At 35.6% G+C, this 60948-nt stretch overlaps 1 protein-coding gene and 1 long non-coding RNA gene across 2 annotated transcripts; one reads left to right on the plus strand and one right to left on the minus strand.

Annotated features, from left to right (window-relative positions):
• Positions 1 to 28106: 28106 nt before the first annotated feature.
• On the minus strand, positions 28107 to 59897 carry KLHL31 (kelch like family member 31). The gene is made up of 3 exons (XM_051997165.1): positions 59675 to 59897; positions 38920 to 40123; positions 28107 to 36365 (listed from the first exon to the last, which is right to left on the minus strand). Exons 2-3 carry the CDS (start codon positions 40089 to 40091, stop codon positions 35633 to 35635), a joined length of 1905 nt encoding a protein of 634 aa, XP_051853125.1. The 5' UTR covers positions 40092 to 40123; positions 59675 to 59897; the 3' UTR covers positions 28107 to 35632.
• Positions 46818 to 52376, plus strand: LOC127561864 (uncharacterized). Its single transcript, XR_007953556.1, has 2 exons — positions 46818 to 47172; positions 50104 to 52376. It is a non-coding gene; the product is annotated as an uncharacterized LOC127561864 (long non-coding RNA).
• Positions 59898 to 60948: the final 1051 nt, after the last annotated feature.

Below are 60948 nucleotides of genomic sequence, written 5' to 3' on the forward strand. Positions count from 1 at the left end.
GAATATTGTTATTTTAAGGCTAGGAGATGAACATGAAGAGTCATTTCAGGCTACAAACATGGAATACTGGATTCTTCATTTATTTTTCCTGGGTCTTTATTTTAGGCTTGGATGAAGCTCATCACAGGAATAAGAATAATTATCGAATAAGAATAATAAACACTTGCAATTGGCAAGTGTTTATTAAATGGACGAAGAAACTCTGAAATGAGAGAAAATAGAAAGTAAAGAAGAAGGTATAAATAGGAAATAGAGGGACCAAAGAGAGAAAGGATGAGAGAGGAAGAAAATGGAAAAAGAAAGAAAAAAAGAATAAAGAGAGAGACAGAAGGAGAGAGAAAACAGGAAAAAGGGATGAAGGAAGAAAGAAAAAAAGAAAAGGTAGGTGGTAGACAGGAGGACCAAAGGAAGAAAGGAAGAAATAATGGGAAGAACAAAGAAAAGAAGAGAGAAAGGGAGAGAGAAAGGAAGAAGAGAGGGAAGGAAGAGAAGAAGGAACCTAGCATGAAGAATCATCTCAGGATACAAACATGGGGTACTAGATTCTTCAATTTTTTTTCTGGATTTTTATTTCAGGCTTGGATGCAGTTAATCACTTGAATAAGAATAATGTAAGAATAACAAGGATAAGAAGGAAGAAAGGGAGGGAAAGTGGGAAAGGAAGATGGAAGGGAGGAAAAAAGAAAGATTCTCCAGGGCAGAGACTAACTGTTTTTGTTTTTATATATTGCCTTGAATACAGTAAATGTATAATGCCTTGCCTTGAATTCAGTAAATACTTGACAAATATTTGTTGAGTTGATAGAAGGCAAGAAAGTTGGAACTTGTCAAAGCCTGTTTGCAGTTTAAAAAAAAAAATCTTGCACATTTTTTTTCCACAATGGGGAAATAACTTCCAAGATATTATCAGTATTTTATGTAAAAGGCTTAATTGCACAACTCTCTTATTCCTGGTAAGAAGAATTAATTTTGACTTCTGGATAGGTTGAAATAGTCCTAATGTTAAGCTATGCTATATATTCTATTCTGCTGCCCTCCAGTGTACTATTAGGGTAGGGCAAAAGTACTTAAATATTTGTTTAATGAATGATGGACTTATGAATGGATGAATAAATATTGAAAACATATTATGTTGGGTTTATTCCTCAGAGAATAAGGCAGAACTATTACAAAACACTTAATTGAGCAATGGTTTAAGTTTAATTCTTTTAAAAATTATTATTAAACAGTAAGAAAAACAGAAAAGGAATACAAAACAAAATAAAGCAAAAGGAACATTGTCATGTGCCCAGGAGAATATCAGGGAGAATTCAAAATATCTAACAACAAATGATCAGATCAAGAAAGTACATATATCAGTAGAAGAAATTATATTCATGAATGCCCATTTTTTTCTTTACTTTCTTGTAAATTGTTCTTTGGTTCTCTGCTGCACGTCTTATTATTTACTCTATTCTTCTTTCCCCTTTGATCCCCCTCCACTCCCAAGCAACTTACAGTTAAGAAAAGATATATTTATGTACACATGTAGATACATACATACATACATACACTCACATACACACACACACACTCTACACACACATGGCTTTCCTATCCCTGCTGACTCTTTAATTAAATTTTTCTCCATAATTTGCCTATTACTATCACTATTGCTCCTACCCAAGGTTCCCTCCCTTATCTTCTTCCTTCACCTTTTGCTTCCCTATCTGCCCAGCCCTCCCTTCTTATTTCTTTACAGATTTTGGAGGGTACTGTGCTCTTCATGGTATATATGTAGTGTTGCTTATTGAATCCATTACCAATGTGAGTAGATTTTGAGAACTATGAGCCCTCCTTCCCCTTCTAATACATCTATGTCTATTCTTCCTCTGCATCTCATTTGTATAATGATTACTGTTTTTACTTTAACTTTGCCAACCTTTTATTTATTTATTTATGGCATTTCACTTTTTTTAAAAAATAACTTTTTATTGATAGAACCCATGCCAGGATAATTTTTTATGGCATTATCTCTTGCATTCACTTCTGTTCCGATTTTTCCCCTCCCTCTCTCCCTCCTCCCCCAGATGGCAAGCAGTCCTTTACATGTTGAATAGGTTACAGTATATCCTAGATACAATATATGTGAGCAGAACCGAACAGTTCTCTTCTTGCACAGGGAGAATTGGATTCAAAAGGTATAAATAACCCGGGAAGAAAAACAAAAATGCAAGCAGTTTATATTCATTTCCCAATGTTCTTTTTTTGGGTGTAGCTGCTTCTGTCCATCTTTGATCAATTGAAACTGAATTAGCTCTCTTTATCGAAGAGATCCACTTCCATCAGAATACATCCTCAAACAGTATCATTGTTGAGGTATATAATGATCTCCTGGTTCTGCTTATTTCACTTAGCACAACCTTTCTTTTAAGTTACCCTATTGTTGATGTGAATCTTAAACATATAGTATACATTTCCCATGTAAAAATAGCAAACAATTGTCTATTTTAGAGCATGTTGTCTATGTTTTAAGTTCTTTAAAAATGATTTTGATAGTCTCTTATAAGCTAAATTTTCTGTTAAGTTCTGGTTTGATGGAAAATCCTGAAAATCTGTAAGTTTGTTTGAAGGCCCATTTTTTCTTATTCAAAATTATAGATAATTTTGCTGAATATGATATTTTTGGCCACAGGCCTAGTTCTTTTGATTGTTGGTTGATATAATTCCAGAATCTGCGATTTTTTATTGTAGTTGCTGATAAGAGCTGTACAATTCCAATTGTAGCTCCTGTATATTTGAATTTTTTTTCTTGTTTTTTGCAAAATTTTCTCTTTGATCTGGATTTTTAAAATTTTGGCAGTGATATTGCTGTGTATTTTCCACAAAGGTTCTCTCTGAAGTGGCAATTGGTGGATTTTTTTCTATTTCTACTTTTCCCTTGATGAGGTTGTCTAGTTTTGGGGGCTTCCGATATGGGAACCAAAAATATGATGAGGTTTATTTTGGGGTTCCCTTATGTAGGGAACCAAATGATAAGGTCTAGATTTAGGGAACCAAAATGAGATTAGGGTTTCTAGTGGTCAGGGAGTTAAATGATAAGGTCTAGTGGCAGGTTTGGGGTTCAGGGAACCAAATGGAGAGGTTTGGCTCCCCTGCACCCCCTTGGAATTCGGCACAAGGATAGGGAGTTTTGGGGAACTCCCTTCTGGAGGCGCAGGGATTCTCTGTAAAGGAATTTACAGACCCGAAAACCTAGATTGATAAAAGAGGTTTATTATAGGCATTGGGAAGTAAGGTTAGAAATCTTGACAGAGAGGCATAAAGTTTGGCTAGGGAAATAGGTGAGGGTAAAGAGAGGATGGCTCTGGAAAAGAATATTATCCAGTGAGCAGAGGCCTCCTTGGCATAGCAAGCATGGCATAGCTGACATGTCTAGAATCTCTACAAAGAGAGGATTTTAGATTGGTTCTTTTATAATAGAAGTTTTGACTACAAGCTAGGTTTCAGCTTGAGCTGAATTTAAATAGAATTGAATGAGTTTCTTTAATTGAATAGGATTGGAGTTCTTTTAGTTCAGGACTGAACCAGCCCCACATAGATAACAGAATGAAGCTGTTTATCTTTGTTTCCCTTGGACGGGGACCCTCACTGAGGCAGAGTCAAAGGAGATTTTCTCCTTTAAGGAGTTTTAGAGTTTCAGGGTCCCTTCTTTACCCTCATGTTCTATCATGGCAGGACAATTTTCTTGGATTATTTCCTGCATTATTGTGTGAAGATTCTCTTTCTGGTCATAATTTTCTGGCAGCCCAATAATTCTTATATTTTCTTTTCTTGATCTGCTTTCCAGATCTGTCATTTTTCTTATGTTTCACATTTTGTTCTATTTTCTCATTAAAAAAAATCTATTTTGTTATTTCTTAGACTCTCATAGCTTCACTGGCTTCCCCTTGGGGCACAATTCTAATTTTCAAAGAATTATTTTCATCTTTGAGACTCTGTATCTTTTTCTAGTTGGTTAAATTTTAATTTTTTCACGATCTTCTTGTTTTTCTTGGATTAAATTTTTTTTTCAGTGTCTCTCATTTGATTTTTAAATTCTTTTTTGAGTTCTTCTATAAATCTCTCTGGACAGGGAGCCATTTCACATTACTCTTTGGGGTAGAAACTTTTTTTTACTAAAGGATCCTTCTCTGAAGATGAACCTTAATTTTCCCTGTTCCTATAATACTTTCAATGATGGGGTTCTTTTTTCATTGCTGGTTCATTTTCTTTAATGAGGTATTAGTGTAAGCACCTCTAATTGAGGGGTGGGGAGATGATACTTCAAGCTTCCCTTCAGCTCTCCACTCTGACCAGAAACCCCAAACCAAGAACTCCACCCTCCTGCAAGTGCCCCCAACCAACAGCATCCTTGCCCCACTGCTTCTGGCCTGGCATTCCCAATCAGCAGAGGTTCACTTCTCTTTCCCAATTCAGACCTTGACTCCAGAAACAATCCAGGAGGTGAAAGTTTCTGCAGCTCCTGTTGAGGTTCCTGGCACAGTTTGCCCCAGGGCTCCCCACTTGGTGTTTCTGCAGGAGTGACCCTGGAGGTGTTTGCACTTCAGAGAGGTTAATCCCCAATCTGACATCTTTCTTCAGATCTTCTTGGGGGCTGCTTCAGAAAGACCCCTGTTCTACCTTGTCTTCTTGATTTTTCACCAATCTATGTTTGTCCTGAGGAGCTTGAAATTTACTAATCTACTCGGCCATCTTCCCAGAATACTCTGCCCCCCTCAAGTTTAATTCTTAAAACAGAAATTATTTTTAATTAACACATTTGCAATTTAGTACCTAGTTTCAAGTATCTTGGACAGTGTGGCTAGCACAAGGGAGATTTTGGGAGTTTAGGAGGCAAGGGAGCAAGAGAATTGTTGTTTTATAGCTCAACTTCTTCCCTTCTGGTAAAAAAAATGTCCTCATGTTGTGCCACAGTTCTCTTTAATTGTCCTGACTCAGTTTCCCTAATTGGTTCTGCCTCTGTTTCTCTAAATCATTCTGCCTCAGTTTCCTTAACTATTCTGCCTTAATCCCCTTAATTGTAAACCCCACTTTGGTTCAGTAAGACTGAAGACCATTTCCTCTAAGTTTATAAATTGTCAATGTAAGACTCAAGATAAGGGGGAGTTCAGACTTCCTGGCTCCTAACTCCTTCTGTCCTCAAGAATTTATGGCACTACCCTCCTCTAAATATTCCAAAAGAAAAGACTATCTGGGATATCTCATTGACATCTTTACTTCTGTTTATTCAGACATCCTGACTCTGGCTTCCAGTTTCCCCCCATCCTGCTAGAACCAAATTTATGGTCCTGAAACTTCCCATTCTCAATGTTCTGACTCTGCCCCTGCCTTGGTCTACCCCTATAGCTGAACCATGTGTGTATATATGTCATTGAGAACTCACATTCACCACTGGATACTTTGAGATGAGAATCCTGTCCAGTCAATTATACTCTCCAATTAATATTAAAAACTCTCTAATCTCTATCTTGACTCAGTTTCTCTGGCATTAATTATACTTATAGGTTAAGATCAAATTCATCTGAAAAACATTAAAGAAAGGTTGCAGTAGGTGCCTCCTACCTGTAGGGGGTTGACTTAGTGCTCTTATTCACCCAGTATGGAAACATCAGCAAAGATACATACTCTCTTTTCCCTCATATTATATTGTATTTACTTATCTGTGCACACATTAAAATCATCCCAGGAAAAGTAAACTCCTCAAGGGCAGGAAATGCTTTTTAAATTTTATCTTTATTTCCCAACACCTATCACAATTAGTTGATAGTTAATAAATACTTTTTAGGTTGGATTATTTATTATTTTCTTGGTAATATTCATTTCATTCTTCATAAGATTATAAGAGTTCTTAAGATCATTCATTTTTATAATTTTCATGTTCTAGCACCAATTGTTCTTTTGGCTTTTCTCATTTTACTATTCATAAGTTCATGTATATCTTTTGATGTTTTTGAAAAAAATCTATTTCCTCATTTTTTGCAGCATAACAGTACTCTATCATATTCATGTGCTATAGTTTATTTAGTTGCTCCTCAATGGATGAATAGTCCCTTAGTTCTCAGTTTTTCACCATTACAAGAGTACTGATATAGCTATCTATCTATATCTATCTATCTATATATATTTATATATCATATATCATATATATATATATATGTATTTGCAAAGAAAGAAACTTTTCTTCTTTTTAATCTCTTCTGGCTATAGGCTTAGCAGTAGTATAGCTGGGTTAAAAGTCATACACTATTTAGAAACTTTTTGCGTATAATTCTAATTGCTTTCCAGCATGATAATGCCCAATCCACAGTTCTCCTTAGAGTGCTTCCATGTGCTTGGTTTTTCCATAACTCTTCCAAGATGTTATCTTTGAGATTCAGATGGGTATGAGGTAGAGTGTCAGAAATACTTTGATTTGCATTTTTAAAATTAGTAATGTGGTTAATTTTTTAAGAGCCCCGTCCAATGTGCCTACCTTTCAATAGTCGACTATAGAATGCAATTAACTCAAAGCAAAGGCATTTATTAGAATACCATAGTAAGAGGATTCACAATAGAAAATTGCTTTTCCCATACTTACAATGTAGTCTCCTACCAACACACATTCCATCATCAATAAAGAGAAAGGTCAAGGATAGAGAATATACATGAGGGGTCCATATAAGAATGGAACATGTGTGCCAGGGCAACTCAAATTTCTCATAGTACATACCGTCCCCTAATGTCTTCTTGTGATATTTTCATGTTGTTTCTTACTTGGAAAGATGTCTTGACTAGACATGTTGCTCTACTGCACTCACTGGGCTTGCTTTCTAAAGATCACAGGACTCTATTGCTTGCTTGGAATCTCTGTAGTCTTCATTTTTTGCCTAACCTGAAATCTTTGGCTAAGGACATTATTAGGCTGTTCAGAAACAATTACTGCTCTTGTCCTGTGACAGGAGGGAAATTTCCTAGGTTAGCTCCCTCAGAGGATTGGCCCTAAGGTTGACTATCTTTTCAACAGCAAGACTCTGGTCTTGGTACCAAGCTCCCTTCTTCTGGAGCTTCCTCCTCAGGAGTAATTCTTCTATTGTTATGTTCTTACTGTTTCTATTGCCAAGGAAAAGTCTCTTGTTTTATCTAATCCTTAAACTTCCTTTCCTGATTCCTTTACAAATATAAATGAGGCTTGGTTGGGCTTTTTTGCATGCCCAGATCACCTAAGATGGTGGCACTCTGCTTGTGGGAAAAGTTTCCTTGCTGTCCAGGTATATAGTTGGATTGTTGAATTGGAACAAGCTGCAACTTCAAAATTATGGGAATGACTTTCTTGCAACATCCAGAAAGAGTGAAGACCAAAGTTCACTTGATAGCATGGATGCCATGGACTGAGCTAGTGAGAGAGAAAAAGCTCTTTTCTCTTCTTCCACCCTTTAACCAGTAGCCCCAAGAAATGGGCTTGAGGTTGGAATTATGTCTTCTTTTTCATTTATCTTTTTCAATTTGAGCAGTGGCACTGTTGCAGCAAAGATTCTAGGCTAGATATTGCAAATAACCAGCCTGGAAGAGAAGCCCTGAGAAACCAGAGCGCCTGGGACTTGAGCCCAAAGAGGGCTTTAGACTTGGAATTTGTGACTATGCTATATAGGAAATGAGCTAAATTTAAACCCTAATCCCCTTTCTTCCTCTAAGAGTATGAAGTGGTACAAGGGAGGTATATGCCCCTCACATGTTGGAGCAATTTTTTTCCCCTTATACCTTTGAAGTAAATATTCTTTTGTTATTGTTGTTGCTTTTCTTTTTCATTCTCAAAAAGGACCATGGTGGTGCCCTGACATGTAAAAGTTAATCTACTGTTAAGTGATTGAAGAAACAATTGGGGAAATACCACTTGTTGGGACTGAAAACAGTGGCAGAAAACCTAATACCCTCAAGTCTCTTTGAGGGTACTAGAGAACCCTGAGGGAGGAGTGAAATATAATATACCTGTCTTTCTGGAAGTATGAGCTCAGGTCATGGCTATTTCACGTTGGATATTATTTTGAATAAACTAGAACCTTTTACATTTATGGAGACTTCTGAAGAGATTCTCTGACTGAGACTTAATTTTAGATAGCGTAGATTTTCAGATCCTAGAAAAATTGGCAAAATTTCTTTTTATGCTGTGTAGGAGATTCCCTCCCAACACCAATGTGTTTCCTCACAAGACAGTTCCACTGATGTAATTTTGTAAACTTTTCATTTGTCAAATGCTTTACTGTTTAAATACCAATAGTTTCTATATTACTGCTTCCCGTATAAGGCTTGGTGTTGACTTCACAGTGGGCAAGAGTCTTGGCAAGCAGCTTTGCCAAGAGAGAGCTTCCTTGGCAATGTATAATCCTGTTTCAGACTACTGCAAAAATTTGGGGTTCAGAGTTGTCTATTTTTAGCCTTCTGATGCTTGGGGTTTCAATGTTGTCAATGTCCAGGGCTTATATCTCTGATTGAAAAGAGATTGCTTGTCTTGGGAATTGAGCTACTGGGAGTGGTCCCTGACTAATCTTCAACTCAATAGAGTGTGTGCACATATCTCTGGACAGATTTCCAACTGAAAGAGACCACTTAATTGGGTATTATCTGAGAAAAGCATGCTTTTCCCAGGGGACACCTGAGATCCCAATCACCCTTCTTTTACAGATTAAAGGGGACACAGTTTAAGGTTCACCCTAGTCACTTCCTCCCTCCCTCCCTTCCTCTCTCTCTCTCTCTCTCTTTCTCTCTTTCCTGCTTTCTTTCTTTCCTTCTCTTTCTTATTTTTTTCCAAAGCACCACCTCGATGTCCTCAAATTATTCTTTTTTTGCATTTAAATAAATTTGTATTAATTGCCTTTTGTGAGAGCAAAATGCCCTAGAACTTCTTAGGATGCTTATTCCTAAAATCCACTGGCAGCTAATATTCTTTACTCCTCTTAATGAGCTTATTTGTCTTGTCCTGGTAGATGAGTTTTCAATTCTATTAAGTTTATACTTAAAGTATGAAGGACACAAGGAGGAATTTCAACTGACTTTTGGAATAAAGAGCTAGAGAAAATTAACTAAATTTTCTAATCTTTTAGCAATAGGGATTCTTATTGAATAAACTCCTAGATAATTTTGATGTGTCCTATGTTGAAAAGGACACATTTAGTCCAGACTGAAGTTAGATGGCTTTATATACTGAGAGAAACATGAAAGAACTTTTATCCAGGACAGTTTTTTTTTTTTTTTTTAATCTGAGAAAGAGGGTGTAGTTGAACTGATCCCATATCTCAAGTTCTTCTGGAGAGAGCTTCATGTACTTCTGAAAAGCTCATTTTGGATCTGTTTTCTGTCTTATATAGGAAGCCAATCTAATCATTGTGATTCCACCACTCCTTTTACTAAATCTGTTCCATTAGAATAATTATTCTCTTCCACAATCATATACCTGTTGATAAAAAGTCAATAATAATCATAGTTAATATTTATGTAGTACTTACTATGTGCTGTGTCCTAAAGATTTTACAAATATAACTTTATTTGCTTGCACAACTACCCTGGGAAGTAGGTGCTATTATTATCAGCATTAGGCACTTGAGGAAACTGAGGCAACAAAGCTTAAGTGATTTGGCTGGGTGAAACAGCTAGTAAGTGTTTGAGGCTGTATTTGATTCTAAACTTAGCATTCTTTCACTTGTATCACCTAGTTTCTATGGGTACTCTGTCTTGGTAGATGAAAGTATGGGGTTTTCTTTCTCACATCCCCTTCTCTCTCTCTCTCTTTCTCTCTCTCTCTTTCTCTCTCTCTCTCTCATTGAAGCTTTTTGTTTTCAAAACAGATACAAAGACAATTTTTCAACACTTACCCTTGCAAAATCTTGTGTTCCAATTTTCCCTCCCTTTCCCCTACCCCCTCTCTTAGATGGCAAATAATCCAATATATGTTAAACATGGTAAAAATATATGTAAATTGAATATAGATATACATATTTATACAATTATCTTGCTGCACAAGAAAAATAAAATCAAAAAGGAAGAAAAATGAGAAATAAAACAACAAAACAAGTGAAACGTTATGTTGTGATCCATACTCAGTTCTCACAGTCCTGGGTCTCTGAGTGTAGATGGCTCTCATGATCACAAGATCATTGGAACTGGCCTGAAACATCTCATTGTTGAGAAGAGCCACATCCACCAGAATTGATCATCATATAATCTTGCTGTTGCCATGTACAATGATCTCCTAGTTCTGCTCAATGCACTTAGCATCATTTCCTATAAGTCTCTCCAACTCTTTCTGAAATCATCTTGTTGATCATTTCTTATAGAATAATAATATTCTATAACATTCATTATACTATAGTTATTCATCCATTTTCCAACTGAGCACCTGCTCAGTTTCCAATTTCTTGCCACTACAAAGAGCACTATCACAAACATTTTTCATATGTGGATCCCTTTCCCTCCTTTAAGATCTCTTTGGAATATAAGCCCAGTAGAGATACTGCTGGATCAAAGGGTATGCACAGTTTAATAGCCCTTTGAGCATAGTTCCAAATTACTCTTCAGAATGGTTGGATTCATTTACAATTCCACCAACAATGTATTAGTGTCTCGATTTTTGCTAAGCTGCTCCAACATTTGTCATTGTCTTTTCCTGTAATCTTAGCCAATCTGAAAGGTATGTACTGGTACTTCAGAGTAGTCTTAATTTGCATTTCTCTGATCAATAGTAATTTGGAGCACCTTTTCATGTGGCTACAAATAGTTTCAATTTCTTCATCTGAAAATTGTCTGTTCATATCCTTTGACCATTTATCAATTGGAGAATGGATTGAATAATTATAAATTTGAGTCAATTCTCTATATATTTTAGAAATGAGGCCTTTATCAGATCCTTTGGATGTAAAAATGTTTTTTTCCCAGTTTATTGCTTCCCTTCTAATCTTGTCTGCATTAATTTTGTTTGTACAAAAACTTTTTAACTTAATATAATCAAAATTATCTGTTTTATGATCAATAACAATTTCTAGTTCTTCTTTGGTCACAAATTCCTTCTTCCTCCACAAATCTGAGAGGTAAACTATCCTATATTCTTCTAATGTGTTTATAGTATCATTCTTTATGTCTAGATCATGAACTTATTTTGACCTTATTATGGTATACAGTGTTAAGTGTGGATCAATGCCTACTTTTTTGCCATATTAATTCCAATTTTCCCAGCAGTTTTTGTCAAATAGTGAATTCTTATCCCAAAAGGTGGGGCCTTTGGGTTTGTCAAATACTAGATAGTTATAGTAATTGGCTGTTTTGTTCTGTGAACCTAACCTATTCCACTGATCTACTTCTCTATTTCTTAGCTAGTACTACATGATTTTGATGACTGCTGCTTTATAATATAGTTTTAGATCTGGTACAGCTAGGCCACCTTCATTTGCTTTTCTCTTCATTAATTCCTTTGAAATTCTTGACCTTTTGTTTTTCCAGATGAATTTTGTTGTTATTTTTTCTAGTTCAGTAAAATAGTTTCTTTGGAGTTTAATTGGTATAGCACTAAATAATTAAATTAGTTTAGGGAGTATTGTCATGTTTATTATATGCGTTCGACCTATCCACGAGCACTTGATATTTTTCTAATTGCTTAGATTTGACTTTATTTGTGTAGAAAGTGTTTTGTAGTTTTGCTTTCCTGACTTTCCTTTGGCAGATAAATTCCCAAATATTTTATATTATCAACAGTTATTTTAAATGAAATTTCTCTTCGTATCTCTTGCTGTTGGATTTTGTTAGTGATATAGAATGCTGATGTGGATTTATTTTGTATGCTATAACTTTGCTAAAGTTGTGATTGTTTCTAGTAGTTTTTTAGTTGATTTTCTAGGGTTCCCTAAGTATACCATCATATCATCTGCAAAGAGTGATAATTTGGTTTCCTCATTACCTACTCTAATTCTTTTAATCTCTTTTTTTCCCTCTTATTGCCAAAGCTAACATTTCTAATGCAATATTAAAGAATAATGGTGATGGTTGGCAACCTTGTTTCACCCTTGATCTTATTGGGAATGGTTCTAGTTTGTCCCTATTACATATGATGCTTGCTGATGGTTTTAGATAAATGCTACTGATCTTTTTAAAAAAGTTTTGATATTATATATATACTTATAGTTTTAGTTGTAATTTTAATTTTGTAATTTTAAGTACTTCTCACAGCAAGTTCATGCATGGACAATGCAGGAGAGTCTGGGTCCTGTGGGAACAGTTTCCAAACTGATTGTCTCACAGCAGGGTACAGAACCAGAGTTAGTGTGGAAGTACCAGATTTGGTACATGTAGCAGTTACAATACATGGGGACTATGACCATGTCATGAGATGTCATAGATCACCTGTTTCTGACCCTCACGTCCTTGGGGAATAGGGCAAACTCTCTCTGTGAATAGCTAGTACTGATCAAAGCAATACATTTTGCCAGAGGATCAGATCATCCAAAATGCAAAGGATTGTGTTTATGCCAAATTCATGTTACAACCTGATTGCTGGACCTGGGAAATAGGAGTTCTCGGAATATTGTGACAACAGCCAACTCATACCTGTGCTTTTGGTCTATGGGTATTTCTTCTAACTATTCTAATATTGATAAATTTTAGGAGTTATAAACATTTTCCTATATAGGAATACAAACAGTTAAATCTTATGGAATCCTCTATGATTTATCTTTCCTAATTATTTTTCACACTTCTTTTGCATTTTGTATTTGTAAGTCAATTTTTCTATTCAGCTCTAGGCTTCCATTATGAATGCTTGAAAGTTCTCTATTTTGTGAAATTGTTATTTTTTTCTTCTGAAGAAACAAACTATTTTTGATGGTAATCTTATCTCCTTTGCCCTTGAAAAATCACATTCCAAGCCCTTCCATTCTTCAATGTAGAAATTGTTAATTTTTGTGTTATCCTGAATGCAGCTCCATAAAATTTGGATTTTTTCTTTTGGCTGCTTGCAGTATTTTGTTCTTGACCTGAGAGGTCTGGAATTTGGCTAAATTTTCCTGGGAGTTTTCATTTTGGGATCTCTTCCAGGAAGTGATCAGTTGATTCTTTTAATTTCTACATTATCCTCTAGTTCTAGAATATCAGAGCAGTTTTTCTTGATTGTCCCTTGAAAGATGCTATCTAGGCTCTTTTTTAAAATCATGACTCTCAGATAATGTAATAATTCTTAAAGTATCTCTCTGGAACCTATTTTCCAGGTCATGCATTTTCAAAGAGGTACTTCACATTTTCTTTTTTTTAAATAGCTTTTTGTTGACAAAGCATATGCATGGGTAATTTTTCAACATTGAACCTTGCAAAAACTTCTGTTCCAATTTTTCCCTTCCTTCCCTCCACACCCTCCCCTAGATAGCAGGTAGTCCCATACATGTTAAATATATTAAAGCATATGTTAAATACAATATATGGATACATATTTATAGTTATCTTGCTGCATAAGAAAAATAGGATTTTAGAAAGAAGGTAAAAATAATCTGGGAAGAAAAACAAAAATGCAAGCAAACAATAACAGAAAGAGTGTAAATGCTATGTTGTGGTCCACACTCATTTCCCAGTGCTCTTTCACTGGGTGCTCCTAATCATTTTAAGGAAAACTCTACTTATTCCTATACTCTCTAGTGTTTTTAATAGGAATGAGTGTTGGATTTTATCAAATTTTTTTTCTGCATCTGTTGAGATAATCATATGATTTTTGTTAGTTTGGTTACTGATGCAGTCAATGATGCTAATACTTTCCCTAATATTGAACCAGCCCCTGCATCCCTAGTATAAATACTTGGTCATATGTATTATCCTGGGATGACTTTCTGAAATCTCTTTGCTGATATTTTATCTAAGATTTTTGCATCAATATTCATTAGGGAGATTGGCGTATAATTTTCTTTTTTTGTTTTACCCTACCTGGTTTGGATATCAGTACCATATCTGTGTCATAAAAGGAATTTAGTAGGACTCCTTCTTTCCCTATTTTTTCAAATAGTTTGTGTAGTATTGGAATTAATTGTTCTTTAAATGTTTGGTAGAATTCACATGTAAATTCATCTGGTCCTGAGGATTTAATATATACTATATATATTTTGTATATATTTAGAGATTTGCATATTATTGTCTCCATTAGAATGTTTATCCTTTTCTTTGTGTTCTCAATGCATAACACAATGCCTGATCTATAGTGCTTAATAAATGCTTGTTGAGTAAATGCCTGGAGTTAATGGAGTCTTGAAGAAAGCCAAACATCCTAAGAAGTGGAAGTGAGGAAAGAGAACATTCCTGAAAAGACAGGGATTCTGGGAAGGCAGTGTTGTATGTGAGGAACAATAAGTAACTAATATGGCTGGATCTTAGAGTGCTAGGAGAGAAGAAAATATAATATAACTGTAAAAATATAATATAACTGTAAAATGGGATAGGCTGGTAAAACTTTTAAATGTCCAACAATAAATTTAAGAATTACTGAGATAATCAAAAAGTTTGGCATCTTAACTTCAAGGGATAAACTGACTGAAATTTTTATAAGGCATGAAGGGTGTATCAACTTTCTGATAACTATAGGTATATAACTAATTACTTCCAGGAGTTGGAAAGCTTATAGTTAGTTTGTGATTGAAGTAGAACAAAATCATAAATTGCTCATGGAGCCCTTTTCTGTAAGAATTTCTGATCATGTGACCCATGATTAAAAACTCGGGATGTTTTTAATCCTATTCATTAGATTCTCTCACTGCTCCAATACTTGCTTATCTAGTTTTCCCCTGAAAGGTAATACAGTTATATAGGTTCTTAATTGTCCTAAAGGACTAAGCTTAAGCCCCATCTGCCTATCTTGACAGTTTCTTGGTGCTTTTGCCTATCTTTGCAGCTTTCCTGGTGCTTTGGCCATATTGAGGTGGCTGACTAAGAGGCAAGGCCATTCAGATTGGCAGATGTTCCAAGACCTAGTGAGTCACCACATCTTGATCTGCTCACCAACCATGTTTCTGTATACCAAAGATTCCTTGTTGAACTTCCTATGCTTAGCATATCTCCTTTGATTAACTGTTGATAACTCATAAGTATTTCAATCCCTCATTTCTTTCCCAAATCTAAACTTAACAGGCTAATAGACTTCCCATTTCTAATACTTGATCCTTGGATGATGATTAGAGAGATATTTTTTATTTTAAAGTCTATTCTAAGGAAATTCTGATTTCCTAGGGCTAGTGGTGTAGGGAATTGTTTTTGACTATATTATTCTGGTCCTAAAGGCTTTTTTTTTTTTTTTTTCTCCCTGAGGCAATTGGGGTTAAGTGACTTGCTAGGAAGTGTTAAGTGTCTGAAGCCAGGTTTGATCTCAGGTCTTCCAGATATCAGGGTTGATGCTGTATCTACTGCATCACCTAGCTGCCCCTGGTTCTAAAGGCTTTTATTCTGATTCTGGTTTGGTATCGTCTCCTTTCTTTGAAATTACAAAACAAAAAAAAATGTGGTTTTTGTGCTGTTATATTTGTCTCTTATATTTGAATAACTTTGAAACTTGGCCAAGTATTTGCAATGTTCCATAAATGTTTAGTCACAGAATCATGGGATCATAAGATCATAGATTTAGAGATAAAAGGGACTTTTGAGGTCATTTCAGTCAATGTCTCTCATTTTACAGTACATTAAAAATATATAATATTTGATAACTATATTTTACTATAATTAATTTCATTTGTAGTCCCCTATATTTTATTAGATGCATTTAAAATATTATTCTGAGAAGTCAGTAGGTTTCCACCCCATCATCATCATTATAGTTAGCATTTATATAGTACTTTAAAGTTTGCAAAGCATTATACATATATTATCTCATTTGGTCATTATAACATCTGGCACAATAGCTTGTTTGTATAGAGAAGGATAAGAAAACTGGAAAGAGTAAGTGATTTGCTTAAGGTCTCACAGCTATCTGTATTTGAAGCAGGACCTGAATTCAGGTTTTTCTGACTCCAAGACTAGAGCATTTACCCATTGCACCAAAACAAAAACGGTTAAGAATGCCTGTACCACAGCTATAAACTACCCATTCATGAGTACTGTATTTCTCTCCCAATTTAAAACAGTAGGTACCTGAAAAATGTTGATGTACTACTTGAACTTTTGGTACTCTAGGTCATTCTCTAAGATTATTTGTGTTGACGGAGGGAATTTCCTCACTGGGAGATTCCTGAGACCAATAAAATCATAAGTCTAAAAAAAAAGAAAGAAAAATGATGAATTACATTTGAATAAATCATTTTAATTTTGTCTACAATTTTTAACAATATTATTATTTTCCAATACATTTATATAACACTTTATAGTTTTAAATTAATTTTTCAGTATTGGACATATTTTTCACAAAATGGTCACGGATTGATCTAGGAAAAACAATACTAACAACTAACCTGTTGCAATGCTGTGCAGTGGGTTGTTAGAAAATATTTTCTGAATTTAAAAATAATTATTATGAGATAAGGAGAGAGAACATTCCAGGCATGAAGGACAGCCAGTGAATATATATAGGCTTGGGATATGAAGTATCTTGTAAGTAGAACAGTAAGGAGATCAGAGACAATGGGTCATAGACTGTATGGAGAAGAATGAAGACCAGTTTGTGAAGGGTTCCAAAAGCCAAAGAAGAGATTTAACACTGGTTCCTGATGGAGTTTATCAAATGGAGGTAAAGTGGGGGTGGAGGTAACATGCTTAGACAGTTTAGGATAATTACTTTGATAGCACAGATGAAGTTATGATAAATCAAAGAAAATTTACTTAAAATAGATTATGAGGTAAATATAACATGGCACAGTGGATAGAGTACCAGGTCTGGAGTCAGATTTCAAATATGGCTTCCAAAACTTATTAGTTGTGTGACTCTGGGCAAGTCACTTGACCCTGTCTGCCTTAGTTTCCTCATCTGTAAAAATGGGCTGGAAAAGGAAATGGCAAATCACTCCAATATCTTTGCCAAGAAAACCCTAAATAGGGGCATGAAGAATTGAACATGACTGAAGAACAACAATGTGGGAAAAAAAATTGCCTCTACTCCCATATACATAATCTGCCACAAATTGTCATACTTCCAGTGGGAAGTGGAATATTCATAGCTCATGCAACTTACATTCCTTGGTTGTGCCCCATTTGGAATACTTTTTCACACTCTGAGTTTACCATATGCTGTTTGCTCAGAGAACTGCTGTTGTCACCTTCAGACTTTTTTTTTAAAACTGACCTGCCATTGGCAGCTTTTGGTGATAAGCTATTTTACTATCTATTGCCTCTCTGGTGAACAGCAACTGGTAGGCAGCATTTTCCCCTTAGGAAGGTGTTTATATTTTGGGTTGGCTACTTCTTGAGCCAAACTATAACCTGAGGATTATTTCAGGTCTTCTGAAAATCACTCTCATTGTCATGCCTATTCAGTACAGTAAAACTTCCTCAAGTCTAATCTGAATTTTTTATTGAATTTGATTTTTCCATCAGGTTTGATGTTGGGTTGAAATGAATACATTCCTTTTACTTTTTAATCATATCCCTTAAAGCTAGCACCAAGGTCATGCAAGTTATTCTGGATCTTTATTTAGCAACACTAGAAGGACAGAATAAAGATGACAACATTTTCCTGAATTTCTTCCAGGATCTTTAAAACTGTGTCTTATCTTCAAGAGGTAAATAGGGGTAGATTTAAATCTACCTGCTGTTTCCTAGAATATTTCTAGGAATTTCAATTCAAAGTTTTAGAATGAAAACTACTTCACTGATTCTTGTTTCCAAATTTATTTTATTTAAAGAAATAGAATAAGAAAAAAATAGAAAAGGAATACAAAACAAAAGAGAAGACTGTCATGTGTTCAGCAGAACATCAGAGAGGATTCAAAATATAGAACAACAAATACCAGTTCAAGAAAGTATATCTATTAGTAGAAGAAATTATACTCACGAGTATCCATCTCTTCTTTATGTCCTTGTAAATTTTTCTTTTGTTCTTTTCATTCACCTTATTTACTTTATTCTTTTCCCCCCCTTTCATCCCCCCACCCAAATAGGCTATAATTAAGAAAAAAAATATATGCATAGATACACATACAAAAACAGATATATACCTACATAAACGCACTCACTCCCCTCCCCCCCACACACACATGTCTTTCTTATCCCTGTTGATTCTTTAATTAAATTCTAGTCCATAACTTTCCTTACCATTACTTAACCTCCCCTACCCAGGAATCCCTCCCTTGTCTTCTTTCCTCCTTCTTGTTTCCCCATCTGCCCATCCTTCCCTCCTTAATTCTTTATAGATTTTGAAGGGTGCTATATAATTCATGGTATATATGTCATATTGCCAATTGAACCCATTCCAGATGGGAGTAGGTTTTCAGAACTACGAGCCCTTCTTCCCCATTTAATGTCTATGTGTCTATTCTTCCTCTGTAACTCATTTGTATAACATGATTACTATTTTTACCTTGACTTTGCCAATCTTTCTTTTGAGGTACCCTATTGTTGATGTGATTCTTAAACATATAGTATATATTTCCCATGTAGAAAAAAAATAAACTATTTGTCCATGTTTAAACAGTTTGTCCATGTTGAGTTCTTTAAAATTGATCTTTAATATTAGTTCTTATGTTAAGTTTTCTGTTAAGTTTAGGTTTGGTTGATAGAAAATCCTGAAAATCTGCAAGTTCATTGAATGTCCATTTTTTTTTCTCATTCAAAATTATAGATAATTTTGCTGGATGTGCTATTTCTGGCTGCAGACCTAGTTCTTTTGATTGTTACTAGATATGGTTTTAGTACCTTTTATTCTCTGATAAAAAATTCTCTGGTAAAGAATACCCATCTAAAGTTGGAAAGGCCTGAATTCCAATCCATTCTTAGATCTTTACTTAACCTCAATCTCTATTTTCTCATCTGTAAAATGATGCTAATAAAGCACCTACTTCACAAAGTTATTGTGAGCATCAAATGAGAAAATAATTATAAAGTATATACATAATTAATATATAGTTTATAATTATATAAATATGTAAATTATATATAATATAAATATTTAAATAAATATTAAAAATATAAATTTATGTAGAAATATAGAAATTATATATAAAATATATAAATATATAAATATATAAAATATATAAATATATAAAATATAAAGCATAGTAACTCATATATAGTAAGCTCTATCTAAATGTTAGTTATGTTATTATTGTTATTATTATTATAACCCTAGCCAGTTTATTCCCTTCCTAAAAAATACTGGTTATGCAAAAGTCCATCATAAATTGTAAACAAACCCATTATCCAAGCACAATAGCAAATAGAAATCAAATAAGTACTATAAATTAGAACATATTAAAGAACATACAAGTAAGTGAGCTTTTCAACTGGGAGTGAGATAAGATTTCTGCTCAAACAGAAAAGAATGATCTCACCCAGAAGAAATCTTCTCCTAGATGTTTTTAGAGTTGCAAACCTTGGAGGCTAAAGAATCAGTTGTCTATAAATATCCTCAGCTCTGAAGACTCCAATCACAAAAGTGACACACCCAAAGTCACACATGTTTTTGTTGTTGTCCATCCTTCATTTTCCAAGAGAACCAGTGACATCATAGGGTAGTGTTTTGACTTGTGCAAGAATTGGATTTAGGAAAGGCAGAGCTATGCAAAGTAGTTAGTCTTATTCTCTCTTCCACAGTCCTCAAAATCTAGTGACAAAACAAAAGTAAAAAAGACAGATGATGGTCTATGATGTTGTGGATGACCTTGATGTCTACTTCTTCTGCCTTAATGGTCATTGGAACAAATTGTTCTCATCTGCCCATTCTATAGGGATAGAGATGGGGAGAAACCTTCACATGCTTGAGGTAGAAACTCCCCTAACTCCCAACAGGTTTGATGCCCATTGGTTACTCTCAACCTAGGTTAGCCCATCTGCTGAGATGATTTTTACCAAAATGTAGCCACTGACCATACTTATAGCTTCTTGGAACCACACATTGATAAAGCTGAAAAGATAGGATTTGAATTTAGTTCTTCTGCAACTCTAAATCTAGTCTTTTTTCTAAAACACTATGAAATTCCCTAAAAACTGTCATCAAAGAGTTTCTATACCTCACAATAGGTGTGAATAAGCTACATGAGAGACGATGATTTTAATATAGGATTTTGCAGATATGGTGGAAAAGAAAAGGGTTAGACTGTGGATTGGGAGAAGCATGATCATTCTTATAATTCAAGTTATAATTCAAGTGGTATTCTTTCCACTATATCTCCTAGCTGTTCCTAGGTAGCTATCCATCTTCATAAGAATAATCAGAGAATAAAAGACCACAGGTGTTGAAATCATATCTAATGACAATCAAAAGAGCTAAGTCTGCAGTCAAAAATATCATATTCAGCAAAATTATCTATAATTTTGAATGAGAAAAAATGGACATAAAGTTTCCAAAGTACTTTAATTATGCTATCTTATTTGGTATGACATAGAACCTTATTCTCAAATATTAATGGTTGGAGCAGAAGGTTTTGCAAGGGTCAGGGATGAAAAATTACTTATTCATATATCTTGTAAATAAAAAGCTATAATAATAATAATAAAATGTTAATGGTGGAAAGGTTGACCTCCAAGTAATGTCAATGACAGACCCTCGCTAAGAAGTGTTCTTTTTGTGAGTGTCCTGGGAGCTGAATTTCATATTTGAGGACAAAACCTCGCAGGCTCTAGTCTCATGACTTCTTCATTATCATCATTAATCTTGTCACCTCCTTCAGCCCTGAAGGGAATCTTTGCTATTCCTTTGCTGCCCAGACTCCCCAAAAGCATGATAAGGGCAAGGAACACACTAATTAGTATGATTTTCATTTTAATTTCTTTTAGATGATACTCTTTAAGCATTTAAGAAAAATTTGCCTCATTACATGCAGCAGTAATTAAGTTAAATATGGAAAGAAGCCATCTGAATGCTAAGCTATGTTACTGGTACTTAAATTAGACTGACTAAATGAAAACTTGGCTGGCCCTTCTGAAGGGTAGCCAATGCTTCTTACGTTAAATGCTTATCATAGTTGATTCTTGCTCAGATGTGAAGAAACAAATTGGAAGCAAATGCTGAAAAATTTGATTTAATGTTCAGATGCTTGATATAAGGGATGCTGGATTTCGACTCATTCTTTAGAATATTTAGAACTTCTTTTTGGAATTCTGGACCCTTCTGGAGGATAGGAGATTTATTTAAAAACAAGTTCATAGTGGCAGCTAGGTGGTAAAGTGGAGAGAGAACCAGCCCTGAAGTCAGAAGGACCTGAGTTTAAATCTGGCCTCAGACACTTAACACTTCCTTAACCCCAATTGTCTCAGCAAAATAATGATAATAATGATAAGTTCACAAATTTCAGTTTTAGAGAGCAAGTTGAATTTACTTCATTCATTTACCTGATTATTAACTATCTTATTCAGAATTTTTACATTTTTTTTCTTTTGCTGCTTTCATGGATTTATGTAATATTTCAGTCATTTTTGATCATGTCTTATTCTCTGTGATCCCATTTGGATTTTTTTGGCAAAAATACTGGAATAGTTTTCCATTTCCTTCTCTAGTTTATTTTACTGATGAGGTAACTGAGTCAAACAGGGTGAAGTGACTTGCCCAGAGTTACACAGTTAGTAAGTGTGTGAGGCTGGATATGAACTTAGGAAGATAAGTCTTCCTGATTCTGAGCTCTACTTTATCCATTATGCCACTTGTGGCCCCATTTTTGTGATATGGTGTACCATAATTATTTAGATTTATTCTTTTACTTCTTATAAGGTGATGCAGTGGAAAAAGAACCAGATTTTGGATCCAAGGGAACTGGGTTCAAATCCCAGTTTTGCTACTTATTACTTGTATGATCTTGGATAAATTATTCACCTCTTGTTTCCTGAAAAAAAAGAGGGGGGGGGAATTGAGAATTGTAATATGCTAGATGAATTCTGGAAATGGCTTCCAGATTTAAATTGAAAATCCAGTGGTTTATGGTCTTAGCCAAGGAGTCTTAGCCTGGGCTCTGCAAACTAATTTTTAAAATATTTTGATAATTATATTTTAGTATAATTGATTTTCTTTATAATTGTATGTATTTTTCTTATACATTTAAAACTGTTATTCTGAGGAGGGATCTGCAAGCTTCACCAGATTGTCAAAGAGAGCCAAGTCACACAAAAAACTTAAGACCTTGTAAGAGAATAGAATCTTACACAAAATGCATTTCTATCCCACCTCATTTCTCATGGTTCTGACTATAACAGTGGGATATAATTATAGGAATGTTGATTTTTGATTAAAGGATGTGGGTTCAAATCTTGATTCTGTCAGATTTATACTATCTGTGTGATCTTGGAAAAGTCACTTAATGTCTCATCTTCAGTTCCCCCTTTAGAATTAGGAATTACTTTTTCTTGTGACAATTCTCTTCCTAATATTATCCTGACTCTCAACCCTACTTGTTTCTCTGTTCAATTTTATATATTTCTATACCTAACTTTCTGTCTCTGTCTCTCTCTATCTCTATCTATGTGTGTGTCTGTTTCCCTGTGTCTCTGTCTTGGTCTCTCTCCGTCTTTCTGTCTCTTTATGTCTCTGCCTCCCAATGTCTGTCTCTGTCTCTGTCCGTCTCTTCTCTCAATCTCTCTCTCTCTCTCTCTCTCTCTCTCTCTCTCTCTCTCTCTCTCTCCTCTCTTTTTCTTCTTTATGTCTCCCCATGTCTCTCTCTCTCTGTCGCTCTCTGTCTTTCTTTCTGTTCTTCTGTTTGTCTGTTTCCCTCTGTTTCTCTTTCTCTGTCTCTGTGTCTCTCTCTGTGTTTTCTTTATGACTATCTCTACTTCTGACTCTGTCTCTGTCTCTGTTTCTCTGTCTCTGTCTTTGTCTGTTTCTCTGACTCTTTCTGCCTCTCCATTGTTCCTTTCAGAAAAAAATGAGAATCATCCTCCAATCTCTTTTCTTTCCATACTAATGTTTTCTCCATTCCTCTTCTCATTCAGCTTCTCAAAACTTCAGAATAAAATCAATCTACTCCCAAGATTTCTGTTTTTCTGATTTAACTCAATTATTCTTTGAAAATATTAGATTTCTGAAGATATACTTGTTTCTTCTCTCTTTAATAAAAGTTCAATTATTTTATATATTATTTTCATATAATCTCTTTCAATTGTTCTAATACATTTACTATTCTGAATTCTGTTTGTATTTCAAGTGGCCTTTAAAAAAAAATCGGAAATGCTTACACATTCTCTGTTCCATTAAAGGTCTCTTCTTCCTGTTCTTCTTTTCACATAACCCAGAGAATTACACTCAGCTTTGCTGGGTACTAATTTTTGGTTTTAAGTCTCTCTCTTTTGCCTTTTGAAATATTGTTTTCCAAGGTTTTTTTTCTTTTATAGAATAAGAAACCAGATTTTCTGTTCTTTTGACTCTGATGCTTTGGTACCAAATGTTTACTATATTTTTCTTTGACATAGAAGCTTTGAATTTTGACTGTGATATACTTGGAACTTTTCCTTATGAGGTAGTTTCTTTAAGGAGACAAGTGGTAGATTCTTTCCAGGTTTTACTTCAACTTCCATTTCTATTTTCATTTATAATTTCTTATACTTTTAAAAAATTTATTTTGTTCTAAGTTGTCTTGTGAACTATTAATTTATTTTTGGTCTATTCTAAATTTCTGGGAGTCTATTATTTAAGGTTTATCATTTTCCCTTCTAAGATGTTTAGTTTTCTTCTAATTATTTCCTATAGATCTTTTGTTTTTCTTGGCTCATTTCATTTCTTTTAGACATTGATGTAGTTCTTATGGAAAACTCATACTTTCTTATAACAGTTGTTATGGAGTTACTCTCTTCTGCTTGGATGTTTGGAGTAACTTGCATTTACAATAATTCTTTACATTGTCTTCTTTGGTTTGCCCTTATCTCTAGCCTTAGTTCCTGTATTTGGAGCTTTGTTCCAGGTCCAGGTTCAATCTCTGCTATATTTCTGGGTGAGGTAGTTGGTCACATTTGATTTTATTCTGAGGTTTTGAGAAGCTGAATGAGAAGAGGAATGGAGAAAACATTAGTATGGAAAAAAAAGAGATTGGAGGATGATCCTCATTTTTTTCTGAAAGGAACAATGGAGAAGCAGAAAGAGTCAGAGAAACAGACAAAGTCACATACTGATCCTACCTCTCATGGTTGTTAAGCAGCCTTGAAGATTTCAGATTCAGAATACTGAATATTCAGGACCTCGGTATTAATGTCTCCAAAGAGATTACTGGGGACTTTGGAGGCCAAAGGCTTGGGCTGTCCTGATCTGACTACTTCATCAAAGCAACTAAATCAAAATGATCAGTACTGCTCTTGATTGCATCTAAGGTCCATGCTGTTTATTTCAGTCAATCCCACGTCTTTGCTAAGAACTCACCAGCTTGTTGGTTTGAATCTGAACAAATAATTTCTATGGCAGGTTCCTTTTCCTATTGCCTGTGAGATTCTGCCTGATTTTTTGTATTTTGTTCTGACATGAATGAAGTTACTTATTAAAGTTGCTTATTGAATTTGATTATTACTCCATGTAGTGCTATTCTTAGGGTTTCATTTTTTTTTTTCTAGAGTAGGAATTTAGGCAGCTATCTCAGTTGGAAACATTCTCTCTGGTTTTAAATCTCCAATTCTAATCTTTTATTGTTAAAATCAATTAACTAATTAACCCATTTGTTAAATGGGTTTGTATGACACTCAAAAGTTTGAAGCAAGAAATTCAATTCAAGGATTATTGATATAAAGAGTGCTTAGTAAATAAATACAGTATAACTAATGCATTTATATATTTGAATCCTAAGTATGAGGCTTGCCAGTTCCAGTTAGAACCATCTGTCATGGCCATGAAATATACATCCTCTTCAGAAGATCTAGGCTCAAATCAACTATAAATATAGCTGCCCATTGGGTAAACACAGCTGTATTGACAAAGCCAGGTTGTTTGCGTGAATGTGGACAATATCAGCGTTCCCTTTCCTATTGCTAGTGGACTTCTGGCTGACTTTTTGTGCAGTTCTGAGTAACTGCGCAAACTGATAGTAATGAAATTACTATCTACAGTTGTTTATTGAACTTCTTGATCATTATTCCATCTGGTGCTATTTTTAGGGTATCCATTTACTTGGAAAATTTCCTCACAATCAATGTATAACAATAATGGGGAAATGGATCTCTTTTATTTACTGTATTCATTTCCCTAAGAAATCATTTGGGAGAGGGGAGAGCAAACTTGTCCTCCACATCCATATGATTCTCCTCTCTTACCTGAAGGACCACACGAACTTTAGAAGATTAGTTCCTTTAGGTTTTCCCATCAACGTTCTAGTCCCAGTAGTATCCTAGAATAGTTGGTTTCCAATAATTTATTGGAAGCTAAGGACAAACTAGACACACAGGAAAGGTAAGTTCAAAATTCTATAAAGAACCCATGAGAAAAGTTACAATATTCATTTGAGGATTTCCTTCCAGAGGAATGGATAGATGGAACAATTTGTTACATCAACCATGAAGGTGGCTGAAGCAGGTTCTGTGGAGGGCTTAGGGCTTGATCATATATTAAAGACACCAAGGTCATCTACTGCATTATGAGCAATTGGCAGTCTTCTTGACTTTTGTCTTGCCACCAGACTTCATTGACTTTGGAAGAGAAAGGGAGGCTAACAATTTTGTTCAACTGTCTCTCATACTTAATTCCAATTTATATATGTACCCAAACATTACCCTGTGATGTCATTGGTCCTCTTTGAAAATGGACAATTAACAATAACAATTCCAGGTACTATACTAAATAAGCACTTTTACAAATACTAATTCATTTGATCTTTACAGCAAACTCAGGAGATAGATGCTATTATTAAGAAACTGAGGTAAATAAAGGATTTGCTCAGGGTTATACAGCTAGTAAGTGTTTGAGTCTGGATTTGAATTCAGGTTCAGTGCCAACACTCTAACCACCATACCACCAGTGTGTTTCATAGACATTTGACTGGATGTTTTCAACTATCTTCTTACCCTACCCCCTAGTAAATATTCCTTTGCAAAAGTTAATTAAATTTATTTAACTAATAGATATCAACTAATAATCATGAGGGAAAGATTCTGGTGGAGGCATGTAAATTATAGTGCTAGGAAAGTTATTCTCCATCCCTCAAAGCTAATTATGCTCTAGAAATCTAGCTCATGAGTCAGACTGGGCATTGGGAAAATCCTTCTAGAGCTTGTGCTACATAGATGAAGAAACTGAGGCTGAAACAGGAGAAGTAACTTCCTCAAAATTACATGTCATACAGAACCCTGAGTCTGGAATCAGGAAGAGTTGAAATCCAGACTCAGATACTTAATGAACTAGACAACCTTGGCAAATCATTAAAAAAACCAAAACAAACCACTGTTTGCCTAGTTTCCTTAACTGTAAAACAGGAATAATAATGATAATAGCACCTACCTCTCAGGGTTGTTGTGAGGATCAAGAGGGATAATATTTGTAAAAGTGCTTAGCACAGTGCTTGACATATGGAATATTAATGTTTATTCTTTTTCCTTTCTCTGTAATCCCTCCCCTGTTTCTGAATTCATGGAATTAAGTTCAGCTTACTGGCTACTTTCTATATAAAGAGTTCTTTGGAGAATTACCCTATAAAATATAATCTTATATTTATTTTATATACACACATACATAAATGTGTGTGTGTATGTATATATGCAACTTATTTCCTCTATTTGAATGTGAGCTCCTTAAAGGCAGTGTCTATTTAATGTTTGTCATTGTAACAACCCCAGCTCCTGTTATAGTCTGGTACTTAACAGATATTTAACAAATGTGTGATTGATGGATGACATTTGTATGAGGACTTGAAATAGGAGATAGAACAGTGGAGTGGAAAGCATTATTGATCTGGGTTTTGAATACCAGGTTTAAATTATTTCACTGCCATTTACGATTTACATGAAAAGGTCCCCTCCAGCTCTTGATCTATGATTTTACATAACAGTATAATCATCCTTTTTGAAAAGGAGAGTCCATTATAAATATTTATAGATTTTAAGCTGAAAGAGATAATTTTGTTGTTCAGTTGCTTTTTTAGATTATCTGACTCTTGGTGATCCCATTTAGGTTTTCTTGGAAAGATACTGAAGTAGTTTGCCATTTCCTTCTCCAGCTCATTTTACAGATGAGGAAAGTGAGGTAAATAAGGTTAATTGATTTGCCGAAGGTCACAGAGCTTTTTGTCTGAGGCTCGATTTAAACTCAGTTCCTTCTGACTCCAGTCTGGCACTTTATCCATTGTGACACCCAGCTGTCCTGAAAGGGATGATAGAGGCCATTTAGTCCCATCTTCTGATTTAATAGATAAGGAAACTGAGCCTTAGAGAAGTGATTTGTTCAAGGTTATAGAGACAGTGTGGTAGATCTGGTCTTCTGACTTCAAAATCAGTCCTCATCTTATTTTACCCCACTGCTTGTGATCACTGTACAGTTGGGAACGGAATCTTAACACTTAAAGAAGATCATCCTATTGGATGTTTCCAACAATACTTTTTGTTTGATATTTCCATTGCAAATTACTGTTGATGCTTTCTTTGGACTGTGTTTTCAGACCAATAGACAGGAAGATATAATACCAATCTTAATGTGTATCTGGCCTGTGATTTCTATTTTCAGAATTGTCTAGGGCACTGAGAGTTTGAGTGATAAGGTTGACCACTGAGTAACTTATTTATTTTTCAAAGTTAATATACTATTTGCCAAACTTTTCCAGCTTTTATTGTAGCACTTCAATTACTCCTGAATTCTTGTGTTTTTTTTTTTTGTTTCATTTTCAATGATACCAGAGACAAAAATTCCTTATTACCAAATAAATAAAATCAGAATGTGCCTCATTTTTTCAGTTCTTATTGAACATAACTTTAATGATGATGAAAAAGTTATGTAATATTGCATAAATTTTATTTTGTAGTACCAGAGTCATATAAAAATAGACATGTTTGTGAAGATTTACCAAATAAATTAATTTTATTTCAGGTATACACATCTAACATTTTGGAAGGTCATTCATATTTATTCTGGAGTTTGGTAAACTTTATTAGTCTAGCAGAGATTTTTATTCCCCTAAATCCAGGCAGATTCAAAGAGGAAGTTACATGAATTGATTTAGATATAGCTAGAAAAAAATAACTACATACAGTTGAAATGGTTTGTTTCTTCTAGGCACTTTTCTGAATTTTAAAGAAGTAATTGGCCAGTACAGAAAGTGAAGAATTGATCTGTTTATACTTGCACATTTCTAGGGAATTATTTATTTACATTCATATTTACAAATGCATTTGGTAGCATTAATTCACACAATTTTTACCATATTATCCTTTCTCTTCTTATAACCTCAATCAACTTATAACATTTTATCATTTTCTAATCAGAACCTAAAATGAAGTGACTCTGAAATCACTGACCACATCAAAACTCACAATCATTCTTTAATACAGTGGAGCAAAACCCCAAAACAAAACAAAAACACTTCATTCAATGACTTTGGCCAACACCTTTCACTTAAAAAAAAAAAAAAGCCTTAGCACCAAATCTTTCTCTTTCTTTTGGAATTCCATGTAGCACATTGTACACATTCTATTCTACTTGGTTAACCATATATATACCCATCTCATCTCCCTAATTATATCCTTGAGGGTAAGGATTTAACTTTATCTTTGTCCACATCTAATCTTCAGTATCCCCCCTCCTTCTAGAATCATTTCCCACTTCCTCATTCACATATATCCCCTTAGTCTGGCTGCTTAATAAATTTTTGTTGAATCCAATTGACCCAAGGAACGTACATAGATATTAAATAGTATTACTAAAAATGTATAGAATTCATTAGTCCCTTGATTCTGGTCATTTCCCATGCTTCAGGATAGTAGTTTCTTTCTTCCATTTCCCATCCGGTCATAAAAAGAAGAGCTTGAATTTTATTCTTTGTATGTCAAATAATGTTGTTTTCAGTGTATTTACTCAAATGTTACTCCAAACACAAACTGCCCATTTTCCTAACATATAAGCAAGTGTTTTTCATAAGAAAGAATGACTGATTGGCCCCTTAACACCTGACAACATAACTGAATGAAGGGTTAAGTCATAACTAAAATGGAGCAGTTTTTAGTTGGGAAATTTTTTTTAAAAAAAGAAAAAGAAAAGAAAACTTCAAAGAGAATCTTTCAAATCATCCTGAAGAACACTGTACTAAAAATGTGTGCTTCTCCCCCACTTATCATCTAATAAGTAAAACACATACATTTTCTGCTTTACATCTTTATATATCTTTCAAAAAACAAAGCACAAAGAAACAATGACAAATGTTAACTTGCTTTCTCCTAAGGGGTTCTGTATTATAGCTTTCAAAACCTGAACATTCAATTTACACAATTTCCTCCTCACTCTGAGTGAATTAAGCCAGTAGTTATTCCAATTCATAATTGTCTTGATTTCAGCAACCTACTTGTTGAAGCAAGATACAAGATAATAATATACTGGGAAACTACAAAGCACAACTATGGATGCTTTCTGAGTCTTCATACTGGAAATTTGTAAATTGGGGGATTAGTATTTTAATATGGCTTATCCAACTCAAGTGTATCTCAGTTTTCACCACGGAAACCAACTGCCAGATCTTTCCCACAAACTAATCCATTATCACATATTTACACGTGAAAGAATTCTCCTTTCACCATTTCTTCTTATCCCCTTCTAAGATGGCAACAACCTTACAAGACATGCCTCTTGTTTTATTCCAAGGCCATGAACTTCTTTTGTATGCAAGGATCCCTATAAGTTAGTGGGATCTTTCTCTATTGGCAAGAACTAGGGAAATCCTCTTAGCATGCATTCATTTAGCAGCTTTTCCTATCTTAACAAGATACTACCTCTGAGTCTGTCAGGAGTACACTCATATTTTACATAAATACCTGTCACTGGATGCATCAAGAATTCTAGGATAGACTACATAATCTCCTTACAGCAGCTATTATGGGTTGTGTTGAAATAACTTTTTTGAAAAGTGAAATCTATGGGCTGTGAATATGAGAATTCACTGACTGAAAGTATCTGAGGGAAGAACTTGTTTGTGAAGCTAATAAATAAGTTGAGCTCCAAATAAGTTATAGCATTTGGTTGGTGGTGCTTAAGGTTGATTACTGGTTTTCCAGCTATGATGTTTATCTGAAGAGTGATCCTAGACATTTGTCAGTAAACTCTAACCACTTATCCAATCAGGCATTAGTTAATAAGAGGAAGGGGAGTAGAAATTAGAGTGGACATGGGGTGTTTGTGTCTCTAGCATGTGACAAGGGGTTAATAAATGTTTGTTAACTTGAGAGATAGATGTTGATTACGTTGGATTAGGATGGATTTGGTTTAGAGTTCTAGTAAGAACCACCATATCATTGATTTTACTGTTTCTTCCTTTCTAAGATCTTTTGAAAGTGCTATTTATGGAGCTTAGGTAAGAAATCTGGAACTTTGAGATGCTTAACCCACTTGATTGATTGCATGAATGTTTGATTGAAAAAATACTGATCAGACATTCACTATGTGCCAAGCAATGTGCTAAGTTCTGAAGGGTGCAAACAAAAAAGGCTAGATAGTCCCTGCTCTCAAGGAGCCTGCATTCAAATTGAGGGAAACAACATATCAAGCAAAGTTTAGCTATGGGGCAGATGGCAAGGCCCAGAATTCCCCAGGGAGCAATTATGAGGTTGACAGCAACTCTTTGAGGTCTCTAAATTAAATGTTATTCTAGTTTTGTTTAGTTGCTCTGACCTCATTCATGCACAGAGATGGTCTGTTCTCATATAGATTTTAAAGCAATCATTAGTGATATTTTTTTCCAAGAGGTGAATTTAGGTCTATATTTAGGAATCTCACAATGCTTTGAAATGATTTCTTCAGTAAAGGATGCAGATAAGAATAGAGAGGACATTTTTTCCAGTCTAATTTGTAGGATTGTGAAGTTGTAGTGAAAGACTTTGGTACAAACTCCACCTTTGACACATTCTGGATGTAAAGCTCTGGGTAAGTCAGCTAGTATTCCCCTCTGCTTTCCAGACACAATTCTTTATGACTTAAAGTTGTGGGAAAAGGCCAGTCTTTAATGGTAGAAGTAATATCCTCACATGGGAGCTTCCTATACCAAAGAAATCACATGCTCACTATCCCAACTTTGGAGAATTGCAAGTCTAGAGCTAGAAGGAAGCCATCTAGTCCAATCTTCTAATTTTATAGATGAGGAATCTGAGGACCACATAGTAGACTTTTCTAAAAGATCATGAAATAAGCATCAGAGGAGTCTTCTGACACAAGAGCCTGTGTTCTTTCTTTTTCTGTACCATATTGTTTCTGTATGTAGCCAGTTTTTCACTGCCCTATAACTGTGATCTAAGATAGCACAGTATGTAGTACACTGGATTTGGACTGACGAAGATTCTGTCTCAGACATTTACTCTTTTTGTGACCTTGGTAAGTCCTTTAATCTCTCTTGAGTCTTAGATTCCTTGTCTATAAAGTGGGAATAATAATAATAATAACAACACTTACCTTAATATTATTTTGAGGATCAATTGAGACTATAAAAAACTTTAAAATACTATATAAATGCTAGATATCCTTACACTAATAATATATTCCAGCTTAGTGTGAAGGATTCATATACCTTTGTTGAATTTGGAAACACTGTTGCTCAGGTCATTGCTATTTTGCATCCATTTCAGAGTACCCCTAGTTCCCTCTAGTGACCATTTATAAAGTGTTACTCAGAAACCATCATTGTGGCATGTCCTCGTTTTAATATGCCCCATTGTTTTTTGCTTTTTAATATGCCAACCACTGTGCTAACTTCATAAAATCCCCATTTCTTCCACCACTGCCATTACTGCTAAGCAGAAATGTTGACATAGTATGAGCCATCTGTGATTTTAAAGCATTTTAGATACTTAGCTTGCTCAACAAGCCTGATTTTCATGTTGTTTTATAACTCAGCCCTGGCAGCCAAGTTGCCAAGGGAGCAGAACTTCTCTTTGAAGTCATGGGGAATTGTGTTTGGAAAAGTTTCCCAGGGCTGCTATATTTGAGGGGAGAACCAGAGCCAATAGACTTAGTTGGTTATATCCTTTCTGAATTTAGACTATTTTAAAAATCACAGACCCCTCTTCAGGTGATATAATTAAATGTTGAGAGATTTGAATGCCATAAAGGAACAACATTACAAAGACCCATGAATATGCAAAGTATAAATCTGTTTTCCCAGGTCAATAAATTAAGAAAAATGACAACAACTAAGAAATGTCCAAATTTCTAGCAATAATCCAATGTAAGGTAGGACAGAGATCAATGAAAATACAATTAGAATTTTTCATATACCTCACATATAACCCTGAGTATTTTTTGCTTTTTTTTATTACACATAGCTCATAATTGAAGAAGACATTTTCTTTTGAAAACAATGAAAGTAGAATTCTGAACACATTCCAACCTGAACAGTGAACAATAAGAAAATGTATATCAATTGATTACAATTTGTCCCTTGAATGATTTAGAATTTGGCAATCGTATAAGAAAATGAGATTATATACAATAAACACTTTCTACATTGATTCACAAAGCTAATTTGAAGCAGAAGTAACTAGGGAGATGTTTTAAAACGGACAAGGATAATCTTAATATTTCTTTAGAAATATCATGTTTGTCCTTGCACTCAGAAAACAAATGGAGCAATCATACTAGAGATTCAAAAGGGAATGAATAGCATTTCACTGCTAAAACTAGAATTTAAGAACGACACCACTGTTACTTTAAGGGCATTGATAAGCTGAAGTGTCCAGAGAAGGACAAGCAAGACCGTGAATGGCCTCGAATCCATATTTTGAAAACTAGTCAATAGACTTTAGGATATTTAGCCTGAAGAAGAGAAGACTCAGTAGGAACAGTGATTGTTATGTTTAAATATTTGTACTGTTGGCATATTTGGAGGGGGATTAGAATTATTCTTGGCCCCAGAGAGCAGAAACAGAAGCAATAGGTAGGAGTTACAGAAAGAAAAATTTAGGATTGATGTCAAGAAAAAACTTTCTAGCAATTATAACTGCTTAAAAGAGGAATGTTTTGCCTCATGTGGTCTTTGAACAGAGGCTGGATGACCACCTGTCAGTTACATTATACTGTTAATTCCTTTTAGTTATAGGTTAGCCTAGATGGCTGCTGAGGCCCCTTCCAGTTCTCAAATTCTGTGATTCATATGGAAATCCTTTGAATTGCTAAGCTTTGTGCATCAAAACCCAAAGAGCCTAAAAATTGTATTCATTTTTTCATATATGTAAAAAAGAGGTCAATGTGTTTAAACAGCAAAAGGGAAAAAACCCTATAAAATAAAGTTTTTCATATAAGTAGTAAATTTAAAACTTTTTTTTTTTTAAGACTCAGTAATCATGTGATTTAGGGTCTTGCCATCATACAAACTAGGGATAGCAAAGTTGGCAGTCATATGTGGTACAGAATGTAAGAAGACAATAAATCACACTTTTAAAATATTATTTCTTAAAAATACATATATTTATAATGCTAAAGAATCTTGCTGTCAAGGATCCATAAATGGAAAGTCAGGTTACAAGTGGATAGTCACATAGTGGGCATGCTTTTTAAACCTTGTTGTGGGAGTATAAAAACTTCTCATTTTATAAGTATTGTACTGTCAAATTCATGGGGCCAGGGATTGGATTTGTTATTTCATTGTAAAGGAATATATTTAATTGTATAGGAAACTCCATGGGAAGGGATCTTTCAACCAGCTCCAGTAAATATTCTCTAGAACTTATAGATTTGGAGAATGGACTCTAGCACTGAGAAGTTAAGTGACTTTTCCAGACCAGTATGTTTCAGAAGTGAAACTTGAACCCAGGCTTTTCTGGGTCTAAATCTGTCTCTCCAGTCACTATCTCACATTGTTTCTTTGACAAATTCAAAATGACTTGTAATTGGCTGATATTGGATCCTTTTTCTGAGGCAGGTTTTGCTAGTTGAGAAGAAACTGTACTTGCCTGAATTTGGGAAGAAGTAGTGCCTCAGGCCAACAAATGAAGGAAAGAATTCATAAAGACAAACCAGAACTTCAAAGTCAAAACTTATCTATGATTTTGTCTGGTTAACCTTGAATAAGGCAGACCCCATTTTGAAGAATAGGTAATGGATCCTGATGGTTTTTGGTTGTTTTTTTTTTTTTTTTAGACATAGACTGGCAAGATATCCATTATTTAGGAATATAAAATTGCATTGTTAAGTTATGACCAAATTTCCTCAAGTTTTTCCAGAAATAGCTGGGAAAAGGACAGAGAGATAAGGGGACACATAAATCTTCCAAAATAAATAAATAAATAGACATGTAAATACCATATGCACAACTGAAATTGTTTAGAATGAAGAGGGGAAAATCCCAGAGTAACTTTTGTGCAGGATTGAATTCCTTGCTTCCATGGGAATCCTGTGGTAATTAAACATTTTTTTTCTATCTAATGTGCAACAAAGTATTGCGTGATAGTATAAAATATGCATACAAATAAATGAAGTATTTTAAAATATTTAGAAGTGGACCAATTCTATGCAGGTATAGGTGAGCAAAATTATTCCTGAACTTTAATGTAAAGTCAGAACTGAATTGGAAAATTCAGTTCCAGAAACAGCAATAAATCTAGACATATCTGCCTCCCAGTGGCCATTTTGGGAACTGCTTCCTCTTTAGTACTTTGGCTGAAACCCTGCTTTTGTTTTTGGTTTTTTGTTCAAATTCCAATTGTAAATGAGGTCCGGAATCAGTCACCGGAATCAACTAATCAGTAGATTAAGTGACATTCGAGATTTTGAAATATCTTGACAGGGAAATTGCGGGTCCCTGTTACTATCCATTATTTAGATCATAAAAGGGCAGGGATTATTTTGCATCTTTTGGTATCCTGGGCCTTTAGTTCAGTGCCCAGCAAACAGCAGCCGCTTAACAAGTGTTTATTAAATAGTATAGAATAGAAATTCGGATGAGATATTTGTAAAACCACATCACAGTGCCTGACACAAAGCAGGTGCTGAATAAATGTTTATTGAATTGAATCGAATCGAATCAGATGATTTGTATAAAGCATATAGCATAATGCCTGGCACACTGGAGGTGCTCATTCCCTTCCCGCTCACCTTACCCAAACCCCGTCATTTTAGATCTGAGGAAACTGAGACCCGGATCTCAGGTGAATTCAATGGCTGGCCCAAGACCATACGGGCAGGTAAGTAGCCAAGCTGGTTTGTAAACCCAGTACCTCGGACTCTACTTCTCTGCCTCTACCTCCTACTTGGCTCACTATTATATTTTAAAATACAATCATGATAGGGGAAGTTTATGTACTGTATTTTGTGGTTATTTTTTATGGCCAAAGGATTAATAACATAGCTATTCAATTGCATCTTTTCTCTTCATTCTCACTACATTTAAATGCTGACTGGTACAGAGGACACTGAGCTAGCCCTAGATTCCCGGGCCATATTGTTAGGCATAGAAATAGTACAGCATGATACTCCCACAGTTGCTTCTGGCAACTCATCGTCCTCAATCCATTCGTTAAGGTCGGGATTGAAGCACTGGACGCACTTCTTGTATTTCTTTTCTATTTCATTCCAGCCTCCCACCAAGTAAATCCTACCATTGAGTATTGAAGCCCCGGCTGTGCTGACTCCAGTCTGAAGAGGAGCTACGTAACTCCACTGACTTGTATAAGGATTGTAGCACTCGACCGGGATCACATCCACCCTTTCCCCTCTGGGCCCTACCTGGCTCCCCCCCATCACATAGACCCTCTCACTGAGAGAGATGGCGCAGTGCCAGCCTCTTGGAGTGCTAAGGATAGACTTATCTTGCCAGTCATCGTTAGCAGGGTCATACATACACACTGAACGGGAATAAGCGCTATTGATGTAGCCTCCCGTCACTAGGATCTTGCCATCGACAACAGCACTGGCGTGGCAGCATCTTGCCACTTCCAGAGACTTCTTCATCTGCCACTGATTTGTGGAAGGCACGTAACATTCAATGGAAGATAGGCAGCCTTCTGAGTTGCGTCCACCTACTGCAAAAAGAAGCCCATTGAACACGTTGAGGCTGAAATGAGTGCGTTTCTGGTTCATGCTTGCCAGGTGTATCCAAGTGTTAAAACGTGGGTCGTATCTGAAAATGTTAAAAAAAAATTGTTGTCTTACTCTTCTCTGTTGTTCCTGAGAAATTTAAGCTAATTTTTAAACCTTGCTGGTTCAATATCCATGAAAAAGAGATTAGGAAAAGAATCCATTGTGTCGACTTCTTTCCTTATGGTCCACTCCCCATATCATTAAAACAAATCGTGACAACCAATTCATAGCTAGTAAAGAGAGCAAAAACAAGTAAACAACGACCCCCCCTTTTGCCTCCCCCCAAAAAACTTCATAGAATTTAGAGTAGCAAGGTACCTCAAAGATAATGTAATCCAATCACTTCATTTTATAACTAGCAGAACTGGGATTTAAATCTAAGGCTTTTTGTTATCAGTAGGAAATAGCCCAGTATTTTTGCCAAAAAAACCCCCAATGGGTCTGATTCACAGAATCCAACACGATGGAAAAACAATTGAACAACTTTTTACTACTAATTCAATGCTTTATCCATTTCATCAATGACTAGGTATGAGAAATGTTGTTGTTATTGTTTATATATATATATATGTATGTGTATATATATATACATATATATGTATATATGTGTATATATGTATATATGTGTATATACATACATATGTATATATATAACCTTATATATATATTGTATATATATGTATATATGTGTATATACATATATATGTGTATACATATATATAATCTTAGGGGTATTACTCAACAGATCTCTTTTCTCATTGGTTGCCAACAGAGACTGGCTTTCCTCAGGTCAACACCTTGGAAAAGAGCTCTGACAAAAGTAGATGTCCAGTTATCTTCATCTACAGTAACTTAGATATTTCAGAGAGGGATGTTTGTAAGGTTTCAGGAAGATATTGGATATTTATGGGCAGTGGAAAGAAGGAAGACACTTTCACCATTAATTTTGTGTTCCTACAAATATCCACCCATTCATTGGTAATTATCAATCCTGTTCCCATCAAGAAGGAAGACTTTTCTTGGAGTGTATCATTTTTCAGTCTCAGGACTTTGCATACTTCCTGTGCCTCTTATTGTGCCCTGGCCTTTCAACTAGTTTGATTTTGCTATCATAAACCTTAAAAAGAGAGAATAAAATTTTTTTTTCTTAGTATGTAAGGCTATTTGGTTTTAAGACATCTTTTCTGGTCTTTAATCAGAGCAAATATGTAACTGCTTGCATAATATGCACCAAAATTCCCTTTTTTGCATACCTGTGTAGGACTAACTGGCACAAAACTGGTATGGGTATAGAAATTATTATTCACATTCATCTTTGCCCCATATAATCCCTTTATAAAACTCTGTATACAGAGTACAAATGTTTATTAAAACCATAAAGAAATAGAAAGAACAAAAATATTTTTCAAATAGAATGGTTTCTTCTTTTGTAGTTACTACCATATGGGAAGGAAAACAGATCAGCAAAGATACTTCTTGTATAAGTTAAGTAGGCCTGAAGAGCAACTCATTATTTCTGATAGTTTAAGTTCTGATATTGGCTTTGTCCCTTCCCATGGTATCTCTCTGCTAGATCTATCAATCCCAGTCACATAAAACCAATAGAATCCCTAGGAAAACATCATGAATTCCTAGGACTCCCCACAAACTTGCACAGTAGGTTTAGGACCTGGAATTCTCATTCCCTTACTAGAAGCACAGTGACATTCTGTGCCTAAAGTTATTGCCTATTTTCTCTCATTACCTAAGAATGCAATCTGTATTCAGCTTTGGAAGAATCTCCATTTGTATGGTTACTAACAATTTCTAACAACAAGAATTCGGGTTATAAAGTCTTCTAGGAAATATCAACTGTCCCCAGATGGGCTCACCTAGGATGCTTCTTCCCTATATTCCTATATTCCTTTTGAAAATCCTTTCTCCCTCTCTTGTTTCAATAATTCCTCTTGGTTTTATAAAGCTACCACTATTCACATATGATTTGCTCTTCTTGTGATTTAAACATTTAGTAAGCACTTACTATGTTCTAATGGATGTATCAGCTATAGATCTGATGGAGTGGGAGGCTGTATTTTAAAACAACAACAAAAACAACATATCAGGAGTTATCTTCTTAATGTATTAGTTAATGTGTTCAGGTAGCACAGTGGATAGAGCACCAAAAAGAGGAGAAAAATCATAACATGGTAAGTGTACTGGAAAGTGCACTTGGATTATCAACATGTAGCTTAAATAAAGCATTTAGCTTACACCTAAAAGATTTCAGCTAACCCTGACCATTTTAAGCAAGACATAGTCCTACACCTAAGCAATTAAATTATTTACTGCACACTTAAAAAAGTCAGGATGACTGAGTTCAAATCTGTTTCAGATACTTAACACGTCCTAGCTATGTGACCCTGGGCAAGTCACTTAACCCCAATTGCCTCAGCAAAAAAACAAAACAAAAAAAACTTACCTGTTCTATTGTCCAATGTCTTTCATTCTCTGATTTTATGAATTGAGATAAGCCAGACATGGCATAGCAAATTCCTATGTAAGGACTATTTATCTACAATATTAACCTTTTCATTTCATAATGAAAGATCATTTACCTGCAGAAATTGTTGACTGCATGCTTGGCTTGGTTCCTTGCATCATTCTGGTCTTCTCCCCCAGCCACATACAGAAATCCATCCATCACAGTCACACACTGATTAAAACTCTTGGCAGGCATTTCTGTAAGCTTGCTCCATCCATTCTCAGGGTCCCTGTACAAGACGTCTCTACTAAGGGACTTTTCAGTGAGAGCAGGCCGCCCCCCAACAGTGACTAGAACTCGAAAGCCCCCTCGGATTCTGGTGCGCCTAGACTGCAATGTGTTTTGGTGGTAGGGAAGGAGGTGATAATTCATGGCATCCACAAGAAGCTTGTGACAATCTGCATCTTGCATCATCCTGGGTACAGATTGAACATAGTTGACTAGATCTTGAGCGGAAATGGTACCAAAGCGAATGTTGCTCAAGAGATCAGCAGCATACTTTACTCTCTTTTGGTCAAATTCTAACCATTTGGTTGCAATTTGGAATGCGACTACCTCAGAAGGCAGCTGCAGGTCGTCATCTACCAGGAGTTCATTGATCTGTTCAAAAGTAAGTTTTAGGAACTGGTCAGTTTCTGCAAACTCGATGAAGTTATCCCGGATAAATTTCTGGGCAGCTGCTTTAGTGGTTTTTAAGTTATAGGTTTCTGCTATGTTAGCAACATACATACAATTCTCAACATTGATTTCTCGTATCAGAAAGTCACTGCACATCTTCACGAGGGTGTGGATCTGAAGGTAGGCAGCAGCAGAAATGATGCTTCCTATTGTGTACAAGGAAAGAGTCAGCTTTCCAGTATAGGCATATGCAATCACAGTAGCCAGGCCAACTGGTGACACATCATTGAGATCGACTCTTTGAGTGCCAGGGTCCTTCTTTAATATGTTGTAAAAATAATCACTACAGGAGGCCATCACTGACTTGTGCACATTGAAGGATTTGGTTTTGGTGCCAATGATTAAGTCGCAGAGGAAGTTCTCCTGCCTCATTTTGCTTAATCCTTCCAAGAGGTTGGGTCCATAGGAGGCATCGCTCACTTCAGATGAGATACAGTTCAATCCATTGCCTCCTTCTAGGAAACTGTTTAAAGCATTCAGTTTATTGAGTGGGCTGTCTTCTACAATTATCGTCATCTCATTCACCTCTGCTTTGTTCTTTTTGACAGTCTTCTTTTTGGGCGCCATGACTGCAACAGGATGTCACAGGCAAGAACTTGCTAAACAAACAAATGAACAAAACCAAAAATGAATAGATTCAGTTAAAAAATAAACACTTTCCCTTTCAGATAATGCAATAACATGGTTCCTCCCTTCATTTTTAGTATATTATATGCCAATTTATGAGTATTTATGGTTTAAGTTTACAGGATACCTGGTATAATTTGCAGGAATTATAAATTTTGTTTTGAGTGGGAAAAAGTAGGAAGGTATATCTGTGTACAAATCCCATGTTTCCTTAAAACATGGAGTTGAGAGATCCCAGCTTATTGAAGGAAATTCTCTTTGAAATACACTTCTAAGCAACTTGTATATGGATTCTGAAACACAGCAACATTATCCAGAGTAGTTTCAGATGGGATGATGTGCTTCTAGTGTTCACAGTTTAAAAGTATATGGGAGCTGGGGCAGCTAGGTGGCCCAGTGGATAGAGTACCAGACCTGAAGTCAGGAGGAGCTGAGTTCAAATCTGACCTCAGACACTTAACATTTCCTTGGTGTGTGATCCTGGAAAAGTCACTTAACCCTAATTGCCTCAGCAAAAAAAAAAAAAAAAAAAAAAGTTTCTGGGAGTCTTCCAAAAGAAATGGGTAAGAGGAATTTGAGACATAGAGGAAAAGTCACAGCCATATCAAGACTATACTTCTATTAGCACAGAAATAGACTTGATTGTAGTATTGAGAAAGTTACTGCTGATGTTCAAGTTACTGTGCCAAGTAAATAGCATTAGCAATACTTGTGCTGTAATAGATTCCCTTAATACCTTTCCATGAAATAACCCTCTATAGTTACTACATTGGGGATTCATAAGGAATGATCTGGGATTGACTAGTTCCCTACAATTGGAAACTGAAGGAGGGTAAGTATAATTGGTGTATTCTAAATTGCAGTACAATTTAAATTTCAGTGCCCTAAGGCAAAGCTTTATTTTACCACCCTGGGTTATGGCCTAGTTCTAGCCCCAATTCGTTCAATAATTGTTTATTATTATATAAGTGTGATATTGGCATATAGTATTTGGGAATGATCAAAGAAACCATTTGAAACTTAATTCCTTATAAATACCTTGCCAATCTCTTTTAATTAAATGTCTTTGCTTTGAATTTAAGTATTATCTGACTTGATGAAGAATAAAGAGATATATCTGTGGGGAGTTCAAAGCTATGAATTTTAATAGTCACCTATCCCAATAGGACCCTGAAACTGGGTGAGGCTGAGAAGAGGGCCATATTAAAGAGGGATCTGGGCTGATTTCCTATGGGTGGGTCAAATGAATTTAACATATAATTACATCATATTCCACTTAAATTAGAACTACAAGCTGTTCTAATTCTGCTGGCAAGACACCTGGCAGTAGTCACACAACAGAAGCAGCAGGCACTTTATTATACCCTATCTATAGAACTCGAAAGCCCCCTTGGATTCTGGTGCGCCTAGACTGCAATGTGTTTTGGTGGTAGGGAGGTAGGTGATAATTCATGGCATCCACAAGAAGCTTGTGACAAGTTCATGCAAGTTGGCTGAGAAAGTAAAAAGCAATATGTGTGTGTGTGTGTTTGTGTGATTAATAGTATAATAAAAGCCATCTTTCAGGGTCAATAGATGTACTTTTGCCCCAACAGTCTGTTTTAGCCATAGATTGTGATGTTCGGCTAGCTTTCTGGAGGACCCTGGGATCAGTCAGATTCCTTGGTCTTTAGGTAGAAAAGTGATGAAGACAAGAGGGCCACCACGAGGCTGGTCATGAATAGAGTCTAAAGTCTTTATTGTCTCCTTCACAGTATGTTTCCTTCACAGTCTGTTCACTCTGACTTGACTGTGTCCCCAGTTCTCTCAACCCTTAAATACCCCATTACAATTGCATCATTACAGCATACTGAATATGTATGAACTAGAGAACCATTATCTCATCAATCACACTGAGTTAACACCTTGTTGTAAGTATCCTTGTTTCAAGTATACTTCTCCAGAGTTCCAGCCCTCTACAACAGTGGGACTAGATAATTTCTATGAACACTTAAGACTAAAATTCTATGATCATTGATGTAGTGCTTTTATTTATCAGGTACTGTGCTAAGTGCTTTATAATTATGATCTCATTGTATCCTCAAAACAATTCTGGGAGGTAGGTACTATAATTATGTCCATTTTACAGATGAAGAAACCGAGGCAAACAGAGGTTTAAATGACTGCCTTGTGGTTATCTCAGAAGTGTCTGAGGCTGGATTTTAATTCAGGTTTTCCTGACTCTAGTTCTGGCACTCTATCCATTATCTAACTGCTTCTTTGAATTACAGAATCACAGATTTTAGAGTTGAAAGGGACCTCAATGGCCACGCAATCCCATCCTTACTTCAAAAATAAGCTCCATTATTACATACCCAAAAAGTGGTATATCCAGTCCCTAAGTGAAGACCTAGGATGAAGGCGAACCCATTTTCTTGAGGTTCTTCCCTTTATCAAGCCTAAATTTGTCTCAAGAACTTCCATGGGTTGTTCCTTTCTCTGTTCCCTAGTTCCAAACAGAACAAGATCAATCCTTCTTCCACTTGGCAGACCTTCAAATAAGTGATTAGCTATTGTGTTCCCCTGAGTATTGTCTTCTTTAGTTTAAACATTCCCATTTCCTTCAATTTATTGTCACATGGCAAGAATTGAGGCTCTTTCCAATACTGGTTGCTATCCTTTGGACATTTTTCTAGGTTCATAACTCTTCTTTGCTTGTGGTCACTAGAGATATGTGAGCTGATTGGTTCAGAGTACAGCTATGGCCATATTTCTGGGAACTATGCATCTCAATGGATCCCAGCTCCTAGGGACTATTTATATTGATTCATTTTGAACTTATGATCCCAGATAATTTTCAGACAAACTAATATCTAAACATATTTCTACCATCTTGTATTTGTCAAGTCTAATTTTTGAACCCTAGTGTAAGAAATTTATTCCTATTAGATTTTATTTTATTAGATATATTATAGGTCTAACTGGTCAAATTTTCTGTTCCTGACTTTGGCATACATTATATCATTTCCCTGTGCCAACTGCTCTCCATATGTTCCCTAGGGCTCTCAAACTTCATGTCTTCTATAGATCTAATACTTGTGCCTTTCAGTCTCTAACCAAAATATTGAAAAAAATGTTAAACAGGCTAGAGCTATACATCCTTGATGGACTCTACTGGACATTATATCTAGGATGTTATCAAAGAAATTTTTAATTTTGAGAAGTGATAGAAAAATCACTAACTTTGGAGTCAGAATATCTTTTCTATCTGGGCTATCTCCCTCTACCTCTCTGGGCTTCCATAACATGAAAGCATTAAACGGGATGGTCTCTAACATCTAACTCTAAAATGTATAGTCTTTTGATATTTTAAAAAATGAGTGTTACTGAGCAATTATAATATAACAGAAGGGCAATCCCTTCCCATTCAACCATAAAATGATTATAATATGATTAGATCCCTTTCATTTTTAAAATATTCATTGAGGTTTTTTTAAATTATTTTTTGCTACTTAGTCTACTAATCTCACCAGTATGGGAAATGCAATGTCTCTTAACCAACTGGATCTGATTATTGAGGATCAGGGAAGTTTTGCTCAGTTTATGACCTGTGCCAGTTCACCACTTCCCTTTAGGAACCTAGTGGCCCTCTGTTCCCAAGAGTTCATTATATTGGTGCTAGTCTTAGTTCAGACACATGATGGACTTGAAGCCCTTCTATAGCTTAGAATCTCTAAGCTTCAACAATTCACCAGTTATGGCCTCTCTAGCAGCAAGAATTACAGGTTTGGTAAGGTGCTTTTACTATTACTATTACTATTACTACTTACTGCTACTATTATTATTAAAATTTACTATTTACTATTACTATATATATGGGAGAGGATTGGGACTTGAGGCCAGGCTCTCTAAGGAAGGAGTATTTATTGGAGGAAAAGACAGGTCACATAACCTACTCCTCTATCAAACTTACCTGTGACTACAGAGGTCACCATAAATTTTATAGTCAAGAATAATGAATACTTTAATTTAAAGATCAATTTCATGTTCTCTTGGGAAAGGAGGACATAGAATTTCATGGCATCTGATATTCAGTGTGAAAATGTATTGATAAGTTAACCTAAATATTTTTCAAACTACTATAATAGACAATCTGCTTAAAAAATCAATTCCAGTTATATTCTACTGCAAATACCCACTTTGAGGCAGCTACAGTACAGGGGAGAGTGCTATAGATGACGAAAATAAGGTCAAGACCTGTTAAATACCTTATGGTCACGCACCTCATAAATGAGGCAGCTTTTGAAACCAGGTCTTCCTGATTCCAGAATCAAGCCCTTCCATCCATCATGCCATGTTATCTCCTGATATAGGCTACATACACTGATGAGGGGAAATGGAAAAGAAGGGAAATATCACATGAGAGAGGTCTTAGGATGGAAATGTTTTTATAGAAGACATATGAAAGTCGAAGGAAATATAGCATTTCATAATATCATAGATTTAAAAATAGAAGGCAGCTTACAAATCATTAAATCCCATGTTTCTCATTTTTACAATGAGGAAATTGAGACTTAGAAGTTATGAATTTGTATTAGTAGAGTCATAAGGTTATAGATCTAGAGCATCTGTCTCATTAAATCCAATTTATAAACAAGTCAAGATGAAGGACAAAGGAGAAGAGAAGAAGAAGAGAAGGAGGAGCATGAAGAAGAGGAAGAGAAGAAAGAGAAAAAAAAGGAGGAGGAAGAGGAGGAGGAGGAGAACAAGAACAATAAGAACAATAAGAACAATAAGAATAAGAAGAACAAGAAGGGGGCAGCTAGGTGGCACAGTAGATAGCATACTAGCCCTGAAGTCAAGAGGATGCGAGTTCAAATCCGACCTCAGACACTTAACAATTACTAAGCACTTCCTAGCTGTGTGACCCTGGTCAAGTCATTTAACCCCAACTGCCTCAGCCAAAAAAAAAAAAAAAAAAGGAAGAAGAGGAGGAAGAGGAGGAGCAGGAAGATTAATGACCAAAACCAAGACTGCCCAAGAATTTCTGCTGAAATACTGCATTCTAGACTCCACTTCTTAGTAGGGAGCAAGTCATTTTATCTAAGTTTCCTGAACTGATAGCTGGAAAATACTGTGATATATCAGGAGCACAGTTCATCTTGGAAATAGAGGAGCAGAATTCATTTTCTTCCATTCACTGTAACCTTGAGCAATTAAACATTCTAAGCTTAGGTGTCCTATCTAAAATAAGGAGATTAAAGATTAAATAAGGAAGTAATTAAAGAAATTTAAATAAAGAGATTTAAGATAAATTTTAAATCCTGAGTTCAATTACAGGCTCAGATGCTATGTGAGCCTGGGTGAGTCACCTATGACTGTCTGCCTCATTTTCCTCATCTGTAAAATGAGGATGATAATAACAAAAATAATAACCTAATTCCCAGATCATTGTGAGGATCAAGTGAGATAATATTTGTAAAGAGCTTTGTGAAACTTAAAAGTGTCTTATAAATACTAGATGTTAATATTGACACCAAGCTCCTTTTTAGCTCCAAATCCTTTAGCTATAGGTATCCCTTCACTTGTTTATGACATTTGTAGGAAAAGAGAGATGGTCTTTTCCCTAGTCATTATCATATACCCTATAACAATTTTTGCCCCATGAAGTACAAAATTTCTTGCATTAAGTCCTGGTGCATATTTTAGTTCTTTAGCTCTTACAACATTCTCTATGTTCCTGAGTAATTCTCCATCCTTACAGTCTACCCCCTACACTCACCCTTCCTTCCCCTTGCCTCCTATCATCTGTATCATTTTAGTTGTTCCCCTGTCCCCATCCCATGGTCTTGCTCAATTCAGTGATGGGCAACAGCCTAAGGAGACTAGAGGATCTGGCAATAGGTCAAGGTAAATGGTCACTGTAGCTTGGTATACAGTACCCTATATCAGCGACAGTAGTACCTGAGGAATCAGGAGTTCTAGTAACAATAAAACTTAAGATCTCATAAAGGACAAATAGGACTAGTTAGCTTGTAGGTTGTCTAGTTACCTTAAATAAGGGCATGTCTAGTATCCATGCCTAGAGGATGAATACAGACTTAAAATAAAAAATACCCCATCCTCCTTGCCATTATATACAAATACATACATACAAATATACACATATATAATAGACACATGTATATGCAAATTTTATCTATGTCATATATACAAGTAACAACTTGAGAACACTTGTATCAGATTATATGGAATGGAGAGATAAAGTGAAGAACTTACAGGAATGTATAAATTCTTTTTCTGTATTTTTTATTATTTCTATGTCTCTGTGACCTGCATAAGTACGGTGTGTGCAATCCAATATTTACTTAAAACTTTAGATATATTTACTTAATCAGAAATGATGACATTTATCCTTGTTCAATGTTATCAATATTTAGATTATTAAATGCCGTCTGCTCAGTAATCTGAAATTTGAAGGTCTGACTGATGATTCCTCTCAGAATCAAGGAAACAAAGCATTCCATTCTAATCTGCCTTTGACACCAATGTTTAAAATTCATTTAGGGAAGAAGGCACCTATTTCTCAATGCTCCCCAACCTATGATGTAATCCTTTGTAATCAAACCTATAAAAACTGTATATCTTTCCTAAATCTTTAGCTCTTCTACTGCGAGCTTTCTCTCTTTCCCTCCTCGCAGTGGAATTGCTCATTCTCATGAGAATTTATTAATAAATAACTTTTCTGCTTTCTACTGAGTGATCTCTGAGTAGAAATTTTGGGTAAGGGTCTTTTATATCCCTCACAGTTGGGGCTCATCTGGGATGGAATCTTTAGGGGAGTGGTTATGTACACCCCAAACAGGGACAGGTGCCCATGGAGTAGTTTTTTCCATGGTCTCTGACTCTGGGTGAGCAGCCTCCCTCCCCTCTTAGACAATGACCCGAGGCAAGGATACTCAGTGGAAAGCAGAATTGAAGATTGACGGAAGTGGAGTCCTGATGGCTGGCGGCAGTCTGAAAAGAAACATGTGTTCTCAAGGTAAAGCTCTTGGGAAGTCTAAGGGTCTATTGGCTGGGTCAAGGGAGATCCTGAGAGATTAGCCCTCCTAAATTTATTTTTGGTGTGGATTGCTGTTAACACCAATGATAAAGGACTTTTCCTGAGGAGGCTCTTGGGTGGCTGCAGGGGTATGAGGGTAATGAAGGACCTCCTCCCGGGTGTGAGGGTAACATAGGGCCTCCACCAACACCTGGATAGAAGCAATCCAAAAATTTGTATCAGGACATTAGCTAGGGAATTCAAGACTGGGATGGACTTCCCAGATATAAAAGGGAAGAAAACTGGGAACATGTATATCCCAGGACTATTTGGGCTATATCAGACTTAAATCTGTATGTAAAAGATGAAAATAGAGTTTTGTGTATGTCTGTGTGTATGTCTGCTTTGCATTGCTTTTGCTCTGTGTTAAAAGTTAGCAAGCTCATAAGAGATAAGAATTCAGTCTTTGTGTTTAAAATATCAGGCTGAATTGTAGGAACTAGAAATAGTAATGCTTTCAGAGTGGCTTAACATATATTGGTAATTAGGTAGTTTTGGGCTTCTCAAGAAAAGAATATCTTTCTTCTCTTTCTCTCCTTCTGCCTCTGGCAGGAAAAGGGGAGAGAAGGGGGGAAATAAAAACATAGATTGAAAGTTTGGAAAGTTGTGAGAAAATAGAAGAACAGTGGCTATCACTCCTGTAAACAAGGAGCCTGTTATCACAACTCGGGCAGAAAAAAAAATGATCAAGGTAAAGCAAGGATTGGTGCTTAACCCTTTCCTGGCTTACTAAAGAAAAGAAGTATGAATGGAATATCAAGGTAGATTTTAGGAAATTTCACAAACTAAAGTACTGGTTTAATTTTAAAACAACTTTAAATTGGTATGTGTGTTAAGATTGGAAATAAGAAACTGTAGATATTTAAAGGGAACAATAAAAATAGAGTAAGAGAGGTAAATAGCTGAACATGGGGGCTCTCTGATCTGTTGGATCTGTGGGAAAACTAGGCATGTTTCTAAAAATGTGCCAGGAGAAGAAAGAGAAATCATTATTAATAAGTTTGCTTTCATGGAATTAGAGAACAGAAAGTTTAAGAAGGTTAAACTGGGTAATGGTTTGTCTGCAACCTTTTATTAAGAGTTTTGGGAACTTACTATATTTTAAAGAGGTATTATAATTTTGAAATAATTTTACTGTTGCCTTGCATATGTCAGATTTATTAAGAGGATAAAACCTTAAGAATTGTTTGAATATTGTGGCCTTTACAACTGAAGAGAAAAACTTTTTTTTTATTATTTGGTTGGACTTCAAATTGAAATATAGGTTATTAAAAAAATGCCTGTAACTTACTTTGGTGGTGGTGGGGGAGGTTGTGTTTGTATCTTCCTACTTAAATGGTATGTTGCTTTCTAAAGTATTGGATAATTTGTAATAATATAGTTATAAGTATTATGAAATTTGGTTCAAAATTAATTGTGAATCTTGAAGTTTAAAGTTTTTTTTTTTAAAAGGTGATTTAAAGACAAGGGAATTTAACATGTAAAGGACTGCTTGCCATCTGGGGGAGGGGGAAAATCGAGACAGAAGTGAGTACAAGGGATAATGTTGTAAAAAATTACCCTGGCATGGGTTCTGTCAATAAAAAGTTATTAAAAAATAAAAAATAAAGACAAAGGAAAAGAGAGATTGATTTACAAAAGCAATTAATAATTTAAATGGAGCATCTAGTCAGAAGGGTTACAGAAAGATGGGACAGGAGAATGAAGGTGATTTAAGAAGGATTGATTAGTAGGAGCAGATAATTTCAAGAAGAAATCAGTGGGAAAAAGAAGGAATTGGTTGGAAATGGTAGTCACAGAGAGACAGCTGTGAGACGGGATGTGTTTTTGCAGGGCAGAGCAGCAGAGAAGCAGTGGAAAGTTGCAGCCGCTTTTGGCTGAAGAAAAACTGATTTTAAGAGACAGATTGCTTGTACAAGATGTTAATTGATTGAATATTTGTTTCTTTAGATAAATAATAGTTATGAATATTAAAGAATATGATCAGAAATGTGATATATAGTTTGAAAGGTTTATTTCAAAAAGTTTAATTGATATTTTCAGGAACTTTTTAGATTCTTTTATGTGAAATCATCTGTATTGATGCCAGTTATCTGAAAGGGACTCCAAGAATAATAGTTTTTGTTTCTTCCTTTTGAAAATGTTTTTGTTATGAACAATATATAGTTTGGGATTTTCTGTGTATTTTAAAAGCAAAATGATTGGTATAATAGTCAACTTATTCAAGATTCAACATCTACTTGGGTATGTAAGAATTGTGTGAATTTTCTTATTGTTACCGATATAAGGTCATGGTAAACAACTGTTTGGGATTTATCTGAAACTTTGGAGAGAAAATTCTTTGGACTTGTAATTAATGCTATTTGGGAGTTTTAAAGCTCCACTCTTTTATGCGCTGAAGGTTGAATTTTAACTGCTTATGTTATGTTATAGTCATGTCCCTGCCTTTTTTTCCTTCCTGTGACTGATTTCTATGATCAGAATAATAGTTAATAAGAACTGTTAATGCAATTCAAATATGTCATACCTTGTTGTTTCCAATCTGGTTATATGTAATCATTATATCCTAAATATTTAGGCAAATGAATATTTACCCTGGTCATCTATCTGTTACGGGATAGTTGTATCTGTGGATATTCAGGGTTTTTTTTTTTTTTTAATGTTTCTAAATGAAAAGAGGACAATTAATTATGGTCTGTGAAATCTAACTGATGTTTTATTTATTGGGACTACAGCCATCTGCTTATCCTGTAAAGCAAACTTGTTCCTTCACATAGGAACTTCTGGCCAATCTATACTGACCTCCCCACATGTTGTTATAGTTCCAAACTTTTCTAATCGTTATCTGTTAGATTTGTTTTTTTGTTCCAGATTTTGGTCACATTACAGCTATATTGACCTGCTTTTGTGACCTGGATCGGCCCATCTGAAGCTTAGATTGACACCACACCCACATCCCTGCATGGATTGAGAGCCTTTGCCTGTTTCTCAGCCCAAAGCAGCTAAGATTGAGGCCATCGCCCATACTCCTGATATAATTTGGACTGATATGGGGGAAGTGGGAAAGTGGTTGATGAATTATTGTTAAAATTACAACTGTATTACTGTGTGTTTAAGATTTGGGATGGAAATTGTTAAAATTGGTAACTGTTGCTGTTAAGGAAATTATAATATGTTTGTAATATCTATGTATGTTCACTTCAGAATATGTAATTGTTTGAGAGATTTTTTTTGAGGAAACTCCTCCTGTACTAGTCTGTTATGTATAGGAACTTTAATTCACTCTTGAGATTTATATGTGGGATGGTTATTTGACTATTTACTTTTTTTTTGGATGATTCCTTTCCATGAGAAAAAAAAAAAAAAAGGAGAGGAAGAGATAAAGGGAAACTGGTGGATTTTTCTCAAAATACCTAAAAGAGTAGGAACTCTTAGTTTTCTGTTCACTTTGCCTTAGATACTTCTGCCCCATCCCCTATCTCACCAGTTCAGATTGAATTGGAAGTCCTTAATCAGTCCTTTTTTTTTTTTTTTTTTTTTTTTTTTAACTATACTTTAGCTTTGAAACCCTCATTCTGTGGAATTGCCCTGGCAGACTCGGTTTTGGGGACTATTTTGCTTTTAGGAAATCTCCAAGATATATACACCTGTCTTGGGACAGGCAGTCTCCAACCCTGTAACCCCAGTTTCTCAATTGGCATCTCAGCATTTTTAATAACATTGCAGTTTTGAGATCAATCATTTAAAGTTCAGGATTTGCCTGCCTTGATGGTCTAACTGTGCATGCTCTGATAGCTCTGCTCAGAAATCTGTATTCTAGTAGCAACCCTGTCTGTCCCTCTGGGTGGGGACAGGTGGAGCTACTCCAAAAGCCCCACCCTTCTCCTCTGGAGTGGGGTGCCCCTCTGAATGGACAGCATGACTGTCTCGAGCCCTGCTACTCCCTATATACTCTCTATAGAAGCTGAATTAAGTGCACAAATGACTGAAGACCACCTAACACAGTAAACTGTCCATTTCAAATTGAATTCTCTGTCTGAGATGAGGGTCTTTGTACTGCTGATAACTCTGGGGTTGTCAGCAAGAGGCTTGCCCTTGCCATAAGTCCTTGCATTTTCTAGTTTTATTTTGATTTATTTGTGTCACATTTGGGTTGACCAAAATTATGGTGCTGAGATCTCCCAAGTATTTAGGGGAGGTAATTCAATAATTCAAATATTCAGGAGAGTGTGCAATTTTGTGCCTCAGTTTTCTTAGACTGGCATCTTTGTTAATTTATCTTTATACTTTTGTCTGCCAAATGCCAATCTGTTCTATGATAACTGTTTCTAAGATAGTTGGTGGAAGCAATTGTTATGATATGAACTTATTGCAATCAGTGGTATTATCCTGTTGCCACTATGTCTACCCTGTATAATTACATTAGTAATCAGAATAGTTCAATGGTCCCTATCAAAATATTGCATACAGAAAATGCTATTAAAATGATAATTCTTCAGAGAAAAGGCTGGAATATATTAGAAAGGGATGATCTTGAGGGTGAATTTGATAAGCAATGTATAGATATGATAACTGATTTTGAGTAGTATATAAGTTCTTCATAGAAATATGATAAAAATCATTTTTGTATTAGAAGGGGGAAGTTGTGTGAAATGGAGAGATAAAGTGAAGAACTTACAGGAATGTTTAAATTCTTTTTCTGTATTTTTTATTATTTCTATGTCTCTGTGACCTGCATAAGTACGGTGTGTACAAGCCAATATTTACTTAAAACTTTAGATATATTTACTTAACCAGAAATGATGACATTTATCCTTGTTTAATGTTATTTTGATTATTAAATGCTGTCTGTTCAGTAATCTGAAGTTTGAAGGTCTGACTGATGATTCCTCTCAGAATCAAGGAAACGAAGCGTTCTGTTCTAATCTGCCTTTGGCACCAATGTTTAACATTCAATTAGGGGAGAAGGCACCTATTTCTCAATGCTCTCTATGATTGTTATCCTTTATAACCAAACCTATAAAAACTGTATATCTTTCCTAAATCTGTAGCCCTTCTACTGCAAGTTTTCTCTCTTTCCCTCCTCGCAGTGGAATTGCTCATTCTCATGAAAATTTATTAATAAATAACTTTTCTGATTTTTACTGAGTGATCTCTGAGTAGTCATTTTGGGTAAGGTACTTCTACATCCCTCACAAGATGAAATCAGACTAAAGTAAACACTAAGGGCAGTTTTCAAAGGGGAAAGCAGTCACAGAAGGCCAGCCCAAGGGATAGTATGAAAGAAGAAAGAGGCACTTCCTTGCTTAGTACCAGTGAAGATGAGTTTTATAGACTAATTATATGTTTGCATATTAGCCTTTAATCTTTTTTAAAAATTTTTTTTAAAGCACTACTGGTCTCTTACTCAAGTCACTGACTAGCTGTAACTTAAACTTCTCAAAACTTGCAGCCCAAGACAATTGTCCCAAGTCAGTGGATTTTGGAAATTCCTCTAGTCTCAGGTTAGATTCCATATACCTTTTGCACCTTTTTAAATTAAAGGGACCCTGCCTCCTCCACATCCTAATTCTGTGATTCTAGATAAGTCACTTTACTTCTCAAGGTCCCAGGCAACTCTCTAAGACTAGAAGTTACAAAAAATGGTTGGTCTGCTTGGGTGGAGGAAATGAGGAAATAAGTAAGTGAAAACAATATTAAAAAATAGACAAATTCAGATGAATTTCAATGAACGCTCTTGGTAGCAACCAGAAGAGTAAAGACCATACACACTTTTGAGAAAAGTGATTATTTCTTTCTTATATTGAAAACCAATTATTGAATTGGTACTATTTTCCCTTTTCTTATATGCTTATTCAGAAATCAGTCCTTGTAGGTTATCCCCAGTCAGTCTTTGAGTGGCAGGTTTGATGATAAGATGAAATGGAAAAACTCTGATCTGATCAAAATGTAAAGAAATTCTCGTTTTGGTGAATTGGTGAATTCTGTCCCATTGTGTTTTAATCAGACAGCCCTAGGTGAAAGTGGATTTCTCCTTTTTCTCTAGATTACCCTAAACAGGGTGGTGTGGGTATAAATAATTCTCTTTAACCAAGACTGACTGTCATTCTCTAGCCCCTCATTATAATAAATCCACATCTCATTATGATATTCATTCTCTCAATACTTCCAAGCTCATTTAAGCATTAAGCATGAGGGTCCTTTGGTTTAGAAAAAAATAGCCAAATTACCCTTTTATTAATTACCCACTAGCAAGAATTAACAAAATGATTAATTATCCAGAAACTACACCTCTCAAATTTTTCATTAGTCACACTTCTTTCCTCTGGATAGAGATGTGGGTTACTATGGTGATGGAATGTCAGCTATGATCATTTTTGCTTAATGTTTTTATTTGCTGGGGGGAGGTATCAATTCAGGACATAGAGTTTATATATATATGGAAATGACTATAGCCATTGGATATGAGTAAAACTTTAAAAAAAAGGGGGGGGGGTAAAGGGACAGATTATCCATGACCAGAAGCACATTTTCTAAAGCAAAATAGGGTTGGGATTCTCTTGCCCTCAGGAAGGCTCCAGTGCTCCATGTATTTAAGTTTAGACCTCTAATGGCAAAAGTAACAGAGAAACAATGTCAAAAAAAATATGGAATGAAAATGCAACAACAAATGGGATATTTTTAAAACTTCCATGCATATTTTCCCCTTTCAACAAACTCTTGAAGTAAGTGGTTTGAAGTTATAAGGTTGAGAGGCAGTCTGATATAATAATTTGAGTGCTAGCCTTGGGAAGGGTAAGACCTAGATTTGGACTAGAGTTTGAACCTGAAGTCAGGAAGATTTAAGTTCAAATTCAGACAGTCTGCCCTTGAGTAATCCATTTAACCTCTCTCTACCTCAGTTTCCTCATCTACTGTACCTGCCTTCCAGGGTTGTTGTGAAGAAAAAAAATGAGATGATGTTTAAAAGGAGTTTTGTAAATCTTATGTAAATTCTAGTTAAAAGAGCTAAATTTTCCCTGCCTCTGATATTTAATATCTGAGTAACTTTAGAAAAGTCATTTCATCTTTCCAAGTTTCAGTTTCCTCATCTATAGACTATAATAACTATTACTCCTATTACTCAAGGTCTGGATGAGACTTAAGTGAGATAATGTAAATTCAAGCTACATAAATGTGAGCTATGTGGGTCTTTATTCCTTATTTTGTTTCTCTGATCCTTAGTTTCTTCATCTATAGAGTGGGAATGATAATACATGTAGTTATTGCCTCATAGGATTGATGTGGAGTTCAAATGAGATAATGTCCATTCAAAACTACAAATATGTTAGCTATTATGTTGGATTTTTATTTGTCTCAGTTTCTATAAAATGGGAATAATATCCTTGCCTCAGATGTCTGCTGTGGAGCTCAAATGAGATAATGTAGGTAAGTGCTATAAAAATATCAACTATTATCATGTAGGATTATTCTTTATTTCATATGTCATTTTAAGGTTACTATCTTCATATAACAGTATGTAATTAATAACAGAATATTTAATTTAAAAATAGAGTCAGAAAGTCCTAGGTTCAAGTATGACACAATACTAGTTAAGTGTGTGATTGTGGTTAAATCATTTAACTTTTTTATGTCCCAGGTAACTTTTGCTAAAATCATTTTGAAGCTGGGAACTTCCTTTATCAATGAAGCTATAGGTTCACTTCGTTCAGTTTTATTCTTTAAAAAACAGATGCTTGTAATAAAATAGCTAACATGACTTTGAGCCATCCACATTATTGTTTTTCAGTCATATCAGTTGTGTCTGATTCTTTGTAACCCTATTTAAGCAAAGATATTGGAGAAGCTTGTTATTTCCCCTCCAATTCATTATATAGATGTGGAAACTTAGGCAAATTTAGACTTGTCCAGGGTCACACGACTGTAAGTATCTGAGGCTGGATTTGAACTCAAGAAGGTGAATCTTCCTGCTCCCAACCCCCTCACTCTATCCACAGTGCCACCCAGCTGCCCACATTTATTATACACCTCCAAAAGTAGTAGAGGAAAGTATAATAAAGGGAGTCTTTACAGCAGCAGATATGTATCAGGGATTGCTAGTTGTTTGTGACAACCCATGGTAAGGTCAAGAATCCCTTCTACCACATAGACATTTTGGCCTTATTTGTAACATTTATGGCTCTATTGGCATCACAATGTATTACAAAACACAATGAAGGGCATGGATTTTCATATATTGCCACATTATTCAGATTACTTGGTTTGATCACTGACCACAATTCATTGTCATTTTCCAACAAATTCCCAAAGACAAATCACTGGGAATAGATTTATACTAGCACCTGTGTCCTAGATGTAATTCGATGCAAGTTATCCCTCAGATGAAATGTTTCCTCTACTCATTTAAAGAGATTAAGCCTCTTGAATATGGAATGTTAGAGAGTGAGAGGACTCTCTTCAAAGTTGATAATACCATGAAGGAGAGGGTAAGGTAAATGAATCTTTTATCTAGATCTCAGAATATAAGACTAAGAGTACACTACAAATGGTAAAGAAGCCTGTTCTTATGCAAATAAATAAAATGAAGAATTTCTTTCAGGAGCAGTTAATGTATATAGCTGCTAGGAACTAACCAGGATAAAATCATAAATAGGCTTGATAGGCTTAAGGAGGAGGTCTAGAGGAGAAAAAGGTTCAGAAAAGCTGGAGCTAGTGGCTCACTCTTATAGATTCTGTTGCTGGAAAGGCTGAAGTTGATGGATTATTGAAGTTAGGGAGATCTAACCTGCAGTAGGGCTAAAACTAATCATGTTTCTAAAGTTTAGAACTAATAGGGTGAGCTTCTGGAAATGGCCATCACTATGACCAAGGTGCAATAGACAGCAGATTAAAACTCCTGTGCTGATCCATAGTAGATTTGGGTCCTGAGCTGTACTTGCTGTCTGGGCAAGATAAGGAGAAAATGAAATCTCTCCTGCATCCCTTCCCCCCAAAGGCAGACTGACATGTCATCATGACTGGAACTATTTTTATCAGAGGACTAGCCTAAATAGGAGAAGTACATCTCAAAAAGGTTGGTCTCAAAGTGATTCTCCAATTCTCTCTGTCTCTGTTTCTGTCTCTCTCCATTCAATTATCTACTTTTTTTGGTTCATTTATTTGTTATATATGTTTGCTTATTTGTTTATCACTTATCTACTTGTTCATTTATTCATTTACTTATCTGTTTAACAAATTTGCTTACTTGTCTATTTAATTATTTTTTTATTTGCCATAACAAGTCATGAAGATCCTCTATTAAGGCAGGGGGAAGTTACCATCTGTAGCATTGGAAAAAACACATTCTCATGAACTCCAAATAGTTTTGAGAATAAAATAGTGATAATAATATGATGGATCTCACAGACTTATTATGAAGAAAATATGATCCAAGGATTTAGGAGCTGGAAGGGATCTGAGAGACCACCTAATCTAATTTAATCATTTTATGGTGGGGAAACTGAGGGCCGGTAAAGGAAAGGGAGTTGTACTTTCCTAACCTTCTAATGTGCTATCTATAAATGTGAACTGTTAGTCTCCATAGGATGCTCAACAGAAGGATATTACTGTAAATATGACAATATTTCTAAAAAGTCACTGATCTGCCAAAAAAACTGAGAGTACTTTCTAGTTTTCATTCTTAAGTAAATAGTAAATATTCATATATTCCACTTAAATCAAGTTGTTTCCTCTTTTGTTGTTGTTCATCCTTCCTTTCTGAAGAGTAACAGCAGCATCACAGGATGATGTGTTGACTTGTGCAGGAATTGGATTTAAGTGAGGCAGAGTTTCACAAATTCATCAGCTTCACTCTTCCAGAATCATGGGAGTCCAATGCAAGACAAAAGTCAAGACTACTGGTCATGGCCTAGGATGTAGTGTATGTTTTGAGTCTCTTCAATGGCACCTTTAATGTCTAATAGAGAACTAAGTAAGTGTTTCATAGTCCTGAATGGTCATTGAAACAAATAGTTCTCATTTGCCCATCCCACCAGGGGAAGGCTTTGCATGCTTGGAGTAGACACCACTCTAACTTGATGATGAGTTTGAGGCCTATTGGTTCCCCTCAACCTGGCTCTGTTAGCTGAGATGATTTTATCAGACGGTGGACACTGCACATGTTACAGCTTTTCTCTTTAAATACATTTCTGATCATAGCCCCTAGTATTATAGTAATTCTAGCAATACGTATGGTGCCTTTTGAAAGGGTCTGAATAGTGAGATAATTGCTAAATCACATTCTTTGTGAGCCTCAGTTTCCTTACCAATCAATAAAAAAGCATTTATTTAGTACATGGGATATGCCCAGTTTTACTAAATGGCACCTTAAATTTTCTTCCAATTCTAGGTCTGGGAATCTAACAATTTTTGGTTTTTATCAGTACTGGAGATGAGGAAACTCCTCTTACTTATGTAGATCACCAACTTTCCTGAAATTTAGAGTCTTAGAGAACATCTGGAGGGCACTGAGAGCTTACATGATTTGCCATATAGCCAATAAACTAAAGAGGTTGACTCCAGTTCTTTTTAACCCGGAGATCAGCTCTTTTCCACTACCCTATGATGTTTCACATATACTGTGTATACAAAGTATCCCAAAAGTATCAGAGCACTTTTAAGCTTTGATAGTCCTAAAGCTTTTGGAATATGTCTGTGTTTCTATGTATCCATGTAGTATTCTATGGGCCGCTTGGTGGCATAGTGGATAGGAGACTGGGTCTCAAGTCAGAAAGAGTCACCTTCCTGAGTTCAAATCTGACCTTAGACACTTACTACCTGGTAAGTCATTTAATCCCATTGACCTCAGTTTCCTTATCTAGAAATGAACTGAAGAAGGAAATAGTAAATCACTCTAGTATCACTGACAAGAAAACCCTAAATGGGGTCATAAAGAGTAAAATGTGACTGAAATGACTGAACACCAGCAACAGAGACTCTGATGAACAGCAACTCTATCTCCTTCTATCAGCAGAGATACTAGGTCTGCAATTTCATTGAGATAGGGAACTTCCATATGAGGAAATTTCTTCTGAGACCAATACAAGTCAATATCTTCTTTCCAGTTCACATCACAATCATGGGAATTACTAGAGACCTAAAAAGAATTAATTGATGGGGATCACACAGTGAATGGGTATCTAAGGCTGAATTTCAACCTAGATCTTCTTGGACAGTTTGCTGTCATTACATTATACTACATATGTTCACATGCCTGTAAATGAACTATCTGTGTCTAACCTGTGGCAGAGCATTCTGAGCTTGTATTGATCTGATCAGCACAGTCAGACCCATTGTAACTCGATTCTAACAGAGTGATGTCATTTTGGTCCTCTTTGAAAATGAAGGACAACAATCATTTATTTCTTGCCATCATCGGAAATGATTGTTACTTAATCTTTTGGCTTTTTTGAGGTGGAAGGGAAAAAAGAAAGAGAGGTTCCTTGGAATAGGACACCACTCGGGGCAAGATAAGAAGCCATGTGTGCTAAAGTGTCAGTGTCATTCGCAAGCTTGAACTGGTTGGGTGTCAAAAATGTCTTATAGCTGGAGAGGTGAATCAGCTGCTCCCTCTGCCCCCTCCCTTCCACATTCCAAAGGCTGCATCTGTTGAAGCCTATCAGAGTTAGCTCCAGGAATAGTAACAGACAGGAGGGGACTGGCCCAACTTGCCATTTTAAGTTAGGTCCGGTTTAAGGTGCATTTGTCTAAATGTCTTATAAGCCTTTCTTCACACTTTAGATTAAGAAACTTAGAGGCACAAGAAAATATGCTAATCCAAAACCCAGGTTTTATAAATGCTGAACCAAAGAGTTGGGTTGCTCTCCATGTTCATAAGTGTGCATTTGACAGTCATCTAAAGTGTGAGTCCTGCGGTAGCCTATTAATTGCATTATGAGATATCTCTGTATAATAACATAAACTCTGGTTTCTGCTAAATAGAGGTATGGATTCTGGACTTTGGGGGTGGATACAATAATAATATATTTTTTCTTTTCTACTAAGCCATGAAGGAAAATTCACCATGATCAGATATGGGAATTTCAAACTAGATGGGAAATGTGAGATTAAATAAAATACTCTAAAATACCATTCTATCTCTTTCCTTTCCCACCATGCTATCACAATTAGTTTTGGTCTTTCAAACAACAACCAACTTGGGTTTCAATACCTCTCAGGTTTTCCAAAATTTTTTGATCTCTGAGACTTCACATGAAATACTTCCTTGCCTTGAATTGCAGCTTAAGATCTTGGACATGACTAATTTGCACCAGCTGTGGACTTGCCATTGCAGAATTAAAACAAAAAATAAAATATGAAACTTCTTCATATGCCCTAACCCCAAATAGGCACACATCAAGAATACAAGAGGCAGACCCTCTAAGAGGGTAGCCCCAGGTCTTACCCTCCTCTATCCAAGTGCTGGCCCAGGGTTCCAAAATGAAGCTTCTGTACTGAATTCTTCTTGGTGGATAACCTGAGGGAAGAATGAGAGGGAGAAAGGGAGAGGGAAAGAGAGAAACAGAAGGAAAGAAAGAACAAGGAAAGATCCCACCCCGAGCTGCTAACAGCCACCTGACAAGCCTCAGCAGCAGTGATTTCTAGTGTGACCCTTTCCTGTCACTCTGAAAAAGGGAGTCTGGAGACTGCGCGCTGGGACAGTGAGCATGACCCCTCCTGGCCACCCAGAGCCAGAGGGAGGGACTGGGAAGGAATTGGATTTCTCAACCTGTCCAGTTTCTAAAAGTCAAGAGATCAATTGACTTCAGTTCACGATAAGAATATATTTTAGGGGGATGAGAAGGTTTCTGGAGGTTGGGAGTGGGGAAAGGGTGGCCCATAGATTTAAAAGAATTAGCTCTTCAGAGATATAAGATGATCACCTCAAGCTCTTTGGGAAGATATTATTTGTCATAAATAGATTGGACAGATGTAAGGAGAGTAGTTGATGTTTACTGGTTCCATGGCATTCTGTTATTAATCAATAGGCAGGCCTGAGTTCAAGTTCTACCTCAGACTCTACTTGTGTGACCATGGACAAGTCATTTAGCTTTTTTCAGACTAAGTATTCCCTTCTAAAATTGGCAATAAGAATAGCACCTATTTTTTGGAACTCAAGTTTCTTGTGAGGATAAATTGAAACAATATTTGCAAATCTTGAAGTGCTATATAAATGCTAGCTCTTATTATCAACAAATATTTATTAAGCATTTAATATGTGCCAGGATTACCTCCAATTTGCACTGAATATGTTTGTGTGTGTATGTACATATGCATATTGTACACTTACATGTTGTTTTCATATTCTCTCTTCCAATAGAATGTGAACTACCTGAAATCAGGAACTGCATTTTTGCCTTTCTTTGTATCCTCAGAATTTACTAAGGTGCTTAGCACATAGAAAACTCTTCATAAACGTTTTTTGATTGATTTTAAAGGTACTGTGCTAAGCACTAGTGATTCAAAGGAAAAAACAAAACAAAACAAGCATTAAATGTTTGAAACTGTGCTAAGTACTTTACAAATATTATCTGATTATATCATTTACAACTATCTTGAGAAATAGATGTATTATTTCCATTTCACAGTTGAAGAAACAGACTAAAGCTAAGTGACTTATCCAGAGTCACAAAGCTAATAACTTTTTGTAGCCATATTTGTGCTCAGGTCTTCTTGATT

Source organism: Antechinus flavipes, chromosome 4 (assembly GCF_016432865.1).
Source record: "Antechinus flavipes isolate AdamAnt ecotype Samford, QLD, Australia chromosome 4, AdamAnt_v2, whole genome shotgun sequence".
In the NCBI taxonomy this organism is placed as follows: domain Eukaryota; kingdom Metazoa; phylum Chordata; class Mammalia; order Dasyuromorphia; family Dasyuridae; genus Antechinus; species Antechinus flavipes.

Excerpts from the sequence above, each read along its gene's own strand:
- KLHL31 (XM_051997165.1), bottom strand. The coding sequence starts at position 40,091 with ATGGCGCCCAAAAAGAAGACTGTCAAAAAGAACAAAGCAGAGGTGAAT. Across the intron at positions 36,366-38,919 it reads GCAGTCAACAATTTCTGCAG|ATACGACCCACGTTTTAACA; the intron begins GTAAATGATCTT and ends TAACATTTTCAG.